General features: G+C 40.9%; 1 protein-coding gene across 1 annotated transcript; it reads left to right on the plus strand.

Moving 5' to 3' along the window:
* Window positions 1–10,795: 10,795 nt before the first annotated feature.
* Window positions 10,796–59,853, plus strand: LOC140726550 (uncharacterized). Its single transcript, XM_073043083.1, has 3 exons — window positions 10,796–10,926; window positions 54,789–54,950; window positions 56,096–59,853. Exons 1-3 carry the CDS (start codon window positions 10,843–10,845, stop codon window positions 57,044–57,046), a joined length of 1,197 nt encoding a protein of 398 aa, XP_072899184.1. The 5' UTR covers window positions 10,796–10,842; the 3' UTR covers window positions 57,047–59,853.
* The last annotated feature ends 1,095 nt before the right edge of the window (window positions 59,854–60,948 follow it).

The raw sequence follows: 60,948 nt of genomic DNA on the forward strand, positions 1-60,948 counted from the left end.
GTTGATATCTAGTTTGCAGAGAGCATGGGGATGTCTTCCATGGAGGGTCATGCTCTTCCAATGGTTAACTTTTTCTTTCATAGCAAGGATTCCCAACCTTTTTATGCCATGGACCAATGCCATTAAGCAAGGGGTCCATGGACCCCAGGTTGGGAGCCTCTGTTCTATAGTGAAAGTTTCTTTAGTTTTTCTGGATTGTGCTTTCACTAAGTTTAATAGTGTGTACTGCATATCAGAATTGCACATGCTCACGTGGAATGCTAAATCTTGTTTTCATTAATGAAAATATATCCTTAGAAGTTTTATCTGATGGTTGTATAATTTTTTAATGTATGTTTTTCCTCTTCCCCCTTTTGTCCAAGGTAGTATTAATCTAAGCACATTTGAGTAAAAATAATGTTTTCTAAAAATTGTCATTTCAGTTCTTATTTGTCCTTGTAAATATTCCAGATAGGTTTTGGACCAAAATAATATGTTAATACGGATATATCGAAAGTGTTTACTGTCTTTGTTATATTTTTACTATTGAGCTCTGTTTGAAAGTTTTGCTTAACCTTGAAGTAAATTGTGTTGGTAGTTTTTCCTTTATTGCACTATGATCTATTTTCTTTCCTTGTTGATATCCCAGATACTTATATACTTCATATTCATCCATTGGCTGTATTGTATCCTGCTGTTCTGCTTTGTGTTCTATTAGTTCTATTGCACCTTTCTTTATGTTTAATGTTCTGCACTTATCCAGTCCAGAGTTCATGTTTATATCTTTTGAATACAGCTCTACTATTTGAATTACTTACTTCAGCTTTACTGATGAAGCAGCATATAATTACAAATCACCCATGTATAAAAGGTGTATTAAGGTATAACTCATTTTGATGTTTCTGATTTGATACTCAGGTAAGTTTGAGAGTGGTTCGAAGCTAGACAGAACCATAGTGGACTTAGAGAGTTGTCTTGAAAAATGCCTCAGTTTATTTTGATAAAGGTGATTGTTCTCTTTTGGTTGTTAGTTGATAGGCTGATTATAGTATGCCAGTCCTCCATCAGATGTTGTAAGGATTTCACAAGTATTGGGTGCAGTTGATATATATATTAAGAACTTCTATAAACCATGAGTGTGGGACAGAGTCAAATGCCTCTCGGTAGCAAACATAGCAGCATGAAAGATTTCTGCCTTTCCGCCGGGTTTAATTTAGAATTATGGAATCTATTATCAGATGTTCTTTACATCCTTTCATACACTTACAGCACCTTTCTGCTCTTCTGTAAGTATATTGTGGTTATACAAGTGAGTGGTGATTAGTTGTGAGATGCTTGATGTTGCAATATTATATATAGTTTGTAAACAAATAATTGGATGATATTTTGATGTATCGTTTGTGATTTCTGCTTTAGGTAAAATATATGTTTTACCTTCTATCAAAAATTCAGGTACTTTTTCAGGATTTTTAAGAAAATTGTTGATATGCTTAAATAGGTACACATGAAGGCCAGTAAATCTTTATACCAATAATTATGAATATTATAGCTGCCAGTACTTTTCCAGTTGTGAGTATTTATAACCTCTTTCAGTGTATGCATTGTAACTTTAGGTACTTGTATTTCTTCAATTGTGTGTGTGTGATCTTTGTCCTCTCTTATCCAGCTTGCTTCTTGATTGTGCATCATACTGTTTGACCAGATATTAGACCAAAATTTCATTATCTCTGTTTTCGTTGGTAATTATGTGCTAGGGTTGGTGTCATTTTGGTCCATTGAATTTAGTTACAATGTTTTGTATAGACCTTTTTCTTTGTTTCTGAACTGATAATTCTGTTTTCTTTGGTGCATTTCATGTATCTATTTAGTCTGGCTTTGTACACACCAAGCTTTTGTTTGGTGTATCTATAAACTTTACAGTGCTTTATTTAGGCTGGTCATATCTTGCCTGGGCCTTATATTTCCTTTGTATTTTCTCAGCTTTTCTCTTAACTTTCCTGCATGAGTTATCCATTTTATATTTCATTAGGTGGGCTATTTCTGCTGTTAAGTTTTCAATGTTATTTTTCAATCTTCTGCAATTTTGTTGTTCTCATTTCATTACTCAGTTTTGAGTTTCAATTAATGAGAGCTTCTATTTTGGAGCTACTGCACTGAGTTGTTGCTAATGCTGCACAGAATTGTATTATGTGTAGTTCTTCAAATGTTTCAAGTTTTCCTAAATATTGTGGAAATATAATATTGTTGAGAGTATTAACAATTTTTGCAAATTTTGATGACTTCTTTGGTATGTAGGGTTTTTTTGTTAGGTCAATGCCCACATATTCTGTTAGTGTGGTGTTAAATTTAGGGTAATTTTGTCTGAAAGCTCAGCTTCATCATCAGCATTCTGCAGAGGCTCTGAATCTGTGTTGTTGCTGTTACTGTCCAGTTGTGAAGCAGTTGAAATAATTGTATTTTGAACAGTGCTTTGGTGGGTTCCATCTTCATGATTTTCTTGTGTTGTATTGTTGTGGTCTTCAGGTTTATTTCTCTCTAGCTCTTGTGCAACCCCATGTTTTATTTGGTTTAATATCTCAATAGGGATTAAGTTATTTTTTACTATCACATGATTTTGATTTGTTGTGCATGAAAGGATAGTGTGCTATAAACTGTTGATGAAGTTTGTATCTGTATTCTGTCATGTCAGTCTCAAGTTCCATTGCTTGATAATATACATGCATTAAGAATATGTTTACTTCTAACGACCATTTCGTGCGTGTCCTTCTTTGCTTAACTGCTTGAACGGTCTCAGTTATAAGTGGACTACTCCTCTTAGAAACACTTGCAGTAGTCACAGCTTGTGATGTTGATGGGTTACTTTGAGTGCTGACTGTATCTTTTCAGGGTTCCAGGTGCCTGCCAATTCAGCAGTGCACCACCAGTGGTTTGCTTACTGTCATGCCCATTGCTAGCTCCAGGTATGCCCTGGCGATCCCCAAACAGTGGCCGTATCACTCTATTCCACAGACACCTCTCCATTTCTAAAGCAAAAGGATACTGCTTTTTATACCTTCAGCTTGGCATTAGTTTCAGCTGTCCCTGACATGGAGAACAGACGCTGACCAGAGCACCACCCAATCTGAGTACAGACATGTGTGGATTTGTTTTTGGACCCGGCGGGAGGCGGGGTGGTGCTGGGGTGTGAGGGTTGGGCGTGGCTGATTTTACACTGATGGATATCCTCTCCCCGAACCTTATATCCTGGCATCCTAGACCATCCTGCAGAGCCCAACACTGAGCCTTGGCTCCTCGCCTGTCCTCTGAGTCTATGCGGCTGAGTGGCTCACTGTCCGATGAGTTCTCTAAACGGAGGCCAGTGCTGTTGTCTCATCCTGTCCGTGTTGTGCTGCCACTGGCCACCCACCCCCTGGTTCTGGTTGCTCAAACATTCATTATTATTGTTGTTGTTATTATTGTCATCATCATTAATGTTTATCTCAGCTCAAGCCAGTCAAACTTGAGGTATGGCCACAACCAAGCACGCTCATTTCTTAATTGCCAGGAACTTTCAGACTATTCTAGTGATGATTTGTATTGTGGCTTTCTGAAGATTTACATACGAGGAGTGATTGATAAGTTTATGGCCTAAGGTTGAAGGAGTCAATTTTAGAAAACCTAGCACAATTATTTTTCAACATAGTTCCCTCCTACATTTACACACTTGGTCCAGCGGTCACGGGGCATACGGATCTTGGACCTCCAGAAAATGTCTACAGGTGGGTGATTGATACGTTCATGGCCTAAGGTAGAAGGAGATGAGTAATACAGCTCTCGTTACATGCACATGCAGTCCAACTCTTTGAGTGATTATGCAGAAAGTTTGAAGTTAATAATTCATCTCCTTCTACCTTAGGCCACGAACTTATCAATCACCCCTGATGAGTTATTAACTGATGAGTTATCAGAATCAGAATCAGGTTTATTATCACCGGCATATGATGTGAAATTTGTTAACTTAGCAGCAGCAGTTCAATACAATACATAATGTAGACTAAAATAAATAAATTACAGTATACATATAATAAATAGATTAAAAATTGTATGAAAACAGAATAACATATATATTTAAAAAATGAGGTAGTGTTCATAGACTTAATGTCCATTTAGGAATCGGATGGCAGAGGGGAAGAAGCTGTTCCTGAATTGCTGAGTGTATGCCTTCAGGCATCTGTACCTCCTATCTGATGGTGACAGTGAGAAAAGGACATGCCCTGGGTTCTGGAGGTCCTTAATAATGGACGCTGCCTTTCTGAGACACTACTGCTTGAAAATGTCATGGGTACTTTGTAGGCTAGTACCCAGGGTGGAGCCAACTAAATTTATGACCCTCGTCAGCTTCTTTCAGTCCTGTGCTGTAGTGTCCCGTCCCCCCCAAACCCTTCATACCAGACAGTGATGCAACATGTCAGAATGCTCTCCATGGTATATCTATAGAAGTTTTTGAGTGTTTTTGTTGACATACCAAATCTTTTCAAACTCCTAATGAAGTATAGATGCTGTCTCACCTTCTTTATAGCTGCATCAATATGTTGAGACCAGGTTAGGTCCACAGAGATCTTGATATCCAGGAACTTGAAGTTGCTCACTCTCACCACTTCTGATCCCTCTGTGAGGATTGGTATGTGTTCCTTCATCTTACCCTTCCTGAAGTCCACAATCAGCTCGTATGTCTTACTGATGTTGAGTGCAAGGTTGTTGCTGCAACACCACTCCACTAGTTAACATATTTCTACATTTATCATCTTGAATTTGTTGAACTTTTATCATGTATGTTTGATCATTTTTATTGCTAATAACCTGGTCCCGTATTGTAACTAGGATCCTTTCTGTTTTTGGGCAGAAGTCTCCAACTCTGAGGCTTTGTGGACGAAGCTTCCTTGTTGACTTCTAGCCTGCTCAGACCATGGGCATATCTTCCATGGAGGGTCACATTCCTCCATTTGCTAACTTTTTCTTCAATAGTGATAATGTCTTCATTTTTCTGGGTTGGGGCTCATTTGAGTTTGGTGGTCTATACTTCTTATCAGAATTGCAAATGATCAGGTGGAGTGCTGAATCCTGTTTTCATTGATGTACATCCTTATTTGTTTTATCTAACTGTTGTGTAGATTTTTAAAATCTGTTATTCCTCTTCCCCATTCTGTCCTAGGTAGTTTAATCTATGCACATTTGAGTGCCATTTCAGTTCCTATTTTACTTTTTAAATTTTCCAGATATCAGATCAAGATATTATGCCAAAATAATATGTTAATACAGATATAACAAAAGTGTGTATTGTCTTTGTTATATTTTTACTATTGAGCTCTTAGGCTTTGAAGTAAATTCTATCAGAAGTTTTCCTTTATCACACTATCATTTATTTTCTTTGCTTGTTGATATCCCAGATGCTTCTATGTTTCATGTTCATCCATTGTATTGTATCCTGCTGCTCTGTTTTGTGTTCTATTAGTACTATTGCACCTTTCTTTATGTATAATGTTCTGCATTTATCTAGTCCAAAGTTCATGTTTATAACTTTTGAAAATAGTTCTACTATTTGAATTAATTATTTGAGTTTTTCTGATGAAGCATATAATTTCAAATCATTCATATATAGAAGTTGTGTTAAGGTATAACTCATTTAATTTTTCTGATTTGATACCCAAGTAAATTAGACAATGGGTTTAAAGCTAGACAGCACCATCATGGACTTAGAAATTTGCCTTAGAAAATGCCTCAGTTTATTTTGATAACAGTGGTTATTCTATTATCAGTTGTTCTTTACATCCTTTCATATCTTTACGCCATCCTTTCTGTATGTCTGTAAGTATATTGTGGTTATCTCAGTGAGTGGTGATCAGTTGAGAGATGCATGTTGTTACAATTTTATATATAGTTTGTAAACGAGTAATAGGATGATATTTTGATGGATCTGCTTTAGGTAAAAGATATATTTTACCTTCTGTCAAAAAGTCAGGCACTTTTACAGGATTTTTAAGAAAATTTTTGATATGCATTATTATTATTTTTATTCAAAATACTCCTCAGGTCAGCCTGCATCAGTGAGAAGATAAATTGAGTTACTCCCTCAATCTGAAGTCCCTTCTTTAAAACTCAAACCACTAAGCAGTCTGTTTCCAGTTGAAAGAGTGAAGAGCATGCTGGCTGGACTGAGACTCCATGAGAGTTGTAGCCTGTAGTCACGACACACTCACCAGGTCTCCACGGGATCTTCCCTTTCCTAATCAACCCAAGGTCCGATCGTTTTAAGCACTGTGCTGGAAGCAGAATTGAGGCGGTGGTGTCCTGGCCCCAAAGCATACCAATTCAACTGAAGTCGATGTTTGGATAGAGACTTAAGCTGAATCGGAGAGGTCAGTTACAGGCCGAATTGAAGCATGGGGTCCAGGCCCCAGAGCATTTAGGGGCGATTGAACCCAGTGTTTGAATGTTGATTTATGCACCGGGCCAGATTGAAAAGTTTACTTTGTTGGGACTCACGGCAAGGGATGCGCCGATTCAGATCTCTGCTCTACAACTCAGCTCTACGCTGAACTCTCTTTGCAGATTGTAATTCAGAACTCTATTTGCTAGCATGATGTGTTTCTTTACCCCTCTGCACGTCGGGTGTTCAAAGATAATTTTTTATGGGTTCTTTCATTTTTTTATATGGGGTTTTTGTAGGCATGATTTTTTTTCCTTGCACATTGGGTGTTTGATGGTCTTTTTTATATATGAGTTCTTTTGGGTTTCTTTGTTTTGTGGCTGCCTGTTAGGAAACAAACGTCAAGGTTGTATAATATATACATATTTTGATAATAAATGTACTTTGCACTTTGGCACACATATTCTCTAGATACTAAACACAAGAGATTCTGCAAATGCTGGAAATCCAGAGCAAAACACTGGAGAAACTCAGCAGGTCAGGCAGCATCTATGGAAATGAAGAAACAGTTGCTATTTCGGGCTGCGACCTTTTGTCAAGATTGGGAAAAGGGAGGGGGAAGATGCCAGAGTAAAAAGGCGGGGGTAGGGAAAGGCAGACAAGTTAGAAGATGAAGTCAGATGGCTGGGGAGGGATGATGGAATAAGAACATGGGAAGCGATGGGTAGGAAAGATAAAGGGCTGGAGAAGAAGGAATCTGTTAGGACAGGAGAGTGGACCATTGGAGAAAAGGAGGAGGAGGGGAACCAGGAGGAGGTGATGGGCAGGCAAGAAGAGGTAAGAGGCCAGAATGGGGAATAGAAGAAGAGGGGAAGGGGAGAGAAAAAAAAAACTGAAGGAGAAATCGATGTTCATGAAATCAGGTTGGATGGAATATAAGGTGTTGCTTCTCCACCCTGAGTGTGGCTTCATTGTTACGGAAGAGGAAGCTATAGACAAACATGTTGGCATGCTGCCTTCATATGAACAATGCTCAGGTGCAGAGCATGAATCTTCTACAACATGCAAACCTCAAGTACATTCACAAACTCTAGTCTCTGGCCCCAGTCTAGTTAGCTCTGATGCACCAATAACTCAGGCTGCCTTCTCTGGGGGCATCTATCTCATCACTCACTTCCAACTCCAATCAATTCAATGCTTCTAAATGTGGTATATTCATATGCTTGTCAATGAGTATATCAGCAAAGTGGCTCTAGAAATCTCATCCCTGTGACTGGAAAATCATCTCCAATGCCTTGAAGTTGAAAAATTTCCTATTGCAAGTTAGCTGTCGCCACCTCATAACATATCAGAGACAAAATATCTGTAGCACTTGTGAGGCAATATTCAATATAGTTACAGATGTGTCAATAAGATAGCTAATCACCCTTTGTGTGAAAATTTTATCTATCAGGTCCCCTTTAGACTTTTCCCCTCTCATCAGATTTAGCTTGTCCTACCCTGTGGAAAAGACTGTGACTTTATTTTACCTAAGATTTTATATACCTCTATAAAATCATCCCTTAGCTTCTGAAACTCTGAGGGGGAGAGTCTCTCCTGATCTCAAGTCTTCCAGTCCCAGTAACATGGTTTAAGGGCAGGACAGTGATGAAACACTATTACACTGCCCGCGAATCGGGTTCAATTCCCGCCACCGTCTGTAAGGAGTTTGTACGTTCTCCCTGTCATTGTGTGGGATTCCTCTGGATGCTCGGGTTTCCTCTCACGTTCCAAAGGCATACAGGCTAGAAGGTTAATTGGTCATGGTGTTGTTGGGTTGCATGGGTTCATTGGCCTGTTACCATGCTATATCTTTAAATTATTTTTTTAATTAGCATTCTTTTAATATTTTCTGCATCTTTTCCAGCTTAATAACATCCTTTGTATAATTGAATCACCAGAACTACAACAATATGGCCTCACCAATGGCTTGTTGAGCTATAATAGGACATTCCAATTCTTGTATGCAGTGCCCTGTCAGATAAAGGCAAACATAGCAGACTCCTTCTGCATCATTCTGTCTACCAATGTTGCCACTTTCAGAGAACTGTCCATTTGAATCCCTATGTCTCTCAGTTACCCATCATTCTTTAGAGTCCTGCCATTTAATATGCAAGTCCTACCCTGCTTTATCTTATCGAAATGCCCAGCAAGCAGGCTTTAGGAAAGATTGCTCCTGCACAGAACAGATAGCTGCCTTAAGAACAATCATAGAACAGTCAATCAAATGGAATACATCTCTCTACATCAACTTCATCGACCATGAGAAAGTCTTCGATAACTTAGACAGAAACACCCTATGGAAACTTATGAAACATTATGGAATACCGCAGAATTTTATCAATATCATCAGGAATTCCTACAATATGTCATGCAAAGTCATACACGCAGGAAAACTGTCAGACAGCTTCAGTGTCAACACTGGGGTGAAGCAGGGATGTTTGACAGCTCCTTTCCTGTTCCTGTTGGCAATAGTCTGGATTATGAAACAGACAACAAGTGAAAAATGAAGTGGAATCCAATAGACCATGTGGCGGTAACTTGATGATCTGGAGTTAACACAGAGTACACTGCAGATGCTGTGGTCAAATCAACACGTACAACCAAGCTGGAGGAACTCAGCAGGTCGGGCAGCATCCGTTGAAATGAGCAGTCAACATTTCAGGCCGAGACCCTTCATCAGGATCTGGAGTTTGCAGGTGACATGGGACCTACCGACTAGCTCTAACATATCGATGCAAGAGAAATCAGCACACTTAACCACCAGCTTCGCCCTACCGGATCTAAGACCAAATGTAAATAAAACAAAGGTGATGAAGATAAACTGCACTAGCAATAGACCCATAGTGATGAGAGATACATCTGGAAGAAGTGACTTCCTTTGTCTATTGTGGAAGCATTGTGCGTATACATGGTGGAAAGTAGAGCATGTCAAAGCCAGGATTAACAATGCCAGAGTAGTTTTCAACAGCCTGAATAAAGTGTAGACACCCAGAGTCATGTCATGAAAAAACAAAATTAGGGTGCTAACACAGTGCTCCTATCTGGCTCTGAAACTTGGAAAACAACAGAAAAGACACTACAGAAACCACAGACTTTCATCGACCAGTGCCTGTGAAAGAATCTAATCATCAGATGGGTTGACAAAATGACAACCAGACCCTGTGGGAAAACACCAACCAGGAATCTACAGAGACAAATACTCGAAATGGAAGTGGATTGGCACCTTGAGAAAGCCAACCCAACATTATCACCATTAAAATTGAACCCAAAAGGAAAGAGCAAAAAGGGATGTCCAAAGAACACATGTTGGGGAGACGTGGAGGCCAAACTTAGAAGATGGACACTCCTAGTCCACTCTCGTGAAGGTGGCTCAGAACAGAGCTCAATGGAGATGGGAGGTCATTGATGGCTGATGCTCCAAGGGGAGCCAAGGGCCCAAGAAGAAGACATGGATAAAATATTCATATTGACAATCTACTCTTTGTCCGGTTGCTGGCCCCTCTGAAGGATGTTGGATTGATAAAATGGATAATGTTTGCAACAGGAGTTGGCATTTAGATTCGCCCATTGAGAGCTTGTCCTATAGTTGAAGTCACAGTGTTAGGAAGGCTGTGATATTGCCAACATAGAAATTTTCTTCCTTCAATCATTCTTCACCATTTTTAGGATTAATGACTTATTCAGTTTCCTGGCAGTCATATTAAAGCTCCCGCCAATTACATCAGAAACTTACCATTGGGCCCACAGAAATTCCAAACCAAAGTAATTGTTCAAAATAAACATTTGCTATTAAAACATGTTATATGTTCCAACTATTCAATAATTTTGAACTGACAACAACAATTTCAGAGGACAATTAATGTATTTATTTATGATTGTTTTATATTACCAAGTTCCTTCTATTGTTTTATGTCTGTTTTAGATGCCAGCTCCTTGTATGGAGATAGGCCTTCCCCGACTTTGCTCGTGAAGCATATATTAGGGAATGCCTCGTTGCAGTTCCTGGACACTGACCAACTTCTTCTCATGAGAGTGCAGCTGACATTGGGAGTTTACTCATTCCATAATCTGAGCACAACACCATGACTTTTACCATTTGTTTTTAATCGGACCTTTTATTTTCATTGCTTAAGGAAGTACGCACCTAATTAAATCATCAGATTCAATTACCTGACTGTGGTTCCTCATAAAACATTCTTCAGTACACACATTTATTATCTTCATGCATTTCATTAAGCCTATGCTGAATAATGTCCCTCCCTCTAGATTTCCCCAGATGCTCCTGCCAACCATGTGTCATTCCACCCACAGTGCTTCATTCCAAAGTTCCTCTTTTCACACAGAACAAAAATTAAAAATCTCCTCAGAAGTGCTGCGGTCTCCACACATGCAGTCACAGATTTCTGTCTCAGTTCATGCCCAAGAAACGGAGAAAAATGTTGACAAAATTATTCTACATGTTCTGGGTAATGAATTGTGTTTGGTTCCATTTACTGCTGGTAAGTTGCACGTATTATTTTCTTTTCATCATTTCTTGTCTTGCTTGTTTGCTCAAATGTTCTAGTTTCTGGAAATAGATGGATTAACATGTTGTTCTGATTCTGGAACCAGTGTTCAAATCTGCACTATTAAGTCTCCCATGTCTCTGATGGTTTTTTTATTAGCATTTTATCTGCTCCGCCATTAATTGTTCTGCTACAATTATGGGTCCATCCAGCTGTGAATTAATCCATATTACACAGGATGAGAAAGCTCTTTAACAAACATTAACAATCTATGTGATGACCATCTGTTTCGCTTTAGGACGAAACACTTTTATAACATTCCCTTGGGAGACTAAATAGTTGAGGTTAAAGTCTGTGAAAAGAACAGAGTCTCTGTTCTTCATTTTATACATTACCAAATAAATACTGAACTCTACCAGTATATGTTTAGAAACCGTTTAATCCTCATACTAATTTATTTTTATTCATTAAAGGATGGTAGACATTGCAGGCAATTATTATCCATCATTAATTAAACTTTACTGAAGATGGTCACCATCTTTCCCAGAAGTCTAAATTCAGTTGGTGAGGCCGGGGGGGGGGGCAGGGTGGTTGTTTCAGAGGACATTGGTGAACTGGCTGGGCCTTTTCATGGACAACATTGCTGGAGCTAAAATTGATTTCCAAATTTTTTAAGCTGTGAATTTAGATTGTCAAACTTCCCTGATGGGATTTGAACAATTATCTTAAGATCTTTAGTCTATTCTCCTGGGTTCTAGTACAGTAACAAACACATTTAATTCTTCTCACTTAGTATTTAACTGAAGGAATACACATTTATATGCAGAAATGAGTACTTATAATTAAGGGCTTCTAGTGATAAATTATCAATCATTGAATTGGTTGCCAATACAAATGGATATTTCCAGCTGCTGTGCTAGAAGGTACCTTTCCAAATTAATGGTTCAGTAGAAGGAAAATTATTTTGGAGCCACAAGGATTGGCTCTGGGTGATAAAATGGAATCATATTCCATGTTGCACAATTCTGCTTCAGAATGTTCTACTTTCATAATTACAGTTTTTACTCTTTCTACACAAAGGATAAAATTCCACAGGAGTTGTTTTTAATGAATAAACTTGTCACAATTATTTGAGTATCCCTGTGTTAAGCAGGCCTGTTATAGTTTCAGGTATTTATATTACACTGAATATATACATTGATTTTCCATCAGTAAAGGAGGCAAAGTATGTTACATATACTGTAGGCATTTGCCAGAGAACATTAATGTAGAGAATACTAGAGTGGTTAAGAAGTTCCTTGTTAGTTTGCACTTTTTTGATCAGAAACAGACTTTACTGTAACTACTTCCCTTTTTGCTACAATAGGGGGAAATTGTTGTTTCTTTTTTTTTAAATACCCAGATATGATTATGGCTTCCATTAGAAAGACGAGATAGAACATTGCGTGTATAAAGCAGATGATCACATCTCTCAGTAACTCCACTGGCTGTATTTTGTTGTTAGCATGGCCATACTGTTAGCAGTGTTCATATTGTTATTTGAATCTAATACCCAATTCAAGTAACTACACAAACATAATTAAATACATAAATCCAGATTATAGAAACAGTTTTTATAATAATCTCTCTATAAAAATAGAAATTTCTGGAAGGACTCAGAAAGTCAAGCAGGCATCAATGGGGGGAAGAGTTGAAATTTAAGTTCAGGACCCTTTAATTCACATAAAATATGTTTGCTACAGTTCCTGGTCAAGATTCTGAATCAGTAAATTAATGACTCTTCAACATTATTGGTTAAGGAGATGCTCAGTTCTAGCCCTCTTCATATAGATGCCAGAAACCCTTTAGAGGGTGGCATGAGCTTGGACAGGAAATTCCACTACCAAAGCCCACTGAAAGCCAATGGCCAAGAGCAAGTCTTACAAGAGGCTGCTTCTGCTTGTTTACCATTGGCCACAAAACTCAACTGAAGGGGTCACTTTGAATCTATAGGTGAAGGATCTCAACCCAAAACACAAACCAAGCATTTCCATCCACAGATGCTGCCTGACCTACCGAGTTCATCCAGCAGTTTATCTTTCACATTTTGAATCTATAGTTGATTTTCAACAACCATTTAAACATAAAAGCATCTTGTGAATAACATTGGCATGAAGAATGTCTTCCTCATTAGTCCTTTGTTAATGTTTGAATGCACAAAATGAATAATGTCTATTCTGGTCAGTACACAGTCACACTCTCAAATACACACTCACCACTCTCACTCTCCTACACACCAACTATTTCCCCAACTCCCCCCCCCCACCCCACACACACACACACACACACACACACACACACACACACACACACACGAAATTGTGTGTCTTTTTGACTGTATTTTGAAAGATGGTGAATTTCAAGGCTTTTTCTTTTGTTTTCAGTGATTTGGACAACCAAATTGTTAATAGCCATGTTTGAAACTTTCACTAAAAGTTTAAATCATTAACATACATACATACATACATACATATATAGATGATATAATTGCAATTATCTTTTAATCTGAGAAGTAAACTATATTTCATCAGGTTTACTTGTTGCACTTCATATGAAAATTCAGAAAGTATTTTGACATAATGCAACATGGAAGGGTTTAAAGAGCAAATTCCATAAACACTTTTTAAAACTGAAATTAGTAAGTTGAACTGATGCAACCATGGCAACATCAGCAAAACTCTTTACCACTAACTAGGTCTATAACAAATCTGACTCAATGCCACGTCAAGGCAGTCCTTCAGACTTTGCCTGTGGGAATAGCCATCTGTTTCCAGGCAGACGAGAACTTGAGTAAACTTTCACAGGGTAGATTGTTAAAACTCTGCTAGATGGACCTATAATTTTCTTTCCCCTATCATCTTCTCCTCTCCTCTCCTGAAGTTCTGATTCCTATTGGAGAAGTTTCATAGGCATTTTATCCAAACACCCTTTTACTGCGGCTGTGCCTCACTTTAAGATTTGGCAGGCAAATGAACCTGGTGATCCTGATAGTCTCTTACAGCAATCAGAATCAGTAAACCTTCTCCATTCCTTCCCCCCTATCTATCTGAGTCTGGACAGGCTAAGCAAATGCAAGTGATCCTATTCACCTACAAAGGACGATGCACATGCGAACTCAGTCATCAGCACTGCCAGATAAACTGCTTTAGTGATTCAAGAGAAAGCTGTCATTGGACATACAACACAGAACATCAAACCTAGAACAAGCCATTCAGCCTACAATGCTTGTGCCAACTAAATGATCCAATTTGTCTGCACAAGCGCCTGTCTAAATGCCTCTTGACTGTTTCTGTCAGATCTGGTGCCACCACCTCTCTGACAGCGTGATCTATGTATCTAGCAAGCTCTGTAAGCAAAACACTTGCCTCGTAAACCTCCTTTAAACTTTCTCCGTCTCACCTTAAAGCTGTGTCTTATGTATTTGGCATCTCTACCCTGGGAAAAAGGCTCTGACCATCGATTGTACCTGTGCCTCCTATTATATTATACACTTCCATCAGGTCACCCCTCAGCCTCCAGTGTTCCAGGAAAACACTAAGTTTATGAAAGCTCTCCTAATACTCTCCCCATGATCTACCTCACTGTGGCCCTTGCACCTTACTAGCCTTCCTTTGTAACTAGAACACGATATTCTGCATTTGGTTTTCCTCTGACAACCTCGACGTGTTAATGCACAGAGTGATCAGTCTGGAAAGCACACGGACAAGAAGCTTTTCACTGTGTTTCAGCACATGTGACAAGAATAAACAAATACCAGTTTAGACAACACCTTAGTGAACCTCTTCCATACACTCTCCAAAGCCTTCACGTCCTTCCTATGATGTGGCAACCAGGACTGCTCACAGTACTCCGAATGTGGCCTAACAGAAGCTTTCTACTCATTGTCCCAAAGTATGAAGGCAAGTATGTCAAATGCCTTCCATACCACCCCTACCTACATGTACTGTCTCCTTTAGGGAGCTATGGACTTGCACCAACGTGCATCAATGCTTCTAAGAGTCCTGCCATTCAAAGCATGCTTTCCTATCCAGTACATGGCCTTAAGAGGGATAGGTGTGGCAGAGACTGGAAGGCGATGAGTGGAACCAGACTGGAGAGGGGTGGGGGCAGGGTGTGGTAGTCAAAAATCATGCAGGCAAAAGAGAAAACACATACGAGGTCTCCATCAACTATGGCAGAGGAGAAGCCTCATTTCAGGATGGAGGAGGACATTTCAGAGAGATCTTGGGGTCCGAGTCCATAGGACACTCAAAGCAGCTGCAGGTTGACTCTGTGGTTAAGAAAGCATACAGTGTCTTGGCCTTCATCAATCGTGGGATTGAATTTAAGAGCTGAGAGATAATGTTGCAGCTATATAGGACCCTGGTCAGACCCCACTTGGAGTACTGTGCTCAGTTCTGGTCGCCTCACTACAGGAAGGATGTGGAAACCATAGAAAGGGTGCAGACAAGGTTTACAAGGATGTTGACTGGATTGGGGAGCATGCCTTATGAGTATAGGTTGAGTGAACTCAGCCTTTTCTCCTTAAAGTGACAGATGATGAGAGGTGACCTGATAGAGTTGTACAAAATGATGAGAGGCATTGATCATGTGGATAGTCAGAGGCTTTTTCCCAGGGCTGAAATGGCTAGCACAATAGGACACAGGTTTAAGGTGCTGGGGAGTAGGTACAGAGGAGATGTCAGGGGTAAGTTTTTTACACAGAGAGTGGTGAATGAGTGGAATGGGCTTCCAGCAACGGTGGTGGAAGCAGATACGATAAGGTCTTTTAAGAGACTCCTGGACTGGTACATGGAACTTAGAAAAATAGAGGGCTATGGGTAACCCTAGGTAATTTCTCAAGTAAGGACATGTTCAGCACAGCTTTGTGGGCCGAAGGGCCTGTATTGTGCTGTGGGTTTTCTATGTTTCTATTTCAGAAGTTATAGTGCAGAAAGCCTCACCTTGAAAACAAATGCAGCAGAGTTAATAAGCTTGGGGAAATGGGGCAGCACCCTTACAGGAGGCAGGGTGTGAGCAGGTGTAGTTGTGGCATTTACAGTACAGGAGATGTCATTGGCATGTCTGTCTCCTGTGATGGAGTCAGAGAGGTCCAGAAAAGGAAAAGAAGTGTCAGATATAGTCCATGTGAACCTGAAGGTAGGGTGAAGGTGTCAAAATTGATGAGGTTCTACACAGGCGCAGGTTTTAAGGGGGTTAGGAAGATGCCTGACTAATCATATTCAGCTTCATTCACTAAAGGTAGATGACAATTTATGTTGACAGAGGGCACACGACCACAAGGATGCTGCCAAATATGTACTTGGACCATCCAACTGTTGTACAGTGAGATGAATGGCAAGTCATGGTACGCTGATCTCTGTCTTTTAGCCTCCAATTCTCCAAGAGTCTTTTCTGTTACTTTTCCAGTGGAGCTACTTGTTACATTGAGAGAGGTAACAAGTCTGTGAATATGATTTGAAATGCTCTATCAATGATCTCTGGGTCAAGTGCTGCAAACATTACAGCACAGAAACAGGCCCTTTGGCCCTTGCCAAACCATTTAAACTGCCCAGTCCCAATGCCCTCCATATACCTCCCATCCATGTACCTATCCAAACTTCTCTTAAATGTTGAAATCAGCCTCACATCCACCACTTGCGAAGGCAGCTGCTTTCACACTCACACTACCCTGAGTGAAGAAGTACCCTCTTGTGTTCCCCTTAAGCATTTCACCTTTCACCCTTAACATATGACCTCTAGCTCTAATCCAACCCAACCTCAGTGGAAAAGCATGCTTGTATTTATCCTATCTATACTGATAATTTAGTATACCTCTATCAAATCTCTCCTCAATCTTCTATGTTCTGGGAAATAATGTCCTAACTGCAACATCGTTGTAAATTTTCTGTGCACTCTTTCAATTTTATTTACATTCTTCCTGCAGATAGGTGACCAAATCTACACACAATACTCCAAGTTATGTCTCACCAACAATTTCAACATAACACCCCACTCCTGCACTCAATACTTTGATTTATGAAGGTCAATGTATCAAAAGCTTCTTTTACAAACCTATCTAACTGTGATGCCACTTTCAAGGAAATACGATTCTGTATTCCCAGATTCCTTTGTCTTCCACACTCCTAAATAACCTACCACTCACCATTTAGGACCTACCCTGGCTGCTCCTCCCAAAGTATAACACCTCCAGCTTGTCCGTATTAAATTCCCTCTACCATTCTGCAGCACATTTTTCCAGCAGGTCTAGATCCCGCTGCAAGCCTTGATAGACTTCCTCACTATCCACTACATCCCCAATCTTGGTGTCATCTGTACCTGTTCCAGTTTACCCCCTTACCATTCTGATTGTTGATATAGATGACAAACAACATGGCACTCCACTAGTCACAGGCCTCCAGTCAGAGAGGCAAATATCTACTCCCACTCTCTGGCTTCTTCCATGAAGCCAATGTCTTATCCTATTTACTACATCTTGGATGCCAACCTCTGCCAACCTTCTTGTCCAACCTCCAGTATAGGACCTTGTCAGAGGCCTTGCTAAAATCCATGTAGAAAACATCAAGAACCTTGCATTCATCAACTTTCCTGGAAACATCTTTGAAGAATAAATATTTCACATTAGTTAGACACGACTTACTACACACAAAGCCATGCTGACTATCCCAAATCAGTCCCTGTCTACCCAAATTCTTGTACATCTGGTTTGTTAGAATATGGTCCAAAAACTTTTCCAATGTTAACAATAGGCTCACCGGCCTATAATTTCCGGCTTATTTTTAGTGCCTTTCTTTAACAACAGAACAACATTAGCTATCTTCCAAGCCTCCAGCACCTCACCCAGAGCTAAGGCCATTTTAAACATCTCTGCTAAGGTGATGCACCATCAATAACTCTCGGAGACGTGAGGCGAGATATAGGCTTTTATTGGCTGGAAGAAAGAACAAGCACCACACTACATCCTGGAGACTGAGGCCGGGGCGGTGTCTCCAATCACCTTTATACCGGGGTCTGTGGGAGGAGCCACAGGAGCAGTCAGCAGAGGGGCATGTCCAGACAGGTATATATAGTTCACCACATAAGGCCCCTGCAGTTTCTGCAATAGCCCCCCAAAAAGTCCAAGGGAACACCTTGTTGGGTTCTGGGGTTTTATCAACCATAATTTGTCTCAAGACAGTAAAGACCTCCTCTTCTATAATATGTATAGAGTCTATGACTTCACTGCTGCTTTGCGTCCATTACAAGTAAATACAGATTTAAAAAATTCATTTAAGTTCTCCCACAGCTCTCTAAACTCCATTTGTAGATTACCACTCCGATATTCCAGAGGACCAATTTTGTCCTTTGCTATCCTTTTGCTCTTAATATATCTGTAGAAGCCCTTAGGATTCTCCTTGACATTGCCTACTAGAGAAACCTCATGTATTCTTTTAGCCCTTCCAATTTCTATCTTAAGTGTTCTCTTACATTTTAATGCTCATCGAGTACCCCATTTGTTCCAACCCAAGGACCAGACCTAACCTTTTCACAAATACCTTGAAAATTAGACCATAAGACCATAAGGCATAGGAGCAGAATTAGGCCATTTGGCCCATCGAGTCTGCTCCACCATTCAATCATGGTTGATCCTTTTTGTAATCTCCTCCTCAACCCCAGTTCTAGCCTTCTCCCCGTAATCTTTGATGCCATGTCCGATCAAGAACCTATCAATCTCTGCCTTAAATACACCCAACGACCTGGCCTCCACAGCTGCTTGTGGCAACAAATTCCACAAATTCACCACCTTTTTGCTAAAGAAATTTCTCCATATCTCTGTTTTGAAAGGGCACTCCTCTGTCCTGAGGCTATGCCCTCTTGTCCTAGATTCTCCTGCCATGGGAAACATCCTTTCCACATCTACTTTGCCTAGGTCTTTCAATATTCGAAAGGTTTCAATGAGACACCTCTTCATCCTTCTGAATTCCAGCAAGTACAGACTCAGACCCATCAAATGTTCTTTGTATGATAACCCTTTCATTGCTAGTGAACCTCTTCTGGACCCTCTCAAATGCCAACACATCTTTTCTAAGATGAGGGGCCCAAAACTGTTCACAATGCTCAATGTGAGGCCTCACCAATGCCTTATAAAGCCTCAGCATCACATTCTTGCTCTTGTATTCTAGCCCTCTTGAAATGAATGCTAACATGACATTTGCCTTCCTCACCACCGACTCAACCTGTAAATTAACCTTCTGGGAGTACTGCAGAAAGACTCCCAAATACCTCTGTATCTCAGATTCCTGGACTTTCTCCCCCTTTTGTAAAATGGTGCCCACATTTTCCCAAAGTGCATGACCATGCATTTTCCAACATTGCATCACTGTCTGGTTTAGAGGGGCTACTGCACAGGACTGAAAGAAGCTGCAGGAGGTTGTAAATCTAGTCAGCTCCATCTTGAGCACTAGCCTACATAGTATCCAGGACATCTTTAGGGAGCAGTATCTCAGAAAGGCAATGTCCATTATTAAGGACCTCCAGTTCCCTGGGCATGTCTTTTTCTCACTGCTACCATCAGGTAGAAGATACAGAAGCCTGAAGGCACACACTCAGTGATTCAGGAACAGCTTCTTCCTCTCTGCCATCCAATCCCTAAATGGACACTGAAGCTTTGGACACTACCTCACTTTTTTAATATACAGTATTTCTGTTTTTGCACAGTTTTTAAAAAATCTATTCAATACACATAATTCTGTAATGCGTAATCTATTCAATATACGTAATATACTTGTTTATTTATTATGTTTTATTTTATTTATTACTTTTTGCTCTCTCTCACTCTCTCTGCCAGATTATGTATTACATTGAACTGCTGCTCCTAAGTTAACAAATTTCACATCACAGAAGTCCTTCTGCATCCTACCTGGTTCCTCAACACTACCTCACTCTTCACCAATCTTTGTATCACCTGCAAATTGACAACAAAGCCATCTATTCCATCATCTAAATCATTTATATACAGCATAAAAAGAAGTAGTCCCAACACTGACCCCTGCAGAATACCACTAGTCACTGGCAGCCAACCAGAAAAGGATCCCTTTATTCCCATCTCTGTCTCCTACCTATCAGTCAATGCTCTGACCATGTTAGTAACTTTCTTGTAATACCATAGGCTTTTAATTTGGCAAACAGCCTCATGTGTGGCACCTTGTCAAGAGCCTTCTGAAAGTCCAAATATACAACCTCCACTGCATCCCCTTTATCTAACCTACTTGCAATCTCCTCAAAGAATTCCAACAGGTTCATCAGGCAGGATTTTCCCTGTAGGAAACCTTGCTGACTTTGTACTATCTTGTCCTGCATCACCAAGAACTCCATCACCTCATCCTTAACAATTGACCCCAACATCTTCCCAACCACTGAGGTCAGGCTAACTGGTCTATAATTTCCTTTCTGCTGCCTTCCTTCTTTTTTAAAGAGTGGAGTGATATTTGCAATTTTCCAGTCCTCTGGCACCATGCCAGAGTCCAATAATTTCTGAAATATCATTTCTAATGCCACCACAATCTCTAACACTAACTCTTTCAGAGCCCTAGGATGTAGTTCATCTGTTCCCGGTAACTTATGTACCTTTAGGTCTTCCAGATTTTTGAGCACCTTCTCTCTTGTAACAGTAACTGCACTCACTTCTCTTCCTTCACACACTACAATATCTGACACACTGCTGGTGTCCTCCACCGTGAGAACAGATGCAAAATATTCATTTAGTTCATCAGCCATCTCCTTCTCCCCCATTATTATTTCTCCTGCCTCATTTTCTAGTGGTCCTATAGCCACTCTCATTTCTCTTTTATTTTTAACATACTTGAAAAAACTTTTACTATCCACTTTGAAATTATTTGCTAGCTTGCTTTCATATTTCATCTTTTCCCTTCTAATGATTTTTTTTGGTTGCTGTCTGTAGGTTTTTTAAAACTTCCCCATCCTCTATCTTCCCACTGATTTTTGCTTTGTTGTATGCCCTTTCTTTAGCTTTTACAATAGCTTTGACTTCCCTTGTCAGCCATGGTTGAACTATTTTACCATCTGAGTATTTCTTCATTTTTGGAATACACGTGTCCTGCACGTTCCTCATTTTTCCCAGAAACTCACACCATTGCTGCTCTGCTGTCATTCCTGCCAGCAGCTCCTTCCGGTTTACTTTGGTGAACTGCTCTCATACCTCTGTAATCTCCCTTACTCCATTATGTCATTATATTCACTAGATGCAAAGTTTTCCCATACACAAACATCTGTCACCTGTCCTGTTTCATTTCCTAATTGGAGATTGTGTATCGCACTCTCTCTGGCTGGGACTTCCATGTACTGATTAAGGAAACTTCTGTGAACATATTTGACAAACTCTTTCACATCCAGCCATTTTACTGTATAGGAGTAACAGTCAATATTTCGAAAGATAATATCTCCTATCACAACCTCATGTTTTTTGCGATCTCTCTCCAAGTTTGCTCCTCTAAATCCATGGACTGTTAGGTGGTCTATAATTAATTCAATTAACACAGTTTGAGAGGGAGAAGCTAAAATCAGATGTATCAGTATTACAGTGAAGTAAAGGGGATTACAGAGGCATCAGAGAGGAGCTGGCCAAAGTTGATTGGAAAGCGACACTGGTAGAACAGCAGTGGCTGGTGTTTCTGAGAGCAAATCAGAAGGCACAGGAAAGATACAGTGCATCCCAAAGATGAGAAAGTTTCCTAAAGGCAGGATGACACAACCATGGCTGACAGTGGTCAAAGCCCAAATAAAAGCAAAAGAGAGGGCATATAATAGAGCAACAACTAGTGGGAAGTTAGAGGATTGGGCAACTAAAAAGCTATAAGGGGGAAGAGATGAAATATGAAGCCAACAATATCAAAGGGGATACCAAAAGTTTCTTCAGATATATAAAGGGTAAAGGAGAAGTGAGAGTAGATATTGGAACACTGGGAAATGAGGCTGGAGAGGTAATAATGAGGGAGAAGGAAATGACAGACAAAGTGAATAATTATTTTGCATCACCCTTCACTGTGGAAGATGCCAGCAGTACACAGGAAGTTGAAGAGTGTCAGGGGGTGGAAGTGAATTACCAGGAAGATAGGCCATGCAGACCATATGGTGTTCTGAAAGATGAAGAGAACTTCAGTGATGATAGGAGATCCCATAGTCAGAGGAACAGGGATAAGATTCGGTCGGTGCAATGGAGACACTCGCACGTGCCAGGGTCAGGAATGTCTCAGATCGGGTCCATGATATTCTCAAGGGGAACTGTGAGCAGCCAGAAGTCTTGGTACATATTGTCACCAATGACATAGGTAGACAAGGTGAGGAGATTGTGAAGAGAGGTTTTAGGGGGCTAGGTAGAAGGCTGAAAACAAGACCTCCAGGGCAGTAATCTCTGGCTGGTGCCTGCACTACGTGCCAGTGAGGGTTTGGCAGGTGAATCCATGGCTGAGGAACTGGTGCAGGGGGCAGGGGTTCCAACTTATGGATCATTGGGATCTCTTCTGGGGAAGGGACAACCTGCACAAAAGGGACAGTTTACACATGAACCCAAGGTGGACCAATATTCTTGTGGGCGGGTTTGCTAGAACTGTTCAGAAGGGTTTAAACTTATTCGATAGAGGGATGGGAACTGGACTGATAGTGCTGAAGATAAGGTTGTTGGTTTACATACAGGGACAGTGTGTAATGAGATGCTGAAGAAGGAAAAGATGATGATAGGGCAGAATTGCAGTCAACAGGATGTTGCAATGTAAAAGGCAGACAAAATCAAAAAGGTGAATACAGGACTGAATCCTCCAAGAGGACGACAACCTTGTCGTAGGGTTTGGAGGCTCACGTGCCTCAATGGACTGGAAAGCTATGTTGGCTGGAGTCAGTGCTTTATGCTTTGGATCTCAGTAGGGTTATCCATGCCAAACAGGTCAAAGGGTAAAGGCCAGACCAAGAGTGGTCCACCGGTCCTCCAGGTTCGGGATTCACCTCAGGGCTAACAACCCGGACTGGTAAAACAAAATTGTTATGGAAACAGCAATGAAGAATCCTTCTACATCTGAGTGTGACAGTGTTCCTGAGTCTCCACCCTCGACTTGCATGACGGTAGTAGTGAAAACTGAGAAGCTACTGACACGATGGAGGAAGCCCTGAACACCACCAGAGATGGAGGGCCTAAATGCCAGTGGTGTAACAGGCAGCAAGTAAGTAAGTACAGGGGTGAAGGTGTTATATTTGAATACGCACAGTATACAGAATAAGGTCGATGAACTTGTAACACAGTTACAGATGGCAGGTATGATATTGTGGGCATCACTGAATCATGGCTGAAATAAGATTATAGCTGGGAGTTTACCATCCAAAGATACACATTGTATTGGAAGGACAGGCAGGTAGGCAGAGGGGTGGCATGGGTCTGTTGGTAGAAAATCAAATCAAATCATTAGAAAAAGTGATATAGGATCAAAAGGTGTTGAATCATTGTGGGTAGAGCTAAGGAACATCAAGGATAAAAAGACCCTGATGGAAATTATATACAGACTCTCAAAGAGTAGTCAGAATGTGGTCTACAAATTACAGTGGGAGATAGAAAATGCTGGCCATGGAGATTTTGATATGCAGGGAGATTGGGAAGATCTAGATTGCTAGATCCCAAGAGAGGGAATATCGAGAATGCCTACAGAACGGCATTTTAGAGCATCACATGGTTGAGCCCACTGGGGGATCAGCTATTCTGGATTGAATGTTGTGCGGTGAACCACAATTGATTTGAGAGCTTAAGTAAAAGAACCTTCAGGAGCAAGAGATCATAATATGATCGAATTCACCCTGAAATTTGAGGAGAAGCTAAAGTCAGAAGTATTACAGTGGAATGAAGGAAATTACAAAGGCATAAGAGAGGAGTTGGCCAAAATTAATTGAAAAAGAACACTCCAAACACAAGGAAATCTGCAGATGCTGGAAATTCAAGCAACACACACAAAATGCTGGTGGAATGCAGCAGGCCAGGTAGCAACCATAGGAAGAAGTACAGTCAGTGTTTCGGGCCGAGACCCTTTGCCAGGACTAACTGAAAGAAGAGATAGTAAGAGATGTTACTATCTCTTCTTTCAGTTAGTCCTGATGAAGGGTCTCGGCCCGAAACGTCGACTGTACTTCTTCCTACAGATGGTGCCTGGCCTGCTGCATTCCACCAGCATTTTGTGTATGTTGCTGGAAAAGAACACTGGCAGGGATGACAGCAGAGCAGTAATGGCTGGAATTTCTGGAAGCAATTCGAAAAACACAGGATATATACGTACATCCCAAAGAAGACGAAGTGTTCTAAAGGCAAGATGACACAACTGTGGCTAACAAAAGAATTCAAAGCCAACATAAAAGCCAAAGAGAGGACATATAATACAACAAAAATTACTGGGAAGTTAGAAGATTGGGAAGCTTTTAAAAACCAACAGAAGGTAACTAAAAAAAGTCATAGAGAAGGAAAAAATAGAATAATCATCAGATAGAGTAAACAAGTCAATAATATTAAAAAGGATACTAAAAGTTTCTTCAGAGACATAAAGTGTAAAAGAGAGGTGAGAATGGATATTGGACCTCTGGAAAACGATGCTGGAGAAGTAGTAATGGGGAACAAGGAAATGGTGGACAAACTGAATAGTAGTTTGCAACAGTCTTCACTGTGGAAGACACTAGCAGCATGGTGGAAGTTCCAAGTGTCAGGGGTCATGAAGTGCGTGGTTATCATTACTAAGGAGAAGGTTCTTGGGAAACTGAAAGGTCGGGAGGTAGATAAGTCAACTGGATAAGATGGTGTACACCCGAGGATTCTGAAAGAGGTAGCTGAAGGGATTGTAGAGGCATTAATAATGATCTTTCAAGAATCAATAGTTCCTGGAATGGTTTCGGAGTACTGGAAAATTGCAAATGTCACTCCAATCTTCAAGTATAGAGAGAGACAAAAGAAAGGGAATTATAGGTCAGTTAGCCTGACCTCAGTGGTTCAGTAAACTTTGGAGTCAATTGTTCAGGATGTAGTTTCGGATTACCTGGAGGCTCATGATAAATTAGGCAAAGTCAGCATGGTTTCCTTCAGGGAATATCTCGCCTGACAAATTTGTTAGAATTATTTGAGGAAATAATGAACAGGATAGACAAAGGATAACCAGAGTGGATGTTCTGTACTTGGAGTTTCAAGGTTCCACAAATGAGGCTGCTTAATAAAGTAAGAGCCCATGGTATTACAGGAAAGATTCTAGCACAGATAAAGCAGTGGCTGATTGGCAGGAGGCAAAGAGTGAGAATAAAGGGGGCTTTTCTGGTTGGCTACCAGTGACTTGAGTTGTACTGTAGAATCAGTGTTGGTGCAGCTCCACAATACCTTATCCAAAATCCTTGGGGCCAGTTGCATTTCGGAATTCAGAATTTTTTGGATTTCAAAATCCCTCCTTATTGGTTCCAGGACCCCCCGCAGATACCAAAAAACACGTATGCTCAAGTCCCTTATTTAACCTGTCTCAGTGTGGGTGGACTTTAGGACCCAGCGGAGCTCCAGACCTACGAACATCCTCCCCTATACTTTAAATCATCTCTAGATTACTTATAATACCTAATACAATGTAAATGCTATGTAAATAGTTGTTATACTGTATTGTTTAGGGAATACTGGCAAGAAAAAAACATTATTTCCAACAAAAACATTCAATAAAACATAAAAATATACAGCTTCAAACGAACCGAATCAAACACGTTGTAAATGACTTATTGGGATAAATGTAGAACATCACTGTCACTATAAAACTTCAGTACTGTAACTTGTCTTTCTGTTTCTTTAAATCATATACAGTGGTAGTTCCGACACCATATTCTTCAATAAAACGCTGCACAGGCACACCACAATCAAGCTTCTGCAATAACTCCACTTTCTGCGTTATTGATAATGATAGATGCTTCCTTCTCTTTTTCTCGTTGTTACCCATAGGGGCATCTGCAGCTGTTTTTGACATTTTCACAGTGAAATTGAACACAAGGTCAACAGTGAACACAAAATATCAGCGAACAACAAATGCACGTGTAACCAGTACGAGCGCTGAGCCACAACTGATGTCTGGCGGCCTCTGCTAGTGCTGCCACGTCACACCTGAGTGTTCAAAAACTTCGTTTCTTGGAGCTTTTTGGATTTCCGAATTTTGGATAAGGGATTGTGGAGCTGTAACACATTTTTTCCTGTTGAATGGTGATGATTTGGATGATGGAATTGATGGCTTTGTGGTGGGGGTGTAGGTAGTCTTGAGCAAGCAGGGAGGCTACACAAGGACTTAAATTAGGAATATGGACAAAGAAGTGGTAGATGGAATACTCTGGCAGAAGGACTAAAAGCATACACTTTCTTCTAAACAGGGAGAGAAATTCAAAAATCCAAAGTGCAAATGGACTTGAGAGTCCTCATGTAGATTCCCTAAAGGTCAATTTGCTGGTTGAGCCCATGGTGAGGAAGGTACCGTAAAAGCAATGTTACCATTGATTTCTAGATGACTAGAATATAAAAGCAAGGTTGTAAAGAAGCTTTATAAGGCACTGGTGAGGCCTTATTGTGAGTATTGTGAGTAGTTTTGGGTCCGTTATTGAAGAAAGGAGTACTGACATTGGAGAGGGTTGAAAGGAGGCTCCAGAAATTGAACGGCTCATCATATGAGGAGTGATCAATGACTCTGGGCCTTTACTTGCTGCAATTTAGAATAATGGGGGGGGGGGGGGGGGGGTGGAATCTCATTGAAATCTATAGTGGGGGAGTCTGTGACCAGAGGGAACAGCCTTGGAATAGAGGGACATCAATTTAGAAATGAGATGAGGAGGAATTTCTTTAGCCAGAGCATGACAAATCTGTTAATTCATTGCCACAGGTGGCTGTGGGGCCAAGTCATTGGGTGCACTTAAGGTGGAGGGTGATAAATTCTTAATTAGTCAGGGCATGAAAGGTTAACGGGGAGAAGGCAGGAGAATGGGATTGAGAGGGGAATGGATCAGCCACGATGAAATGGTGGAGTAGATTCAATGGCCTAATTCTTGTTCCATTTCTTCTGGTCTTATGGTTTAACATGGTCATACCTTACTTATACCTCATTTCTACCCATAAAGACTCACTAGACAAGTTCTCCAGTCTGTTCAGACTGAGCACTGCTGGGATATTCTCCCTAACTAGTAATGCCGCCACTCCCCCTTTAATCCTTTCTGCTCTGTCACATCTAAAATAATGGAACCCCAGAACACTAAGCTGCCAGACCTCATACTGACACAACCGTCTCACTAACGGCTACAACGTCATAATTCCAAGTGTTTATCCATGCCCTAACCTCATCCTCCTTTCCTATAATACTCCTTGCATTGAAAAATACACAGCTCAGAACATTAGTTTTTATAATCCCTGGCCTTGTATGTAGGCAGATTGATGAAGGTAGAGCAGTGGATGTAGTGTATATGGATTTGAGTAAGGCATTTAATAAGGTACCCCATGCAAGGCTTATTGAGAAAGTAAGGAGGCATGGGATCCAAGGGGACATTGCTTTGTGGAGCCAGAAGTGGCTTGCCCACAGAAGGCAAAGTGTGGTTGAAGATGGTTTATATTCTGCATGGAGGACAGTGACCAGTGGTGTTCCACAGGGATCAGTTCTGGGACCCTTACTCTTTGTGATATTTATAAATGACCTGGATGAGGAAGTAGAAGGCTGGGTTAGTATGTTTCCTGATGATACAAAGGTTAGAGGTGTTGTGGATAGTGTGGAGGGTTGTCAGAGGTTACAGTGGGACATTAATAGGATGCAGAACTGGGCTGAGAAGTGGCTAATGGAGTTCAACCCAGATAAATGTAAAGTGGTTCATTTTGGTATGTCAAATTTGAAGACAGGATATAACATTAATAGTAAGACTCTTGGCAGAAGGATCAGAGATATCTTGGGTCTGTGTCCAAAGGACACTCAAAGCTGCTGCACAGGCTGACAGTATTGTTATGGAAGTGTTTGGTGTGTTGGCCTCCATCAACCATAGGATTGAGTTCAAGAGCCATTAGATAATGTTACAGCTCTACAAGACCTTAGTTAGACCCCACTTGGAGTACTGTGTTCAGTTCTGGTCACCTCACTACAGCAAGGATGTGGATACTATAGAGAGAGTGCAGAGGAGATTTATAAGGGTGTATGCTATGAGAATAGGTTGAGTGAACTCGGCCTTTTCTCCTTGGAGTAACGGAGGATGAGAGGTGACCTGATAGAGGTGTGTAAGATGATGAGAGGCATTGATCATGTGGATAGTCAGAGGCTTTTTCCCAGAGCTGAAATGGCAAACACAAGGGGGCTTAGTTTTAAGGAGCTTGGAAGTAGGTACAGAGGTGATGTCAGGGGTAAGTTTTTCACACAGAGTGGTGTGTGTGTGGAATGCATGGCCAATGATGGTGGTGGAGGTGGATACAATGGGGTCTTTTATGAGATTTTTAGATAGGTACATGGAGCTTAGAAAAAGAGGGTTTACGGTAGGGAAATTCTAGGCAGTTTCTAGAGTAGGTTACATGGTCGGCACAACATTGTGGGCCAAAGGGCCTGTAATGTGCTGTGGATTTCTATGTTCTTAACAATATTTGTCTCCACAACCACTCTACTCTCTGGTCTGAAGCTCCGGTTCCCATCCCCATGCAACCATAGTTTAAATTTCGCCATGTGGCAGTAGCAAACCTCCCCACAAGGATATTAGTTCCCCTCCTGTTCAGGTGTAATCTATTCCTTCTGTACAACTCTCACCTTCCCTGGAAGAGAGCCCAATGATCCAAAAATCTAATACCCTCTCTCCTGCACCATCTTCTTAGCCACATGTTCAACTGTATGATCTTTCCATTTCTGGCTCACTAGCACCTGACAAGGGTAGCAATCCTGAGATCACAACCCTGGAGGTCCTGTCCTTTAACCTAACTCCTAAGTCCCTGAGCTCACTCTGGAGGAACTGTCACTCTTCCTACCCATTACGTTGGTGGTATGCAAACTACTGGAAAGGATCCTTAAGGATAGGATCTATGAGCTTTTGGAGAAGTACAGTCTACTCATGGATAGTCAACATGTCTTTGTGAAGGGAAGATCGTGCCTCACGAGCCTGATTGAGTTTTTTGAAGAGGTAACAAAAGAAATTGATGAGGGTAGGGCACTGAATGTGGTCCACATGGACTTTAGCAAAGCATTTGACAAGGTCCCTCATGAGAGACTCATCCAGAAAGTCATGAGGCATGGGATAAGTGGAACCTTGGCTGTTTGGATAAAAAAATGGCTTACAGGAAGAAAGCAGAGGGTAGTTGTGGAAGGAAAGTATTCTGCCTGGAGGTTGGTGACTAGTGGAGTGCTGTAGGGATCTGTCCTGGGACCCCTGCTATTTGTGATTTTTATAAATGTCCTGGATGTAGAGGCGGAAGGATGGGTGAGTAAATTTGCGGATGACACGAAGATTGGAGGAGTTGTGGATGGAGCTGTAGGTTGTCGAAGGTTACAAGAGGATAGGCAGAGTTGGGCAGAAAAATGGCAGATGGAGTTCAATCCGGACAAGTGTAAGGTGATGCATTTTGGAAGGACAAACCAGAAGACTGGTACAGGATTAATGGTCAGTTACTTAAGAATGTGGATGAGCAAAGGGACCTTGGGGTTCAAATCCATACATCCCTCAAGGTCGCTGCGCAGGTTGATAGGGTAGTTAAGAAGGCCTATAGGATGCTAGGCTTCATTAACAGGGGGATTGAGTTCAAGAGTAGAGAGGTCATGTTGCAACTCTACAAATCTCTGGTGAGACTGCACTTAGAGTATTGTGTTCAATTCTGGTCAACTCATTATAGGAAGGGTATGGAAGCTTTGGAGAGGGTGCAGAGGAGATTTACCAGGATATTGCCTGGCTTGGAGAACAAGTCATATGAAGCAAGGTTAGCAGAGCTGGGACTTTTCTCGTTGGAGCGTAGAAGAATGAGAGGGGACTTGATAGAGGTCTAGAAGATTATGAGAGGCATAGATAGGGTGGATAGTCAGTACCTGTTTCCCAGGGCACCAATAGCAAACACCAGAGGGCATATGTACAAAATTAAGGGAGGGATTTTAGGGGAGACATCAGGGGTAAGTTTTTTTTACACAGAGGGTTGTGAGTGCCTGGAATGACTTGCCAGGGATGGTGGTGGAGGCTAAAACATTAGGGGTATTTAAGAGCCTCTTGGACAGGCACATGGATGTAAGAAAAACGAGGGTTACGGGGGTAGTGTGGGTTTAGTACTTTTTTTTAAGGATTATATGGGTCAACACAACCTGGAGGGCTGAAGGGCCTGTACTGTGCTGTAGAGTTCTATGGTTCTATGTCACTGTACCATCTCTGGCTGCTCACTCTCCCACTTAAGAATGTTGTGGACTTGATCTGAAATGACCCTGGAGACCACAAACCATCCATGAATCTTGTTCTCATCCACAGACCTTCTCTCTCATCTCCCAATCATGAATGCCCTATTACTTCAGCTCACCTCTTCCCCCACCTTCCCTTCTGAGCCACAGAGACAGGATCAGTGCCAGAGACCTGGTCAGAATTAGATTTATCATAAAATTTTATAACTTTGCAGCAGCAGTTCAATGCAATACATAATATAGCAGAAAGAAAAAAATAAAATAAAATAAAAATAATGATAATAAATAAACAAGTAAATCAATTACGTATATTGAATAGATTTTTTTAAATGTGCAAAAACAGAAATACTGTATATTACAAAAGTGAGGTAGTGTCCAAAGATTCAAAGTCCATTTAGAAATCGAATGGCAGAGGGGAAGAAGCTGTTCCTGAATCGCTGAGTGTGTACCTTCAGGCTTCTGTATCTCCTACCTGATGGTAGCAGTGAGAAAAGGACATGCCCTGGGTGCTGGAGAACCTTAATAATGGACGTTGCCTTTCTGAGACACCGCTCCCTAAAGATGTCCTGGGTACTTTGTAGGCTAGTGTCCAAGGTGGAGCTGACTAGATTTACAACCTTCTGCAGCTTCTTTTGGTCCTGTGTAGTGGGCCCTCCATACCAGACAGTGATGCAGCCTGTCAGAATGCTCTCCACGGTACAACTATGGAAGTTTTTGAGTGTATTTGTTGACATGCCAAATCTCTTCAAACTCCTGATAAATTGTCCTGCCCCAGCTTCAGCTGCAACTTCTCCCAGTAGGTTATCCCCACCTCCTCCCCCCCCCCCCCCCAACAGTAGTATTCAAAGCTGTATACATACTATTAAAGGATACTGCCTCAGGGGTACACTGTACTGGCTGTCTATTCCCTTTCCCTCTCCTGACAATAATTCAGGACCTGCCTCCTGCAACTTAATCGCTCCTACCTATCTCCTCTTCATTCTCTCATATGAGTTGAATGTCATCGAGCTGTAGCTCCAGTTCCTTAACATGGTCTCTAAGGAGCTGCAGCTCAGTGCACTTTGTGAAGTTGTAATTATCAGGGAGGCTGGGGGTCTCCCAAAGTCCCCACACCTTAAACAAAGAACATAATGACTTCTGATTTTTCACGGGTGACAACCGCATGTCAGAAAACTGAAACCAAAGAAGGAAAGAAATTAAGACAATCGTTATCTCTGGAGAAAACATACCTTGCATACTAATAGGACAAACTGCTGTGAGACCTCTGCACCTGCATTCAGAGAACTTTAAAAGGGCTGGCGGCAAAAGCTCTAGACTCCACAACTCTAGTTGTGATCATCCCAGAATTCCTCGGATTTTGCAAAAGACCCAGCATGTTGGAAAATTGAAAGTGTAATTCGAGAAAGAAATGAGAGAGAAATCAGCAAAACTACAGGCCACTTAGCTGAATATCTGTCAGTGAGAAAGAGATGGAAGAGGTAATGAAACCTTTAGAAAATTGTAATATCATGAGCCAAAGTAAATACTACTTTTAGTGGAATGTAACTTGTGTTTGACATATTTAGTAAAATTTGTGAGGATGTAACTAGCAGATGTGGTATATTTGGATGTTCATAGGTATCTACTGAGGCAACATGTGTCCATATAGCACTTTATTTTAGGCCCCTTGGCTGAGATAACAAGAGTACAGCGTTAAGGGTACTATATTAGACTGGATCTATGACAGCTGACAAAAGGCAGAGAGTAAGGATGAAGAGATCATTTTCAAGTTAACAAGCTGTAACTAATACATCTGCGTCCTGGGACTTCAACTACTTACAATCTATATTAATGATTTGAACATAGGAGCCAGGTGTATGGCAGCAAAATTTGCTGATCATACAAAAATCAATAGGAAATTACGTTGTAATGAGGACACAGAGGATTCACAAATCAATGTAAAATTGGTTAAGAGAGGAGAGAAAATGATGGCAGTTGGAGTTTTGAAATTATTCACTTTGGGAGGAAGAAGAGAAAAGCAAAATATTATGGAACAGTCATTGACTAGAGATTCTCAGGAGTCAATAAGGTTGTTTCTTCAGGGAAGTTTTAAGCAGTTCCTTGAATCCTTTCCCCTGTTTGCTTGCTAATCTCATTCCATGACAAAGCTCTATTTAAAGAATATGGTATCAGGCCTGTGAACAATGTCTGCACATTGCAGCTGACCTGAGAGTAACTATAGCCTGCATACTGCAGATGGAGGAAATGGATACCGCCAATCCTTCCACTGAACTTGGGGGCTACTGAGAAGGTACTGTTCGCGGTATTTTTCCAATGCCTAGAGATGCTATTGTAGGCAATACAGGTTTCAGAAGCCCATAGGAAGAGAAACATCACTGCGGCCTGGGATCCAGGAGTTTGTGCCAGGTCTTCCTCAATTGATAGTCATTGGTAAATTTAATCTCCAATGTCTGACTTCACCAAGATGTGACACCTGAGATGTGGGAAGTAGTTCTAATTTTTGAGGGACCATTGTGAACCTTTACTATTGGAAGGGAATGTAAGGGCAGGTAGGTAGATGTTACATTCAAGGCACATCTTTACAAGTACTTTAATGAAAGCCTTTATAATGACTTGGAGGTTGATCACTGGCCTTGGGCGAACACAAATGTCTATATACTTCAGCAAACTACTGAAGATTAAGTAATATTGGTTCCAGAATGCATTCACTTGAACAGCCTCTCCTGACATCTGAAGACCATTGCAGGAAATATGTGGGCGGCAAGATGTAACACTGCACAAGGAAAACAGGAAATTGTGGCAATCACACAGGCTCCTGAGACAATCGCACCTCACTGGGACAATCACACAGGCTCCTGAGACAATCGCACCTCACTGGGACAATCACACAGGCTCACTGGGACAATCGCACCTCACTGGGACAATCACATAGGCTCACTGGGACAATCACACTGGCTCCTGAGACAATCACACCTCACTGGGACAATCGCACCTCACTGGGACAATCACACAGGCTCACTGGGACAATCACACCTCACTGGAACAATCACACAGGCTCACTGGGACAATCACACAGGCTCACTAGGACAATCACACCTCACTGGGACAATCACACACCTCACTGGGACAATCACACACCTCACTGGGACAATCACACAGGCTCACTGGGACAATCACACACCTCACTGGGACAATCACACAGGCTCACTGGGACAATCACACACCTCACTGGGACAATCACACAGGCTTGCTGGACACCTGTCTTCATTCAGAATGGAACATATTCACAAAGCAAATAACTCTCTTCCAGCTGCAAGCCCATGTCTCTCCTGTAGAGACAGGTCTTGAAATACTGACAGATGGGTGACAGAGTTCTGCTAAACTGTCTGTTATATGGAAATGACTCCAGACAGCATGATCTTTAGACATGGAGCTCTCCAAGAGAGCTTCTGCATAAATTTGCTTTAGTGTCTCCCCAGTGTATGACTGAGTTCTATGAATACCTGCACTTTAGGAAATTGTTCAGTGGTTCAATTTAATATCAGAGATCGTTTACAATATACCAGCTAAAATTCTTTCTTTTCACAGACATCCATGAAAGAGAAAAAACCTCAGAGAATGAATGACAGAAAATGTTAGACCTCCAAAGCCCCCTCCCCTCGCACTCCCATACACAAGCAGCAGCCAAAGACTCGACCCTCCTCCTGCCTAGTCTGTCTGTTTCTGTAGACTGTAAGTGAAGCCAAGTTTCCTTTTATCGATTATGGAGTTCGGTGACCCGCCTAATGCAGCAACCGAGCTGAAAATCGGTGACACGGCTGAGATCATCATCAGCGACCTGGAATGGTTGTAAGCTAAAAGTCACTGTGGTCTTGCCTTTCAAGTGCAAAGCATTCAGGTCACATGTCTGAGGTTGCATCTCAATGAAGACTAGGATTACTGTTCAAGCAAAATCACAAACTGACACTCTACCAGCCTCTCTCACTCTTGCTGCTGCAGAGGAAGGTGTCTGTTTGTGACAATCTCTCACTCTCTCCCTCTTTTCTGCTTCTACCAGAGAAACATCCCTGCATTCAAATGGTCTCTCTCTCTCTCCTTCCCTCTCACTCGATGCTGCCGGAGGATGGTGCTGGGGTCCTGGGACAGAATTTAATTGACGGATGGGACTCACTTTATGTAGTTCACATTATGATGTTTTTCTAGCTTCTGGTCACTTTTTTGTTGCTATTTTGGGCGATTTTGATTGGGGCAGACTGGCTCTGTGCCCTGCAGCCAATGAACAACACAGCACCAGATTGAACTGAATCGAATATGCCTGGATTTCTTCGATGATTTGCGGTTTGGTGTTTTATATTCTGTGTTTTTCATTCTTTTTTTGCCATTTTTGCGATTTGTTCATTTTGCATGTTGGGGTATGATATTTTTCTTTGAATGGGTTCCGTGGTTCTTGGTTTCATGACTGTCTGTGGGAAGACAAATCTCAGGGTTGTATAATACATAAATACTTTGATAATAAATGTACTTTGAATCTTAAATCTTTGAAATAGGATTTTACCTACTTAGCAACACTGAAACAAGTAATTAATGCCAGTGCCAAGGAGTCACAAAATTAACCAAAATCCAGTGTGAATTTGAATGAGGGCTGTTCTGGTCCAGAAACAAGTCTTGAAACAGGACCCACAGAATTCCCTGCAGCACCTATTTAACATGGCTCCTGAAACATTGCGGTAGAATGATCACCGAAGGGAACATTTCACATGGTAGCATACAGCAACAATGCACACTGCGGCTGCCATGGAAGTAGTAAACGTTCGGCATACTCAACAGGACAGACAGCATCTGTGAAGAGAGAAACGGAATTAAAGTTCAGATCTATGACCTGTCATCAGAACCAGACAAAGAATGGTGAAGGAGAGCCCATGGTTAAGAAAAAAAGATATCTTGAAAGCACTGGAATGGAAGTTGTCATTTCAAAGGTTTCAAAGATACATATAATGTCAGAGAAATGTATACAATATACATCCTGAAATGCTTTTTCTGCACAACCATCCCAAAAACAGAGGAGTGCCCCAAAGAATGAATGACAGTTAAATGTTAGAACCTCAAAGCCCCCAGCAGCTCCACCCTCCCACACGTAAGTAGCAGCAAAGCAACAATCCCCACTCCCCCACCAGCAAAAAAAGCATTGGTGCCCCCACCGAGCACTCAAGCGTGCAGCAAAGCATCAATAAACACAGACTTGCAGTACCCCAAAGACTACTCATTCACCTGGCTCTCTCTCTCCATAATAAGGGAAAAAGGGGGTACCTCCATTTCACAGTGAGAGGGGAGACATAACAAACAATTGTTTTAGAAACAGATATGGCAAAGTTAAGGAAACTGGTAAAATGGAATAGCTTCCTAACAGAAGGTGGGCAAATAGTAGTGAGAGTCTGTTGGTTTTAATGAATATTGGTTTCTAGGCTCTCCCCATAAAGTGAAATCTTAAAATCAAGGACATAAATTTACTTGTATATAATGTCTTGGTCTTTATGCTAATACAATGATGAGGAACAAATTAGAAGACATTGCAGAGATCTGCAGTAGCAACTCGGAAAAATCCTGTGCTGGAAATGTGAGAGTTAAAAATCGGTCACAGCTTCCTGCGTCTTTTCTACTGGCAGTTTATTTTTTTCCTCCAAACCCCAGAACCTGCAGCCTCTAGTGTTTGAAACTGAGAGGCCTTGACAGTTACATATAGGGTATTGAAGAGAAGAGAATGCAAGCAAAAGAATGTCAGCTATCTCAGAAATGACAACTTCGATAAAGAAAGGTGAGCTGGGATATGAGAGAATAAGCTGCGTGAAGCATAAAAATGGACTGTAATAGTTTGAATAGAATATGCAAAAACAGCCATTGAAGGACAGCTAGAGAGGGAAGTTTTATAATGGAGAATTTTGAAATTGCAGAGAAACAAATACTTTGTAAAGGTTCAAAGGTTCATTTATTACCAAGTGTGTATGCAGTATACATTCTTCTCCAGATGGCAAGAAAACAATGAAAACCATGCAAATCAGATTCAAAGAGAAACGGCAAACCCACCCCACGCCCCACACAAAAACAGAGTGACAATACGATCATCAACCCCCCACACACACAAAAGACAACAAGAACATCAGTCCCCAAATCCCACTCCCCCCACACAAAACGCAACAAGAACATCAAAACACCATCCCCCACACACACACACACACACAAAAATTAACAAAAATGCAACAAAAACACCTGTTTTGACAGAAAAAAGGCACAAGACCCATAAAAAGTCTGAGAAGAAGAAGAAGTCTGGCTAGAATGAGGAACTATCGATAAAAGTCTTAGTAGATAAAAGTACCAGAGCCAATAAATACCAAGGTGTCAGAAACCTTTTCAAAGAGGGGGCCATAGAAATAGTGAGCATCTGATTATCATCTTCCAAACTTCTACTGATCTGTGGGTGGGATGAGAGCAAATATGACCCCAGTATTTATGAAAACAAGGTGTGAGAACAGAGGGGATTATAGACCAGTTAGCGTAATATCAGTAGCAGGTAAAATGCTGGGATCTAGAATGAAGGATATAATAATGGAACCTAATGAAAAGAATATAATCAATCACTATCTGACCATTCAGAAAATCCAAATTGTTGGCATCTGGCTCACCAGCTAATGTTGGTCATTATCCCTATGCACTCACAAAGTAAACTGGTAAATTGGGTTATGATTGTCACATGTACCAAGGTACAATGAATATCTTTGTTTTGCTTGACATCGATACAAATCATTTCATCCCATAAGTACATTGGGGTTGTACAAGGGAAAAGCAATAACAGTTACAGAGAAGGTCCAGTACAGGCAGACAATAAGATACATAGCCATGTCAAGGTAGATTGTGAGGTCAAGAGCCTATCTTATCATAAACTCAGTGGCCACTTTACTAGTTACCTCCTGTACCTCGTAAAGTGGCCGCTGAGTGTATGTTCAGGTTCTTCTGCTGCTGTAGCCCATCCACTTCAAGGTTTGACATGTTGTGCATTCAGAGATGCTCTTCTGCACACCCCTGTTGTACCATGTGTTTATGTAAGTTACTGTCACATTCCTGTCAGCTTCAACCAGTCTGGCCATTCTCCTCTGATCTCTCTCATTAATAAGATGTTTTTGCCACAGAACTGCAGCTTATTAAATGTTCTTTTTTGTTTTTCACACCATTTCTGTAAACTCTAGAGAATTTTCTGCATGAAAATCACAGAAGATCAAGTAGTTTCTGAAATGCTCAAACCATCTCATTTGATACCAACAATCATTCCATGGTCAAAAACACTTAGATCACATTTCTTTCTCATTATAGTGTTTCATTTGAACAACAACTGAACCTTTTTTTCTTCTTCTATTTCCGGCAGTTTAGACAGTATTGCCGCAGGATGTACAATTAATTACAGAATTTCAAGAAACTCAAATTCTCAAATATAAACTAGCTGCACGTAGAAACAGAATAATAAACTTTTCAATCTGATGGTGGTTCTCTTGGAGTCCAGACAAAGATTTAATAGAAAAACAAAATACATTTATGTCAGACAGCCTCTTGAACAATATTCTTCTTTCAATTTTATATAGATTACAACTCAGCAAAACATGCTGAACTGTCTCTGGACTACCACAGTCACATCATCCAGTTGGATGTTTTCCTATTATCTTTAAGTAATAGTCTAGCCCACAATGCCCCAGCCTAAGTCTTATTAATTTCACCATATCTCTATGATATAAAGAGTAACAGTCTGAGACCTTTTTAACTAGAGGGTGACTAGAAAAGAAATGCCTTCCCTTTAATTCATTTTTCCAATCCTCTTGCCATTTCTTCTCAATGCCTTTTTTATCCTACTTCTCAATTCTGCTCTGCCTAGGGGTATAACAGAACCTCTTGACCATTCGTGCATGTTTTTATGCATTGAGTTGCTGCCATGTGATTGGCTGATTAGATATTTGCATTAATGAGCAGGTGTACCTAATAAAATCCATTGAGTGTGTGAGAAGTCCATTCAATAACCTTTTAACTACGGGAAGGATATGTTGACTGACTTACCAGGGCAGCAAGAAGTATGATCATTGAGAAGGAAGTTGGTTTTCTTGATGTGCTGAGCTCTGTCCACAACCTTCTGCAGATTCTTGTAGTCTTGGGTAGAGCAATTGATATACCAGATCATGATGCTGTTCATTCAGTGAGATGCTTTCTATGGTATATCTATAAAAACTGGTGAGGGTTAACAGGGATATGCCAAATTTTGTTAGCCTCCTATGACACTGGTGAACTTCCTTGGTCATGATGTCTATCTGGATGGACTAGGGCAGGCTGTTGGCAATGTTTATTTCTAGGTGTAGTCTGGTATCTTCATCTGAAAAGGAATATACTAGATGAAGAGGCATGCACCAAAGATTAGGTAGACTGCTTTCCATAAGACATTGGAACAGAATTAGGGCATTTGACCCACCAAGTCTCTCCTGTCATTTAATCATGGCCAATTTATTTACTCTCACAACTGCATTCTGCTACCTTCTCCCCGTAACCTATGACACCCTTACAAATCAAGAACCTATCAACTTCTGCTTTCAATATACTCAATGACCTGGCCTCCACAGCCGTCTGGCAATAAATTCCAGAGATTCGCCACTCCCTGGCTAAAGAAATTCCTCTCCATTTATGTTCTAAAGGAACATCCTTCTTTTCTGAGACGGTGCCCTCTGGTCCTGGACTTGCACATTATTGGAAACATACTCTCCATATCCACTTTATCTAAGACTTTTAATATTCTGTAACTTTCAATGAGGAGCAATGCCTCAGAAAGGCAGCATCCATCATTAAGGACCCCCATCACCCAGCACAAGCTCTCTTCTTTTCGCTACCATCAAGAAGGAGCTACATGAGCCTAAAGACACACACTCAACATTTCAGGAACAGCTTCTTCCCTTCTGTCATCAGATTTCTGAATGGACATTGAACTCATAAACGCTGCCTCACTATCTTTTTTCTCTCTTTTTGCACTAATTTAACTTAACATTTTTAATACAGTGCCTATAAGAGGTATTCAACCCCCTTGGAAGTTTTCATGTTTTATTGTTTTACAACATTGAATCACAGTGGATTTAATTTGGTTTGTTTTGACACTGATCAACAGAAAAACCCTTTACTGGCAAAGTGAAACAGAGCTCTACAAAGTGATCTAAATTAATTATAAATATAAAACACAAAATTTTTGATTGCATAAATATTCACTCCCTTCAATATGACACCAAATCATCACTGGTTCAGCCAATTGGTTTTAAAGGTCACATAATTAGTTAAATGGAGATCTGTTTTTGGAGACCTGTGTGCAGTCCAGGTGTTTCAATTGATTGGAATGAAAATACACCTGTGTCTGGAAAGTCCAACTGCTGGTGAGTCAGTATCCTAGCAAGAACTACGACATGAAGACAAAAGAGCATGCCAGGCAACTCTGTGAAAAGGTTATTGAAAAGCACAAGTCAGGAGATGGATACAAGAAAATTTCAAGTCACTGAATATCCCTTGGAGTACAGTTAAGTCAATGATCAAGAAATGGAAAGAATATGGCACAGCTCTAGCTGTCCCCAAAAACTGAGTGACCGTGTAAAAGGGGACTAGTGTGGGAGGCCACCAAAAGACCTATGTCAACTCTAGAGGAGTTACAAGCTTCGTTGGCCAAGATGGGAGAGACTGTGCATACAACTCTTGCCCGGGTGCTTCAGCAGTCGCAGCTTTAATGGAGAGTGGCAAAGAGAAAGCCACTGTTGAAAAAAAACTCACATAAAATCTCAGCTAGAGTTTGCCGATTGGCATGTGGAGACTCTGAAGTCAGCTGGAAGAAAGTTCTGTGACCTGATGAAACCAAAATTGAGCTTTTTGGACATCAGACTAAACGCTATGTTTGGCATAAGCCAGACACGACACATCATCAAAAACACAGCGACCCTACCGTGAAACAGAGTGGTGGCTGCATCACGCTGTGGGGTGGCTTCACTGCAGCAGGCCCTGGAAGGCTTGTGAAGGTAGTGGGTAAAATGAATGCAGCAAAATGCACAGAAATCCTGGGGAGAAACCCAATGTAGTTTGCAAGAGAACTGCAACTTGGGAGAAGATCTGTTTTCCAACAAGATTAGAATATAGGCCAAGCATATATTCTTTATTCACCTCAAGCATAAAGCCAAAGCTATACAATTATGGCTTAAAAACAACGAAGTCCAGACCTCAATCCAATTGGGTATTTATGACTGGACTTGAAAAGGGCTGTTCACTCATGATCCCCAAGTAATCTGACAGAGCTTGACCAGTTTTGTAAAGAAGAATGGGGGAAAATTGCTGTGTCAAGATGTGCAAAGCTGATGGAGACCTATCCACACAGACTCAAGGCTGTAATTGCTGCCAAAGGTGCATCTACTAAATACTGACTTGAAGGAGGTGAATACTTATGCAATCAATTATTTTGTGTTTTATATTTGTAATTAATTTAAATCACTTTGTACATATCTGTTTTCACTTTTCTGTTCTAAAGGACATCCCTCTATTCTGAGGCTGTGCCTGTGGTCCTAGACTCTCGCGCTTCAGGAAACATCCTCTCCACTTCAACTCTATCTAGGTGTTTCGATATTTGATAGGTTTTAGTGAGACCCTTCCCATCTCCCAATCTTTTAAATCCAGTAAGTCACCAAACACTCATCATTTATTAATCCTTTCATTCCTGGGATATTTCTCATGAAAATCCTTTGGACCCTCTCCAATTCCAGCACATCCTTTCTTAAATCAGGCTCACAATACTCCAAGTGCAGTCTGACTAATGCTTCACTGGAACTTTGGCTTTACTTTCTAGTCAAAGCTCCAAGATACAGAGCAACCAGGATGCTCCAGTGCATGATTTGTAGAAGGCTGATATACTTGTACACTTGAGGTACCACAAGTAATTAGGACAGCTATTTACTCAAACATTCTCTGCCATTTACCAAGATCATGGTTGATCTCACCCTAACGTCACTTCTGCCTTTCCATCTTTCACTCCCTTGCTTATCAAGAATCTATCTATTTTTACTTTAAAAATATCCAAAGGCTGTGTTCCTATTGGTCAATTAAGACACCTGAGAAAAAATTCATCTCTGCCTCAAATGTGTGATTTTTTTAAGATAGTGACTCCTCATCCTAGATGATCAGAGAGAAACACCTCTTCACATCGCTTGGTCAAGACCCTCATGCTTCAATCAAGTATCTTTCCAAATTCCAACATTCCTGTACACTCCATCAGCCAGATATTTCCATAATCCTTAATCTAACTATGTCCCATTGTAGCCTCCCCATGCCCTCATCACAGCTTAAGACAATTAACCTACTTCCAGTATTGGCCTCATAACTTCCTCTTGAATAGCTGAAGTGTATTAAACAAAGAGACAAATACTAAACCTGTTCTTGAGTTGTAGTTTCACCAATGTCCAATGTAACTGAAGTATAATTTTATTTTTGGATCCAATTGTCCTGGCCATAAATGGTAACGCTCTGTTAATTGTTCTAATTACTTGTTGTGTTGCAATTTTGGAAGTAAACCAGTCTTGTAAAACTCATGCACACTAGTACACCCAGGTCACTGTATCTTAGAGCTCTGCAAGCTGTTGTCAAGCACCTTTCGCCATGTCTTATAATGAACAACAAGTAACTCAGAGTGGATTGATCATAAACGCATTTATTTTACTTGCACTAAGGGAAGACTAGCACCACAGAACTGATGATAGTTTTAATAAAAACAGCAAAGTCTCTCTTTTATACACAAGTGTTATCTCGCCCCACCATTTCAGGGACAGGGCACGTTCTGTTAATCTGCTGAATTAGTGTACTTGGCATCACTGAATCCGCTTGTCTTTCTGCAATTTCTCATATACTCAAAGCACAGCAGCATTACGTTGCATGAACATAATAGCAAAGCACTCTGGTACAATACAGATTCCATTTTGCTTCTCACATCTTTGGTCTTACTCACATCAAGGATCTTGCTCAGGATGAGGTTGAAGTAGAGTGGGCCTGTGTGCTGGACAATGTGGAGATTAAGGAAGAAGAAGTGCTGGATCTTCTTAAAAACATTAAGATTGATAAATCCCCAGGGCCAAATATGATACTCCCCAGGTTGTTGTGGGAATTGAGAGAAGAAATCGCAGGAGCATTAGCTATGATCTTTGAATCCTCTTTGGCTGCAGGGGAAGTGCCGGAGGACTGGAGAATGGCAAATGTAGTTCCCTTGTTTAAAAAAGGTAATAGGGAGAAACCTGGGAACTATGGACCGGTGAGTCTTACGTTGGTGGTATGCAAACTACTGGAAAGGATTCTTAAGGATAGGATCTATGAGCTTTTGGAGAAGTACAGTCTACTCATGGATAGTCAATATGGCTTTGTGAAGGGAAGATCATGCCTCACGAGCCTGATTGAGTTTTTTGAAGAGGTAACAAAAGAAATTGATGAGGGTAGGGCAGTGGATGTGGTCTACATGGACTTTAGCAAAGCATTTGACAAGGTCCCTCATGAGAGGTTCATCCAGAAAGTCATGAGGCATGGGATCAGTGGAACCTTGGCTGTTTGGATAAAAAATTGGCTTACAGGAAGAAAGCAGAGGGTAGTTGTGGAAGGAAAGTATTCTGCCTGGAGGTTGGTGACTAGTGGAGTGCCGCAGGGATCTGTCCTGGGACCCCTGCTCTTTGTGATTTTTATAAATGACCTGGATGTAGAGGCGGAAGGATGGGTGAGTAAGTTTGCGGATGACACTAAGATCGGAGGAGTTGTGGATGGAGCTGTAGGTTGTCGAAGGTTACAAGAGGCTATAGACAGGATGCAGAGTTGGGCAGAAAAATGGCAGATGGAGTTCAATCCAGACAAGTGTGAGGTGATGCATTTTGGAAGGACAAACCAGAAGACTGAGTACAGGATTAATGGTCAGTTACTTAGAAGTGTGGATGAACAAAGGGACCTTGGGGTTCAAATCCATACATCCCTCAAGCTCGTTGTGCAGTTTGATAGGGTAGTTAAGAAGGCCTATGGGATGCTAGGCTTCATTAACAGGGGGATTGAGTTCAAGAGTAGAGAGGTCATGTTGCAACTCTACAAATCTCTGGTGAGACCGCACAGAGTATTGTGTTCAATTCTGGTCACCTCTTTATAGGAAGGATGTGGAAGCCATGGAGAGGGTGCAGAGGAGATTTACCAGGATGTTGCCTGGATTGGAGAACAAGTCATGTGAAGCAAGGTTAGCAGAGCTGGGATTTTTCTCTTTGGAGCATAGAAGAATGAGAGGGGACTTGATAGAGGTCTACAAGATTATGAGAGGCATAGATAGGGTGGATAGTCAGTACCTGTTTCCCAGGGCACCAATAGCAAACACCAGAGGGCATATGTACAAAATTAAGGGAGGGAAGTTTAGGGGAGACATCAGGGGTAAGTTTTTTCTACAGAGGGTTGTGAGTGCCTGGAATGACTTGCCAGGGATGGTAGTGGAGGCTATCACATTAGGGGTATTTAAGAGCCTCTTAGACAGGCACATGGATGAAAGAAAAATGGAGGGTTATGGGGTAGTGTGGGTTTAGTACTTTTTTTTAAGGATTATTTGGGTCGGCACAACATGGAGGGCTGAAGGGCCTGTACTGTGCTGTAGAGTTCTATGGTTCTATGGTTCTATCCATAACACTTCATACGCTCTAGTTCTCTTCAATGAATTTAAGCTCCCTGGCCCGATTGACTTATTGTCTCTATGGATGTCCAGTACCTATACACTTCTGTCACCTATCAGGAGGCCTTAAAGCTCTCCACTTCTTTCTGGACAACAGACGCAACCAGTTCTCCTCAACCACCATGCTCCTCCATCTGACAGAACTGGTCCTCACCCTCAACAATTTCTCCTTTGGCTCTCACACTACCTTCAAACTCAAGGTGTAGCCATGGGCACTTGCCTAGGTCCCAGCTATGCTTGGCTTTTCGTTGGCTACGTGGAACATTCCGCAAATCTTTCTACACACTACATTGACGAATGCATTGGTGCTGCTTCCTGCACCCATGCTCAGCTTGTCAATTTCATCAACTTTGTCTCCAACTTCCACCCTGCCCTCAAATTTACTTTTCCATTTCTGTCCCCTCTCTCACTATTCGTGAACCCTCTGTCTTCGTCTCTGGAGACAGTCTAACTACTGATATCTTTTACAAACCCACTGACGCTCACACCGGCCTTGACTATATATCTTTCCACCCCATCACATAAAATTGCCATTCCCTTTTCTCAGTTCTTCCATCTCCACCGCACCTGCACTCAGGCTGAGGCTCTTTGTTCAGAACAACTGAGATGTCCTCCTTCTTCAAAGAAAGTGGCTTCCCTTCCTCCATCATCTACACTGGCCTCACCCCATCCTCCTGCCACCACACCAGGTACAGGGTTCACCTACGACCCCACAAACCTCCACATCCAGCACATAATTCTCCGTAACTTCCGCCATCTCCAGTGGGATCCCACCACTTTCCTCTCCTGCCCCCTCCACCACCTTCCACTTCCTGCAGAGATCATTCCCTATGCATCTCTCTTGTCTACTCGTCCCTTCTCACTGATCTCCCTCCTGGCACTTATCCTTGCAAGTGGGATAAGTACCACATCTGCCCCTACACCTCCTCCCTCACTACCATTCAGGGCCCCAAAAAGTCCTTCCAGGTGAGGCAACACTTCATCTGCGAGTCTGTAGAGGTCGTCTGCTATATCCGATGCTCCTTCTGTGGCCTCCCATATATCAGTAAGACCTATTAATTTTATACTGGACTACAACGTTTTTTGAAAGGGTTGCTTCCTCAAAAGTTTTTATTTGATTATAATAGACCACCTGAAGCTGAATACAAGTATAATTTCAGACTACTTGTATCACATAGGAATTAGAAAAACAAGAAATTAACTTTTATTAAAAATAACATGTTTAATTGCAAATCAGTGCTGATGCTTTGCAATAGTTCAACAAAGCTAAAATGTTTTATTGATGATTTTCATTTGTACTCAGTGTCTGAGGCTTCTTGTTTAAGTGTTCAACAATAATCAGCCAGCATTGATGGATTCCAGTTGAACTGATACCATTTCTCAATGACCACAATGTCCTGGTGAAACTTTTCACCATTTTAGTCACTGACAACATCAAGATTTGCAGGGGAAAATTCCAAATGGGAATGCAGAAAATGAATCTTTAGTGACATGTTGAGCTTTATGGTTTTGAAAGCTTGAAGCATGTTGTCAACCAGCTGCACCAAGTATGGTGCCCTGTAGTTGCCATGAAAACTTTCAACAACATCCTTGAATGCCTTCCATGCAATTTTCTCTGGTCCCAGTAGGAATTCTTTGAATTGCCTGTCAGTGATGGCCTGTTTGATTTGTGGACCAAGAAAAATGCCTTCCTTAATCTTGGCATCAGTTATTTTGGGAAATGTCTGCTCAAGTATAAAAGTCCTTCATGGAAATTTTTGTGTCACGGTATATAACCCTGAGATTCATTTTTCTGTGGGCATGCTCAGCAAATCTATAAAATAGTAACAGGATCGATGAAAGATGAAGTAGAGTGCAGAAGACAACAAACTGTGCGACTGTACATATAAATAATGAGAACATGAAATAACATGATAAAGAGTCTTTAAAGTGAGATCATTGGTGTAGGAACATCTCAATTTATGGGCAAGTGGAGTGTAGTCATCCCCTTTTATTCAAGAGCCTGATGGTTGAGGGGCAGTGACTGTTCTTGAACCAGGTGGTGTGAGTCCTGAGGCTCTTGTACTCAATGGCAGCAGGTGGCAATCTCTGATGCTGGATATTGCTTTCCTATGACATTGTTTCATGAAGATGTGCTCACTGGTAGGAAGGGCTTTACCCCTGATGTACTGGGCCGAATCCATTACCTCGACATAAAGTGTTCAAAATTTGTGTCGTTTTCCATTCCTAGCTCGTGCATCATGGGATCTTCATCTGCCTCTAGACTCCATTTCTCTGGAGGGCTTCGGTAGTGGAAGACTATTATCATGCAGGTCTCATGGCTGAAGGGAGATTGGGGTATTCTATAGATTTCTTGTTTTTATGAATTGAATTAACAAATATGGGTGATTTTTAAAAATTGAGCATTATAGTGAGGTTTCATATAGTCCTGATGAAGGGTCCCAGCCTGAGACATTGACTGTTTATTCCTTTCCATAGATGCTGCCTGGCTTGCTGAGTTCCTCCAACATTTTGTATGTTTTGTTCCAGCATTTTGGATTTCCAGTATCTGCAGATTTTCTCCTGTTAGTGAGATTTAATTGTAATTTTCATGACTAGCAGCCCAAAATCCATAGGATGGTCCTAAAAGTATTCAGGAAGCACATTTTTTGTTGTCTAGTGTTAGCAATAGTTTTATCTGACATACTGCCACTGTTAATCTTTTTGTTTCATCACTGTCATTCTCACATTAGTCGTTAGAGGCCGCTGCAGAGTCCATTTCATGTCGATGCTGTATTCCTTGGAGTTCCAATGGTGGCGCTGCACACGGAGTCCTGTCAATCTCCTGAGTTTGAATAGTGGGCGCCGTACAGTGCCTGTGAGCAGTAATACGTTGGTCGGAGCTTCCGAAGTAGGTGTTTCCCAGAACGCAGCACCAGCAGTTGCGTCACTAGTAGCCCCACTCAAGGTGTCAGGGCAAGGACCGCCCAGTCAAGCTTGAGGCTGTGATTTAACTTTTTGTATTTTGCTTTGAAACTTCATTCATTGCGTATTGGTTCAACTTCCGCACTCTTTCAGTTAATGCAAAGATTTCTGCTTTAGTCTTTTCATTGTCTATATCATGATTTTTTTTTTAGTTTATTGCATGTTTGGTGTTCTTTCAATCAGAAAAAATTTTATATGCCTCATTAACATTCAATTACTCACACATTTCTTGTTTCAATTGTTCAATTCATCTTTTCTACTCAGCCTGCTGACTGAGGGTGATAGCTGCAATGGAAATACATAAGGCCTTACATATAAGGTTCAAAAGTCCAATTTAATATCAGAGAAATGTATACAATATACATCCTGCAATGCTTTTTCTTCTCAGTAAAGTGGGTATCATTGTCACTAGACAGTTTCCAAGGAATCCCAAATATTAGGATGATTTCCTTCAATAAACATTTAGATACTGTAACTGCATTATTCTTAATACAAGGAAAAGTTTCAACCCATCGTGAAAAAACATTAATGATGACCAATAGATATTTATATCCTTCACACCAGCGTAACTCTATAAAATCCATCTGTAAATGGTCACACAGTCTGGGTTCCATCGTCTAGTATCTTCTGCATATAGTCTTCTACAGACTCACTCCTACCTGCATCTCCATTATCTTAGACCAATTAGTCAATTTAGGAAAGGCAACATGTCATGCATCAAACATAATTTTATAAAAATCTTCATTTGACATGGTGACAGGTTCTGGTATTCTTGAAAGCCTTGCAATTTAACCAAATAAAATTAAAACTTGGGGCCTAACCATGCCCTTATTAAGGTTTCCAAATCCATAATACTAGGATCATGACACAAAACAATAGTTTTAAGTTTCTGAATAGCTTTTTCCAAACCTGTCTCTGGGTCAGGCAGTTTTTCTACCACAGCCTGTAATTCTCCTGCCATCCAAGTCAATATACACCCCTTGGTTCCCCACCTGCCCTAGCCTTGAGGGGAACACCTCTGGAGGTGATCATTGTTGTTCTGGTTGTCCCTCCTGATCCTGTTGCTGACCAGTGGCTTCTGCACTGCTTTTTAACTTCATACTATGCCAAAGCTTAGGGGGATGTGGCTTCGGTCTTTGAAGGTGCTGAGTGACAGGGAAGATTTATACCGCACAAGAGCCATTGAAAGCTTCGAGAAAACAAACAGCTCATGTACTTTTTTATACACAAGTGTTATCTACTTACGCAAGTTCAAGGACAGGTTGCATTCTGTTAGTCTACTTAATTAGTGTAGTCAGCATTCTTCCAGTCACCATATCCACCTGTCTTTCTGCAGTTTGTCGTATACTCGAAGTCCATCAGCATAACATTGCACAAAGAGTATTAGCAAAGCACTCTGGTACAAAACAGGTTCTGTTTTGTTGTTGACAAAACTGCCATTTTGTTACTACAAGTACATTTCCATATTGTTAGCATTCAGATCATATGCTTCTTTACTAACTTTGCTAACAAACTGGAAAATGTGAAATTGGCCATTATTATACTCCATTTGCCTGGTCTTTAACTGAAGCACATCCCTTTGCAACCTCCCTATGCTTTCATCACAAACCAGATTGTCTTCCACTGTAGGTCAAGCTACTTACCAACTTTTTTTGTGGAATTATGGAAAGGATTTTCAGCCCACAAAGTTTTGCTGGCTGCCAACCCCAAACAGACAGGATTTGACCACAATGTGGTGCTCGGGCTGAATTAAGTTTTCAGATTCAGATGTGATCAGTATGCACCACACTGGTCAGAATGCACCACACCAGCCCGTACTGCATCATGTGAAAAGAGAGGTCTTTGTGAACTCTTCACCCAAACTATGTCCCATTGTTTCCTCCGCATGCCTTCCTGGTCAGATCAGAGATTCATTAATTCATGAAGCATAGAGACAAGTCATTCAGCCTACCATGCCCACACCGATCCAAAGTCATTCCACCTTCCAGTGTTTGTCCTGGAGCCTTCCATGTTGAGGCAATCTGTGACTCTTAAACGATGTGGGTGACTTTGCTTGCACCATTCTCACAGGCAGTTTATTCTAGATACTCACCTTTCCCTAAGTGAAAACAGATGCTCCTCTTCCTCCTTATCCTAAATTTATCTCCTCTATTTTCATCCAACTCTGATAAGAGGAAATGATTCCTGCAGTCTTCCCTATCTAACCCTTCATAACTTTATATAACTCAATCATGTCCCGTAGTAACCACCCCACTCCAATGAAAACAGACCCAGCCTCTCTGGTCTCTCTTCATAACCAAAATGCTTCATCCCAGGCAACACTATGGTGAATCACCTCTGCACCCATCTGGCATTATCATATCCTTCCTACAGAGTGGTGAGCCAAACTGTAGAAAATGCTCCATCTGAGCCCCAACTAATACTTTATAAAGTGGAAGCATTACCTCCTGTATTGTAAACACATGGTCTACTCATGCTACTAACTTTATGGATCACTAGGCTCATATATCAAAGTCCCCTTTTCCTTAACACTCCAATACCTTATCATTCCTATTCTATGTCCTAGTTCAACAGTATTCCCAAAATGCATCACATTGCATTTATATGGTTAAGCTCGATCTGCCATTTCACCTGTAGCTCAAGAACCCAAGACTACCATCCAAACTCTCAGTAACTCCACCAATCTTCCTGTATCTGTAAGCTTATTGATCACACTTCTCTGATCCACATCTAAACTATTCACATACAGTACATTCTAAACAGCAAGAGGTCCCAGCACAAAGCCTTGGGGAACACCACTAGTCACAGATATTCAATTACAGAGACAACCCTCTACCTTCACCTTCTGTCTCCTATGCCAAGCCAATTTTAGTTCCAACTTACCAACTTGCCTTTAATTCTTTGGCCCAAATGTTTAGCGAAGGGACCTCATCAAAATTCTTGTAAACCATATTTACTATACAATCCTGATCAAAACACTTTATCTTCCCATGAAAACATTCAAAAATATTGGTCACATAAGATCCGCCAATGCCATACTTGCTGCTACTGGTGTTAGGCTTACATTCTGTAGTTGGTTGGCTTTAACCCAGTGCCATTCTTGAAAAGGGAAATACACTTTCTATTCTCCAGTCATCTGATACCTTATTTCAGACCAGCAAAGATTTAAAAACACCAACCAGAGGCCAAGAAATGTCTTTGCTTGCTCACACAGCAGCCTCAGATAAATCTTATCCAGCCCTGTAGATTTGTCCATTTTTAAGACGAAGAATACTTACACTAGAATTTCTCCTCGTTGCAGAATCTTCCAACTACAGAGTCCACTCCCATTGTCAATACAAATGAAAAGTAATCATTTAGAACCTCAACATACATTACATCTGCATGCACACAGAGCCCCTGTTGACCCAAACAGTCCCTACTCATTACTTGATTATTCTTTTGCCCTTAATCCTGTTTGCCAATGGTAGATCATGATCCATCTTTCTCTTCATTGGATTAAGTCAGGTTAGGCAAGAAAATAACTACAATTACTCCAGCTCAGTTCAGAACCATGACAGTGCTGGTCAGTTGGGGTATTGGTCAAGTACCGTTTTTAATACCTGAGCAGATCTCTCTTGTAGAGGATTTGGGTGAGAGTGCACCTGGTGTACCACATACAGTACAACGTAGTGATTCTACATGCAATGGAAAAGCCTAGAAATCTGGGTGCTTAACCTTTGTTTTGCGTCAGAAGTTGATCTGCACATGTGTAACGCTCTCACTGGGGCTTGCATACAAACCTGGCTCGGTAGCCAGCTCTGCTAACAGCCACCTGACTCAACAGTGAGAAGACCACCTTTCACAAGCAACTTGCGTAAAGGTTTGGTATGATCTGGGGCTCAATCAAACAGGAACATTGGGAATTCTAATTAAAGAAACCTCAATTTGAGTGAATGACATGTAAATACTGCCCTTACACAATTATCGGTCACCGAGAACTAACAGATCATGCTCCACATAAAATTATAAAGTAAGTATATTTACCAATTTCAGCTTTATCGAACAGCTAATAGGAAAAAGAAATGAAAAAAGGGTCAAATATAGTTAAACCAGTCTGAATGTGCACATAAACACTGGAGCTCGTTTTGATCGTGGTTTTGTGTACCATTTTACTCACGGTGCTGAATTCTTATCACCAATCACAGTCCCTTCATGGACTCCTTCATCTTGCGAAGTACTCCTTGCATTAGGGTCTCCCCTTCAGATAGGATCCTCCAGGAGTCTTCCCAGATCCTCTCCTCTCCATATCTTCCCCTAAAAGACCACAAACCTGACTACTGTCCATCAGAAATCTGTCTCCACCCAGCTCCCTCTAGAACCTTCTCTCCACCCCACCATCCCAATTGGACATCATGGTTCCTCCTCACAACATAGTAGAAGAAATCTTAAACAAGGCATTACGCAAGATTTCATCCCTCTAGGAAACTGCACCAGGCACTTGCAACTGCCAGTTGACTCAAGAGCAACAGTTACTTTTCTGGTGTTATTTTACACATGATGACAAAATAGTTTCAGCATGGGGCACACATTAATAACAAAATTTGAATAATATGAAACCTATGACATTCACCTTTAACTTCCAGGAGAATTAAAGGATTCCTACTGAGGCATAGAAAGATTGTGTGTGTCAGAATTTCCAAAGATGTAAGTTTTTGTTATATCATTCCACCAATGGCAGATAGATGCGGGTTTGCTGATGACACCAGTGTTGCTGGCTGAATTGGCACATAGGAAGGAGGGAGAATGAAGATCTGGTTGAATGGTACCACAACAACGACCTCTCACTCAACATCAGCAAAACTAATGAGCTGATTATTAACAACAAAAGGAAGATGGAGGTCTGAGAACTGGTCCTCTTTAAGGGATCAGATGTGGAGAATGTCAGTAGTTTTAAATTCCGCAGTGGTAACAAATCAGAAAATCTTCCCTGATACCAGCATGTAAATGCCATCACAAAGAAGGCATGACATTGCATTTATGTTCTTAGAAGTTTGCATAGATTCAGCATGCCACCAAAATCTTTGACAACTGCAATAGATGTACAGTGGAGAGTGTCCTAAATATATCCTGGAATCCTGATATATCCTGGTATGGAGACACCAATGCCCAGAAGAGAAAAAAAAAGGTGAAGGTAGTGAATCAGGCACAGCCCTCTCTGCAGGAAAGCTACACTCCTCACCATGCAGGCCATGCTCTTCTCTCTCTGTTGCTTTGCATCAGGGAAGAGATACAGAAGCCTTGGGTACCACAGGATCAGGTTCAGGATCAGTAACCATCAAGCTCCTGAACCAAGATGAATTTTTTCTCTGACCACAACTCTGAACTGATTCTGCAATCTACAGACTCACTTTCAATGTCTCTTTTACAAATCATGTTCTCAGTTTTACTTCTTTACTTGTACAGATGGCCTTCTTTTACACATTGGTTAGGTTTGTTTATGTATTTTTTTCATAGATTCTATTGTACTTCTTTACTTTTCCTGCAAGTGGCTACAAAAAATAAATCTCAAGGCAGTATATGAAAATGTATAGTATGTGCTTTGATAATAAAGTTGTTCTGTGTTTGCCTTTGTCTCTCTTCCTAGGAGGATGGTACAATCAGAACCTTTCAATATTTTAATGACAGAAGTAGATAGATATTGATAAGTAAAGAGGTGGGTTCACAGCTTGGAAGAGTATCTAGAAAGTAAAGGTGAAGGACAGTGCAGCAGAGGTTACTGAAGTCTCCAGAATAAAGAATAAGACATAACGTTTAAAAAGAGATAAGAATATCACTTTCAGTGATATGAAGACAAGTTTGAAAAGGGTGGTGAATGCAGATTGAAAGTATAATATTTGAATGCACATAGTATTTAAAATAAGGTAGACAGGCTTGAAGCGAAGTTAGAAATGAGCAGGTATGATGTTGTAGGCACCACTGAGTAACGGTTACAAGATCTCTACTGGAAGCTAAGCATTCAAGGATACACGTTTAGGCAGATGGATCTGCTGGTAAAGTTGCATATGTGGGTAGTTTGGGAAAATCAGATTGGTACTGGTTACCAAGAGAGGAATTTGTGCTTATATGATGCTTTATTGAGCAGTTTGTGGCTGAACCCACAGGAAAGGCAGTTCTGGAATTGGTGCTATGCAATGCACCAGATTTGATTAGGGAGCTTAAAGTAAAGGAACCCTTAGGAGGCAGTGATCATAATATGATATGATTCACTCTGTAGTTTGAGATGGAGAAGCTAAAATTACACGTATTATTATTACAGTGGAGTAAAGAGAATTATAAAGGCACGTGAGTATATAGTATATATTTTGAATATGTAGTATGTTTTGATAGTAAAAGCAAAGTTTTATTATGTGTATTTGTATTTTAAATTACATGAATTAATTCTAAGCATTACAAAAATTATCCTAGTAATGAAAGAGCTAGCAGATGAGGAGCATTTGATGGCCCTGTGCCTGTACTCACTGGAGATGAGAAGAATGAAGGGGGATCTTATTGAAACCTACTGAATATTGGATAGAGTGGATATGAGAGGATGCTTCCAATAGATCAGAGGGCACAGCCTCAGACTAGAAGGACATCCCTTTAGAACAGTGATGAAGAGGAATTCTTTTAGCTAGAGAATGGAATTCATTATCACAGACGGCTGTGGAGACCAATTCATTGGGTATATTCAAAGTGGAAGTTGAAAGGTTCTTGATTAGTAATGGTGTCAAAGATTACAAGGAAAATGGGGTTGATATGGAAAATAAATCAGCTATGATCTAATGGCAGAGCAGACTCTGATCAGACCTGGTGGCCTAATTCTGCTCCTTTGCCTTATAGTCTTATTGTCTTAAAAGATAATTGCAGGTACATGGAAAATCAGAAGCAAATTTACAAACAAATAATGCATGATTTTATTAAATGATGGACCAGGATCTGAATGAGTATATTCATGTCATGGGTGAATTTACTTAGTGGCATAGCTTCAGTGGAGATTAAGGTATTTACTAAACTCCAAGTACAGTCAAGGATGAGATAAACTTCTCAAATTTAGGAGAATCAAAGAGTGGGCCAAGGCCAATATTGTTCTATGTTCTATACATGGCCTTTGTGTAGGTAAGAGGGATTAGTTTTTGGGAGTTATTTTTATTTATTTTTTAGCCAGTTCAGCACAACATTGTGGCTGAATGGCCTGTTCCTGTGCTGTACTGTTCTATGTTCTATATTCCAATATTAGATCAGTCACAATCTTATTGAATCGCAAACCAGGCATGAGGCCCATGTGGCTTATTCTCACTCCTACACTATACATGCACAGGCCCAAAGGCAGTTTAAATTGTTTCACAATGGACTAGATGGGCTGAGGGCCTGTTTCTGTGCTGTACTTCTCTATGACTCTAAAGGCATCATTCCAAACTACGCCACTATGTAAATTCACCCATGATATGAAAATACCAATTAAAAACAGGAGTAGCTTAATCAGATCCTGGTCCACCATTTACTAAAATCAAGCAAATTCTTTTTGTAGATTTGCTTCTGCTTTCCAATCTACCTGAAATTACCTTTTAAGACCATAATACCGTATGCGATTGAGACAAGGGTGTGAGTAATTTATTTTCTCTGTACTCCTACTCTAGGTACCTGTGACAGGACAGTTAACTGCTGATGACGGAGCACCAGAAGGTTCCAATCCACTTCGGGCATATTTAACGGTGGCTATTGTCCTGCTTGTGATGGTTTTGGTAGTGTGCCTTGCAGCTATCATTGGAGTAGCTCTCATCTATTTTAAATTGAGCCAGGTACTCACACTTAATAAAATAAAACAAGCTTTGTAATTTTTTTTAAAAAATCACAAAAAAAGTTTGGCTTATAAGGGACATTATAAAGAGTACTGAGCCATTAAGTCTCTTAAGCCTGGCCTCTACCTCATTCGATTATTTGATTGACATCTATCTCCCCACCTTTGCTCTGCATGCCTGGATGACCTAGCCTAATGAAACCCTATGCAGCTCAGTTCAGAAGCTCTGGTATACCCAGCATTCACAACCTTCAGGGAAAGGAATTCCAGATCCCACCAGCTGAACTGAAAATGTGATTTTTGACTTCACATGCTGTTTATGTTATACTGATATAATAGTGTACAAAAGGTCACTGAAAGTATGAATTTGCAAAAATCCCACTTAAGCTGTCATTGTGAATTATATTCAAACCAGCTGCTAGGTTTATGCAGCTGTTTTATGTTGGACCTGAAGTTGCAAACACATCTCCCATATGTTCATCTGAGAATCTCCCAAAAAATAGTGAAGGATATTGATCACGTCTGCCACTTTCACTGCAAATACATAAAAGACACTAATTGTGAGGAATCAGAGTAACATCGATGGCCAGGACAAGAAGTGAAATGAAACATGCCAGCTTCACCCAAAATGTATGAAAATAAGGAGAGAGCGTGATTGTATAGGAAAACACGTAGTGTCATTTTAAATTGTCTGCTAAAATAATTAGGTTTCAATAGGTATAGTTAATGTCAGAGAAATGTACACAATATTCATCCTGAAATTCTTTTTCTTTGGAAACACCCACAAAAACAAAGGAGTGCCCTAAAGAATGAATGAATTAAATGTTAGAACTCCAAAGCCCCCCACACGTAAGCAGCAGCAAAGCAATGACCCGCCTCCCCCACCAGCAAAAAAGCATCAGCACCCCCCACCGAGCACTCAAACGTGCAGCAAAGCATCAATAAAGACACAGACTTGTAGTACCCCAAAGACTACTCGTTCACCTGGTATTCAACATACCACAGGCTCTCTCTACCTAATAGGGGAAAAAGAGATGTCCCCACTTCACTATTATGTGTGTCTTCCACAAAATAGGTAACTTTTCTTTTGCTTAGTGTGTACTTTGCTCTAGTACAGAACACAAATTAATAGATCTTCTGTTTCAGATCCAGAAAATGCTGTCAGAAAAAGATGAAGAGACATATGCACAAATTGGCTCCAACCTACCTCATTTTACACATGTAAGAAAGGATCAGGACTTGACCAGTACCAGCGCAAACACAAAAGGAAACAATGGCATCGTGGAAACAGGTAATGAACATGACAAGGAAAAGAGGCCAAGCAATTGTCGTTACCTCAAGCTTCCTGACAGGGTAGTTCAAGCCATTTCTCTGGAGTTCCCTAAAGAAGCAAAACATGACACAGAAGCAACAACACACTCCAAAGGGGCCAGAATGAATGGACAATTGACAGAGAATATCCCAAAATATTCCTCACCACCATCTTATGACAATTTTTCCAGGAATAGTTCTCCAGGAGAGCTGAATAATTCCCAGAGGAACATCCTTCAGCAGTCCAAAGAATCTCAAACATTCAGTCCTGCTGCAAGCAATGACTCCATCATTACTCAAAGCAATCAGAAAGCTGCAAAGAAGACAAAGGTGCAGCCAGTAGCAGTGAGTCCTGAGTCCTCTTCTCTTGACTCAAATAATTATGCCATTTATGATGTTCCTCGGCCTTGCACTTGCTCCTCGACGTGCCATGTTGTTCCATGGCCTTCTCCGGCTTCAGATTTCCACCACAATCCTTTGAAGCGCTCCTTTAGTGAGATTGGCCCTTCGGCTTTCGAAGTACCCCTCGAAATAGTCCAGGATAACAAGTATGCAGTGCCTAGACCTGTGACTTTTCCAAGCCATGGAAACTATGAAACTGAATTTAAAGATATGACAAAATCATCATCCAAGGACTCGGGCGTGCTTTCCTGCGTAGACTCCCAGTTGCTGGATTTCATACCTGAGGGGAATGAGCCCCATCTTGACTCAAAAAATAATCTGGAGAACAAGCAAAGACAAGTTGCTGATAAGGAATCCATTGAAAACAAAACTGTATTTATTTAAAATAATTGTTAACTAGGAATCCTAAGCATGCATAAAATAAGCAATCTGCCTGTCAATTTCAAAAGAAAGGTTTATCATGTATACTTTCAAACAGAACTGATGGTAACGTCCAGTGTTATTGATCATTTATTGCTGGCTATAAGTTTAGACTTCTAGTATAACTAAGTAAGGGTGCATTAGTTTACCAGCTTTTTATTTCAGTAAGAGCAGTCCCAGTCCATAGCAAGCAAAAATTATGATGCAGAGGTACATCCTAGGATGAGCTGGGACCTGCCACCACTGATGTAACCTGGGATCGTTGGGTGTTTTGGGCATTTCAACCCTTGCCCAGGCGACCCAGCCAGGGTCAATCAGGTCCCGGCTTGTGTCCCAGCAGCACTGATCTGCTCTTGCTCCATAGCCTTCTGGAGGCTCACTCAGCAGCCTCTGTGATGGTCCTGATGGCTTTTATTCTTTGCAGCCCCCATAATGCCAAGGAGAGACTAGATTCTCCACAATGAGCAGCCAGCAAAACCTCAAATACAAGGGGACACCTTAGAGAGAATTCCAACCTTTGGTCCAACAACCTACAAAAACATAACTACACTCTAGAGCACTGACTTAGATAGCGAAGTATTCTACTGGAGCAAAATAGCTGTATAGTATTTATTTCAGTTGCATTATTCATCATGCATACATCTCAATAATATGTAATCAGATTATCAGAATTACAGTTCTGAGCACTACAATTTGGAAGGATGTAAAGACTTTGATAATTGTGCTGTGAACTTCTCCCAGAAGAGCTTGGAGCTGGGAGTTCTATCCTGAACAGAGAAGGTTAAGAAATTAAAAATGTTGCTCGTAAGTCTGAGGTGCTTTTATAGAGTGAACAATTTTGCTCTGGCAGAACGATCAGAGAGTAAAGGACCTAAGAGTAAGAGAATTAGGAAGAAAGGTCTCCAGTGATACAATGAGAGCGAGAATGCTGGAAGCCTCTAAGCTTGCTATGCCAAGCAAATGCATGCAGTCAAACGTCTGATCCAGCAGGCGGGTAGCAGCGTAACTTGGTGATGTATGAGCCAATCACTGGGGAACCAGGAAATTTAAGACAATACTTATGCTAGTAATTAGGTGCAGCTTCTTGGAGAATCTTGGGATCGGGGAGAGAACACCAAGGACAAAGAGGTGTAAACGTCCTTTTAGGACCGATGTAGCATGACTCTTCTGGCCCTGGAATCTTTTCCTATAATCATCACGTATGGACAAACCACGCCATAAACTGCCCCAAAATAAATCTTTAAATAATCTGACAAAAGGGCACTGATGCAAAATGCCAACACTGTTTGCCTCACCACAGATGTTGGCTGACCAGCTGAGAAACTTTAAATAGGTAAAACTGGTAAATTGATTTTTTATTGTCACAAGTAATGAGGTACAAAGAAAATTTGTTTTGCACGCCATCTGTACAGATCATTTCATTATAACAGTGCATTGAGGTGCTACAAGGGAAATCAGTAACTGGATACAGAATAAAATATTAAATTTACAGAGGAAGTGCCGTGTAGGCAGCCAATAAAATGCAAGTTCTTAACAGTGTAGATCGAGCAGTCATGAGTCCATCTTACTGGCCCGAGGAGCTGTTCAAAAGTCATATAACAACAGAATAGAAACTGTTCCTGAACCTTGTGGTACATGCTTTCAGCCTTTTGTATCTTCAGCCTGGCGTGAAGAGAATGCCCAGGGAGGGTAGGGTCTCTGTGATGTGTTGGACTGTGTCTAGAGCTCTCTGCAGATCCTTGTGGTCTCAGGCAAAGCAGTTCCCATACCGAGCTGTGACATATCTGCATAGGATGCTTCATATGGTTTGTTTTGTTTTTATTTCAATGTTCCAGCATTTTCACTTTTCAATAACAGTGGTCTTACATGGCTGAAGCAACAAACTGAATTTAATCATGCTTAAATTCTCTGCCTATTGTCCTCCATAGTAATTCTAAGGGCCAATAACTTCACAATTCTTTTTACCAGGTCATCTTTAACAACATGCAGTGTAAATAAATGTCTGCTCTGCATTGTCAGATTATGGTTTCAAACCCTCCTTCAGCATATAAATGCATACTATGGACCAGAAATTCAATGTCATCATTTTAGAGGTATTATTCCTGGGACAAGTAAATAGACCTGCCTGTTAAATATCAAAGATCCCCAAAATAAATTGCAGACTTTATCCCTTGAACCCTGATCAATATGTGTCTTTCAATTTACATCTTTAAATCTAGATTATCCTATTTATTTTATTGCAGTTCATATGGCCTCAGTCTACAAAAATAATTTACATGCTTCTTTTTGCTAATGCAATAATTACACTTCAGAAATACTTTATTGGCTGCAAACCATTCAGGATGCCCTAATGTTGTGAAATGGTGCTTAGAGTTACAAGTTCTTTCTAACTTTAGATAGGTTTCAAGATTCATTTTAATGTTATTGTAAATGTAGAGCATTTCTTTCTTTCTTTCCTTCTGATTTATTAAAGAGATGTAAATTTGTTCTTTTTTATATATTTTTACCACTAAACCACTAAATATATATCCTGATCCCATTTCAGAGGAAATACTTCTTCATCTGTTGCCCAAACTAAGTCCATTGTCAACCACCCTTTTGCCAAGTGATTCCTATTTCTGTTGTGTTCAAGCATATGTTGTGCTCCCTTCTCTAGATATATATGCTTTTAAATTTGTCCATGTAATATGTGCTTTGATAGTCGTCCAATACATTGCAAATAGCTCTCTCTTTGTGTAAAATAATCCAAATTTAAAAAAATAAAGATTTTTAAAAATTTCTTGATCACTTTTTCTGCTTTCCACGGCAATTCCAAGATTTGCAATTTGCCTTTTGCCACAATAGGGCTACAGTGGATGCGATCTCATTGGCTCTTCATGTGTCCTTGGATCACATGGACAATACTAATACTAATACTTACATCAAGTTGCTGTTTATTGACTACAGCTCAGCATTTAATGCAATCGTTCCTGCAGGTTTGATCAAAAAGCCCCAAAACCTGGGCCTCTGTACTTCCCTCCGCAACTGGATCCTTGACTTCCTCACCGGAAGATCCCAGTCTGTGTGTAACCTTGATGATCAACACCGGCACACCTCGAGGATGTGTGCTTAGCCCACTGCTCTACTCTCTCTACACCCATACTGTGCGGCTAGGCACAGCTCAAATGTCACCTAAATGCTGATGACACAACTATTGTTGACAGAATTTCAGATGGTGATGAGAAGGCGTACTGGTTGAGCAGTGTCACAACAGCAACCTCAGTAAAGCCAAAGAATTGATTGCGGACTTCATGAAGGGTACGGCAAGGAGATCACACACCAGTCCTCATAGAGGGATCAGAATTGGAAAGGACGAGCAATTTCACCTTGCTGGGTGTCAGCATTTCTGAGGACCCATGCTGGGCCCAACTTATCAAAGCAGTTACAAAGAAGGCACAACAGCTGCTGTGTTTCATTAGGAGTTTGAGATTTGGTTTGTTACCAAAGACACTTGCAAATTTCTGCAGATGTACCATGGAGAACATTCTAACTGATTGCATCAGCATCTCATATGGGGTGGGGGGACTACTGCATAGGATGGAAAGAAGCTGCAGAGAATCATAAACTCAGTCAGCTTCATCACGGGCACCAGCCTTGCCAGCAACCAGGACAACTTCAAGGAGCGTTGTGTCAAAAAGGCATCATCGACCATCAAGACCCCCATCACACAGGACATGCCCTCTTCTCATTGCTACCATCAGGGAGGAAGTACAGAAGCTGAAAGCACACACTCAACGATTCAGAAACACCTTCTTCTTCTCTGCCATCTGATTTCTGAATGGACATTGAACCCATGAACGTTACCTCACTACTTTGTTTCTCTTTTT

This window comes from Hemitrygon akajei, chromosome 4 (assembly GCF_048418815.1).
Source record: "Hemitrygon akajei chromosome 4, sHemAka1.3, whole genome shotgun sequence".
NCBI lineage: Eukaryota > Metazoa > Chordata > Chondrichthyes > Myliobatiformes > Dasyatidae > Hemitrygon > Hemitrygon akajei.

Bases quoted from the DNA above. Each gene is read 5' to 3' on its own strand.
- LOC140726550 (XM_073043083.1), top strand. From the start codon at position 10,843: ATGCCCAAGAAACGGAGAAAAATGTTGACAAAATTATTCTACATGTTC. The intron at 10,927-54,788 runs GTAAGTTGCACG...CTCCTACTCTAG, and splicing joins TTTGGTTCCATTTACTGCTG to GTACCTGTGACAGGACAGTT. The intron at 54,951-56,095 runs GTACTCACACTT...CTTCTGTTTCAG, and splicing joins TCTATTTTAAATTGAGCCAG to ATCCAGAAAATGCTGTCAGA.